Below are 64,855 nucleotides of genomic sequence, written 5' to 3' on the forward strand. Positions count from 1 at the left end.
AATTTAAATATTAAGAAGCATATTTGTTTTTTTGAAAAGAAAAAACACTCAATTCGATTTCTGTTTGTTTTAAAATAAGACAAAGTGATTTTTGTCGAAAACATAGACCCATTTCAATTTTTATCTGTGTCTTTCGTGAGTCATGGCGTGATCCTTCCGTCATCGCCTCTCACCAAATATAATAAAAGAGGCTATTGTAACACTTAATATTGTTGATGTGAATGCTAAGTCACTGTTAAATGATATGTTGGCGAATGAGAAATGGTCAGAGATTGATTTGTCTCCTTATAGGCAATGATCAGGGGTTGATTTGTCTCTCTTATAGACAATTGAAAGTTGTAGAAAGCTTAGAGAAGGGGGTTGAATCTATGGTATTCTTTTACTTTAATGAAATAACACTTTAATTACAAACTTTCAGTCTGAATCTACTTGAACTCAGCAGCGAAAAGTTTATAAGACAATTTTGTTTTGTCTCATGAATATCAGAAAATAGAACAGAGAAGGAAAGAAAAAAGCTGACACCATCATGTATCCTAGTTCAGTTGCCTTGTGCAATGCAACCTACATCCAGTTTCCACCACAACAGTGGTGGAATAACACTATAATTAAAATATTATATATACCAATTCGATAGGATTGACACAATCCTTTTCCTCTCAAGTTCTAACCTAACTTGACTTGGCTATGCTAATAACTAACTCTTCACTCTTAGTGCTTACCCAACTAAAAAAGGGGTACCTCACTGGTACAAGATACAAGACACAAGAAACCACCTAAAGAAATCTAAAATAACTCTAGACTTTTCACTCAAGTGTATCACTCAGCCTTTTGTCATTCTTTGGCTTTTTCTTATACTCTCTCTTTTAGCCTTTTACCTCTCAAGAAATTACAGAAAGATATACATTGAAAATGAAATTATAATCTGTAAAACATGAAGGAGATTGATGCTTCAACAGCCTCTGTTACTATGAGTTAAACTGGGTTGAGCAAACACTAATCAAGTTCTTCATTTTGGCGGAATGTTTCTTTCTTTAGATAGCACTGTCCAAAACGTTGAACCTTCTCAGGAAGCTCTCAATGAAAACTCTAACTCTTGTTCTTTCTCCTTGCTTTTCAAAGAATGAACATCTTTTTTTTGTATCTCTTTCCAAGTTTCTGAACTGCTTTTCTCAGAGTCAACTCCTCGAGGTGTGTGCTACCAACTTACCATTTTACCATTTTCAATTAATCCCTAAATTAGGAACTTTGAAATTGAGCATTTTTGCTTGATCGAAAGCCTCAGAGAAGCAATGAAAAAGTTGTTCAATGGTAAACCCAGATATAAATCTTTGAGCTACAACTTTGTCCCCAAGAAACAATTTTGGCCTTTAATTCACAGCAGTGATTATCAGAAATCACTTTCTCCATTTATCCCAAATTTGAGTAGTAGAGAGTTGAAGAAGGAGTGAAGAAAGTAAATTGCATGCAAATGGAAATAAATCATCTTTAACTTCAGACTTAGCTTAGACAGGTTTGATTTGGGTGATTAGACCTTTGCTTTCTTTGATTAAGCTTTCTCTTTCTTTCTTCTTTGATGAAATGAGTAAAGAACGAAGCTCTCTCTCTGTTTTCTCTGAGACTGACCGAAAGAAAAATGAATGTTGGCTTTAGAGCATACCAACTTAGAGAGATCAACTTGGGTGAGCAACTCGGACTTGGGTTGGCTTTCTTCTTATTCAGTCTAAGTGATTTCTTTGCTTAACAACTTTGGGCTTTTAGTGCTTTATAGCCCACTATGTTTCTGGTTTAATTTTCATCCTATTGGGCTGTTGCAACAATATTTCTTTGACCTGCAACACTAATCAAACATAATCAAAACTAATTGGGTAGTTAACCCAATAAAAATAATGTTATTATCATCAATTAAGTTAGATAAATTCTTAACTCAACAACAATAATCAGGGATTATTTGTCCCTTTTTATCCACCAAACATGACTTCGTTTCACGTATTACACTAAACCAAAACGTATATTATTTGGGGTGATTATTCATCTCAGTTGAAACCTCTTACTTCTCTTCCAAGTCAAATAGAATTGTATGACACTACAAGAAAATTGTTGAAAATCATCAAATTTACTAGCGAAATTACTAAAAAATTCCGTTGGTAAACAAAATAATTAAATAACTAAAACAACAAAATATATGTGCTTAAGTCTTATAGCTAATATCCACGCTAGCAAAGTCTAAGTTATCCAATATCAATTTTTTTTAGGTGGCCTAAACTTTGGAAGCTTTAAACTTGGAGTAGACACAAATCAGAGAAGCTTTGATGATAGTCCCTGAACTTACAACAACTATTGTCTCTGCTGATATTATTACACAATCTCTAATTATTGAATTTGTTGTAATAGTTACGTTGTTAGTCCATTCGATGGGTTTGGTGAGTCATGAGGTCTCAATTATTTGATTTTGGAATAGGAATGAGAGGTCTCAATTGAGATGAATTATCCCCAAATAACATAGTTTTTTGGTTAATAAAAGAGGACAAATTAATCCCTTACCATTTTTTATAGAGGGATAAATTGACCCATGACCATTGCTCATTCGCCAACAAGGTACTTAACGGAGACTCAACGTTCACATCAACAATGTTAAGTGCCACATAGCTCTCTTCCGTTAAGTTTGGTGAAGAGAGATTGCGGAGGGGCCGCCATGACTCATGGAAGACAAAGACAGGGACGGAATGGATCTATTTTTGACAGGAATTGCCTTGTCCTATTTTAAAATAAACAAGGACCAGATTGAGTGTTTACTAAAAAAAAAAGCTCACCCTAAATGTTTTGTCTATTGTAATTGTGAGAATAATATTTCTCATTTTTTAATTAATTCAGATTAGTTGAGTGATAAATTTACTGATTTCGTTTAAACAAATATCAAAAATTCAAATTTTATTTTGTGTATTATATTAATATATTAATCAGTAATAAATCTTTAAATGAAACTGAAATTAGATCTACAATAAATTAATCTTTGAACTACAAAAATAAAGAATATCATGTGAGAAAAAAAAACGTTTTATTTATGAAAAAAAAAAAAAACACCATGGTTGGAATGTAAACTATAAGCTAAGTAGTATATATATATGTAGTAGATCCATGGAAAGAATTTTGCCCAGTCACAAAGACATTCCATAATACAGAAAAAAGACAATATCTGCAAGCTGTTTTAATCTTTGTCCTATTTAGATAAGCCATGGATGCATAATAATAATAATAATAATAATAATAATAATAATGAGAGGAGGCTTGTATATTGTGGGGTCATAAAACAAGAAAGAAATATATAATAGTAGTACATGTTTCTGAATACAAACATTCTTGTTCTGCATGGGAACGTGATGATGATGAAAGAGATGCTGGGCAGTGGGGTTAACATAATTGGAAGCTGGCAAGGAGAATCTCATTCACCATTTGAGACACTATACGTATTGACAAAGACTAAATTTTAATTTGTCACACTATTTCTTCAACTATACTATATATTATTCCTTTCATATATTTACATTTTACAACCAATAACAGGCTAAAAAATTTCGATATGGAAGTAGGAGGAGTGTTATACCTTAACATGATAATTTTTGTGTTTTTTAAAATTATGGGAGGTACACATATCGGACCCTCCGATTTGTGTTTAACAATTTTAAAAATTTGGGGTACCCAAATCGGATCCACCGATTTGTGTTTAAAAAATACTTTTTTTAAAATTTTTTAAACACAAATCGGACGATCCGAGTACAGAAATTGGACGGTCCGATTTCTGTACTTCTTAAAAATCAGACGGTCCGATTTATACTTCGTAAATTAAATCATTCCATATTTTAAAAAAATACCACAGTAAATCACAATTTAAAAAAATATAATTGTTAACCCAATATTAAAAATAAAAATGTGCCAATAACAACTAGTACCACTCAAAACTCAAAAGTGTAAAAAACATCTTGCACCTTTATTTGTCTTCTATGGATGCCTCCAACATTTCTTTACACAATATTAAAATATTTAATAAAAAAATTTAAAAATTAATCTAGGATGTTACTCTTAAATAATTTTTATTATGAGACTAATTTAGCCTAAAGTACTATGCTCCTTATCCACACAATTTATGAAAATCTGTGGCTGGGTAAACTTCTATATATCTTAATAATATACATATGCTACTGCTGAGTGCCGTGTGTGATCTACAAGATCTTATATTATTGTACTTTTGGAAACTCGTTGGCCATTTGGATCTTAGCATCATGAACAAGCTAAGCTAGACTTTTTGGCTCTTACTCTCTTAGCTATATATAACTTGCTGTAACTATTTTTTTTTTTTTTTCAAAAAATGGTTAGATAACTAATATAATATAATGTAATATAATATAATAGGAGACACTTTTTGAAGTTTAAAGTGTGACACAATGCCATCTATATATATCCATATCTATATTAATGTACATCGAAAAAGGGTATACTACTAGTCTTATTAGCTTAATTATGAGAGAGAATGACAAAAATGTACCATAGACATTCCGAAGCACAATATCTTTAACTTTTAGCTAAGTATTTCTTGGGGATGATGATGGGAAATTGGTAGTTGATGCGTCAAATTGGATTTGGATTTGTCTCTAGAGATGTCCCAAATGTTTGTATTCAGAGCTATGATATAGATAGATATACACATACACATAGAGAAACAAGTAACCATATAGAGAGTTCTTGATGGTTCTTGAGAACACAGAACTCAAGAGTATAAATTGTCGTGAGAGTGAAGACATCACATCAAATTCAAAATCTTAAAGTTGTAAATTCATGGATTTCTCATCTTATAAACTCCTCATTCTTTTTTATTTTTTTCAATGTGAGACTAATTTCTTACACTACTCATCACACTTGCAACGTTAACATTTATTCTTATGTATATTGAGAATGTGTAGAGATAGAGAAAAAGAATAATATCATGTTTTGTGAGTTTTTTTTTTTTTTTTTTATGCTTATTCTATATGTATGTTATGTACGTTTTTTATCTGTACGTGAGTGTAAACTTTATCTATCATTCAAATTTACTCCATAATTGATATGTTCAATAGTCAACAATCCTAAAATCAGTACACCTTATAAATATGAGACCATTATTTATTATATATACTATGGACAAATCAAAGGATTTTTTTCACTAATCAAAGGATTCTTCTCACTAATTTCCAATGAGAAGGCTAAATTTAATCTTCCATAGCATACTTAGATGGAGTCAAAATCAGATTGCTTTGATTTGTATTTGTAACTTTAGACCAAGAAAATGGTTGAACATGCCAAGATCCTTTTTAGAGAGAACATTTGAATCCTTTGCTCGCCTTTGCTACTTCCCGAGACATGTTGGTGTCTTAAAATCCTATTTGGGACTTGGGAGCTTTTAGTATTCAATCGCAAACTGTCACAATCTATTGTGAAAGTATGAAAAACCAATTATGACAATTGCAAACCGCTGCAATTTGTGTAGTTTTATTTTAAAAAAATAATAAATGATGGCGGTGTAAAATTATTAAATTATTTTTGAGTAATGCTACATTACAAGTATAATTTATTATTTTTGACCAATAGTTAACTAACAATATTTAAAAGTGTTGCTTAAAAGAATGATATTAAACTGTTAGACTAAGTACTTGTTTGGGTGTCATTAAGATGATAAAAAAAATATATTTTTTAATAAAAAATATTTTTTATTATTTTTTTAGCATGTTTGATAAATTTTTAGTAGTAAAAATAAAAGTACTAAAAAAATTTAAAAAATATCTTTTTTAAGAAATTACAATTTACATCTTTTTTAAAAAATCTTGTTTTTAAACAAAATATGTATTTTACATAATAAATAAATAAAAAAATAATTTTATATTATTATATCCAAACATAATTGATAAATAAAAGAAAATCTTTTTACATGAGATATCTAAACATAAAATTACTTTTACTTTTCTATAAGATCTTTTTTTTTGTTTATTTAAATGGTATTCCCCAACCCGACAGGTTAATGACTAATCCGTCACGGATCTGAGCTCTATTTAAGGGTCTACCGCTGGCCAATGAGTTGCTGCATGCACAAGACGGGGTTCGAACTCCTGACACTTGCTTAAGCAGACGAGTGAACTAACAACTCGACCAACCCAAGTTGATTCTATAAGATCTTTTAAAAAAAGATAATTAAAAAAAAAAGATATTTTCTTATAAGTTTGCCCAAACAACACCTAAAACTATTGGGCTACTAACTAAAAGTGCTAGCCAATATAAATTAAAACTATTTTCCCTTGAGTTTTTTTTTCAATTTTTTTTTTTTGCATCTAGATAAAAAAAAAATCTGTAGAACTACTGCTATAACTTGAGCCAAAGATCATGTGCTTATTAATATTTACAAATTAAACAATAGATTTTTTTGTGGGTGTTTTCATTTTTCTTTCGGTTTTGTAGTTCTCGAAAACTACTACAACCTTTTTTCTTTACGATTTTCTTTTAGTTATGCAATGTACAAATTAAAAATAAAAAACTACGAAATAGAAAGAAAAAGAAACGCCACACAAATGAATGCATATTAATGTTGCAACAAAAAATGCTTTTACAAATTACAAGAAATTAGAGTAAGATGTGAAATCCGGGAATTGATAGTTGCAAAGTGACAAAACAAAATAGAACATTGTTGGTGTTGTTGCATGAATATGATGCCTGTTGATTCACGTGTCTCGATCATGCATTGGAATCTACTAGTTCGGTAGTTCCAACTATGCAAAAGAACCGTAGATCACTATGATGATGATGAATATAATTAATTTACAAGAAACTGAAAAATATCTATAATGATTACAAATTATTGCAGTCAAGCTTCTTATCAGTTAAACAATATTGTTGGATCAACAACTTACAATTAATTAAATAAGCAGAAACTAAAACCCTAGATTTGTGTTATTAGGGCAATATTTAGGTTTTTATTAGTTTCTTTCTTTACGAAGTTAAATAAAATCTGTTGTCTTAAAAACTTAAGTTAATAGAAATCAAGACACAAAAATAATTATATTTTTAACAGCACATATATACTTCTCACACAAAAATTGTTTTAGGTTTGCGTAAATGTTTTTAATAGATTTTCTTTTTCTTTTTATATATTGTCTTATACTAAAATATTTTTTTAGAGTCAATAAAATCAAATTCTAGATCTTTAGGTTATAAAAGTTTGAAATATCATGCCATAAAATTTTTCTTAAAAACTTATACTTATAAAAAAAAAAGTACATTAATAATTATATCTCCAAATTATTACTTAACTAAACAAATTATTAACGAATTGTAGAATAGTATCATTAATCATTATAATTAAACTGTGGATAATAATAATAATAATAATAATAATAATAATAATAATAATAATAATAATAATAATAATAATAATAATAATAATAATAAAAGCAAAATATACGATTTGAGTTAGAACAAGGAAACAGTTACATATACAAGCCATTATTCATAGCAATAAAAAAAAAACTTGACATTAAAAATTTAACAATATCCTTGGTGAATCATTTCTTAATCCGAAAAGTTTAACCACACATGAATAATTTTACATCCGATAATAATAATAACTTAGGCTTGTGAGTTAAGACTTAAGATTACTGTAGATATATAAATAAGTAAATAACACCCATACAAATATAGAAGCACATAATAAGAAGATGGCTAATAGCTGAATGGATTTCTGTAACAACAGAGAAGAAAGAGAGAGTGAAAGAGATTTTAAAACAATAACTTGCATTAGAAGGAAACTAAATGAAAAATATATTAGGATGAATTACACTATGATATATATATTCTACCTCTCATAGACAAAATATAACACTTTATTATATCTCATTAAAGATTTTGGTTTTGGATAAAATTATCACATATTTTATATTTGTTTGTGTACGAGATGTCTCTGGTACGGGTTTGAGAGGTGGATCGGGAACCTGCGGATCGAGGCTGAAGCCAGGTCGCTTGACTGGAGCAATGGGGGGAGGTACCTTTAAAGACACTCCGACGCTCAAGTCAGAATGGATTTAGGAGGTATAAGGTGTATGGAATTGATCAATACCTGGAGGGACTCTAGTCCTCTATTTATAGGTAGTGATGAGTATCTTATCTTATCTTTATCTGGTTAAGATAAGATGGACGAGTGAATTCGAAAGTTGGTTAGGAGATTTGGAGGGCCGGTTTTTGGACCTTCTGAGCGAGGTGCGGGTCGGACCCGGAAAGCCGAGGTCGGGTGCAGTCCCGGGTCTGGAATCTGTGGTCCAGATCCGTAACAGTTTGTCTTCTTTATCGATTAATGTAGAGATTAAACCGAACCAGCCACTTTCATTTATTTTCTAACATTATCTTCCTAACTAAGGTAATTATGTTAGATTCAAGTAAATCATATATGGGCAGGAAAATTAATATCCCTTCTGAGTTTGATAAATCACAACTACATGATGTGGTTCTCAATTATTAGTAGTTCGTTATTGGTTTAATTTTGTTGTATATACCAACACTCATGACCAGCCATGTGTTGAGTGCAAAATCCAGATCCTAATAATATATGATCATGGCCCGTGACAAGTGACAACCTATGAATTCCAAACAATATTTCTTTCGATCAAGACAAATTTTCTCTTCGAAATTTGAATTCCAAGTTTCATGCAAATATATATAGTTGTACTCTAATAAATTAATTAGTTAGATTTAATTGTACGCTCTAAATTATTAATATATTTTCTTTTTCGTCTATATATGCATAATCGATAACATCGAGAAACACCTACCACATCTTCTTGTAACTCACGGGCATAAATAACTTAACATCTGATAGTAATAATAATATTATTATAGTAATTAAGTTCATGTGCACAATTGATTAATATTCAGTAGTGATTAATAATACTGTGTCATGCCAAGTAATTATAATTACCGAGTGCTTTCAGGTCTATTTAGTTTGTATTTTCATTTTTTAAATTTTTTATTTTTAAGATTTTGTGAAAAAGTTTGAAAGAAAAATGTTTCTAGTATTTCCATTTTCATTTTGAATAAAATTCTGAAATAAAAATATTAAAAATAAAAACAGAAAACATTTTTTAAAAGCCAAACAAGGTAGAGTAACAAATTAAACAGGCCTTTACTTTGTGAATGAAGCTAAGTTACATTATTTTAATAGTAACCGTTGGTGTAAAAGCTGTAAATAATCCTTTTGCTTAATGTTTGGTTGCTCGCTAGAATGGTGGAATGGATGGACATCAGATTATGAGCAACAGGTTAAGTGAAAGTGGTATCTGAACTTGGACGTGAGTTTTACGGAGAGATGTTGTCTTGATTATTGGTGGGTCTGTGGGATGGAGTCACTTGCAAGAACACTCCAATGCTAAAATAAGCGTCTGTAAGATATATATAGCGGTTTATTAGGATAAAGGTAGCGTACCTTTGGAAAGAGGTAGATTCCTCCTCATTTATATATTGTATTCGAATGGGCCCTCTGACTTGAATTTGTCTGCCTGAAAGTTTCTGTCAGCTATCCAAATCTTCATTGAGAGGTAAAATAACGCACAGGTCACTATTGTGTACGGGTCGATCGGGTTAAACCGAAACACTTAACATTTATGATTAAATATGTATTCTTTTGAAATAAATAAATAAATTGTTGTCTGGATACTTGAAAGAAAAATAGACTAGTTAATAATAGAATAAACAAAATAATTAGACTAAATTAAATTGGTCGAATGATCAATTCACTTATCCGTTTAAACAAATATTAAAGAATTTAAATTTTATTTTTTGAATAAATTTTATTCTTATTTTATTTATTATTTATTTGTTCTGACAAAGCATTGAATAAGTAAAGTTTTGTGAAGATAATCCAGTACAATCATTCAATACTTATTAGCTATGTTAAAAACTTAAAATAACATTAATAGAATTAAATTCCACAGATTTTTTTGTGAGAAAGCGAGGCTCACGCCCAAGATTGCAACTCAACAATGTTTTGGGATAAGGTGACCCCTCTCAAATCATCAGCTACAATCTATGGGAATATTTAGTAACCAAAGAAAATTAATCAAAAATAACTATAATTTATTTTATTTAGTATTTATTAATTATTATAATAATTAATAAATATTAAATAAGACAAATTCTAACTGTTTTTTTTTTGTTTTTCTAACATTACGGACCATCTATCTTAATCCTTTAGGAGGTTGATCAATAAAATGAAAGTTAGGATGAATGTTCAATTCTTTTCTAATTAGCCAATTTACACATCTATTTCCTTCTCATACGAACAAAAATAAATATTTAAAAATATTTATATATTTTATGAATATATCCGATATCTGATTCGATTTATAAATATGCGATTCAAATCGAATCTAAACTTAAAAAATATGGATATTGAATTTGATCCGATAATTTAAATAAGAATTAAATTAAAACTTTAGCTATAATCAATCCAATTCGATTCGCGCGTTCATCCATGTTGATCTCTCTTATAGTAGTTGGATTCCTTCAAAGCTCCTCTATAAAGCCATACACGGATTGTTGCACTATCTCCCATTTTTTCTTGTAAACTAAAACTGGGTAACCGTCTTCGCCTAGCGACTTTAATGAGCCAATACTAAAGAGGACATTCTCAAAGTATTGGCAAATGGCAATGGTGAAAAAGTATATCAAAAAGTACCCTAATGTATTTGGGCTTTTTTCGACAAAATAGTTTATTAGGCTAGACGCTTTTTGTTATGAGGGAAGAAGAGGGTATTAGAATTTAGAAGGATTTAAAAAAAAAATAGCTATCCATGACTAAGTAGTCATTGATCTATAGGATTAGGAGATACTATCCAAAACTTAAAAGGAAAACTAAATACACAATCAGGCATTGAATGAAGACTAAATTCATCCTACCAAAAAAAGGACTAGATTCAGTAGTTCAATTATTTATTTTTTCGGTCTTTTTTTTTTTGTCAAGCAGTCATGGTTAAACTGTAGCATTTTATTTATTTATTTATTTTTTTGATTTTCCACAGTAAGTTAAGGACTAATCCGTTACAATACTGAACTCTATTTAAGGGTTTGTCGCTGGCCACTAAGCTGCTACATACACAAGGTAAGATTTGAACTCCTAACTCTTACTTAAGTGAACTATTGAACTAATTACTAGATCAACCCAACTTGGTTAAACTTAAATAGTAGCATTTTAATCATCTCAACTGTTTATATGGGCCTGTAGGGCCCATTTTCTTCGTATTGTTTAACTGAAGAAATGACCAAAGCAAATTTTGGGTTTGGGACAAAATAACCCAATTTGTAGGCATCTTTTTAGTTATGTAACGACAAAAATTATAACAAAAAAAATGAATTAAAATTAGTGAAAGATATGACTACTTGATTATTAACTATTATCAGCATCAAGAGGTTCAATGGTTGTTAATTAATAATTATACTTGCACAGTTGCACCAAGCAAGCCAGTGACATATTAATTAATTGTATTATAATTAATTAATATCACAAAGTAGCCATAAAAATAATCTTAACACACTCCCTAGAAACCAGGAGGATGCGAATAGTTCCAATCAAATTCTGTTACCAATTCTTAATTGAATTCGTTCCGTCGATTCTAAGCTTTTTAAGAACCTATGATATACGAATACCGATACGGACACAGAACACATACGACACAAGAATTTTAAAATTTTATAAGATATGAAGGCACATATATATATAAAATATAAAATATTTTTTAAATAAATTGTAATAATATTTTGATATTTTATTAATATTAAAATATAAATTAATTTTTTAATTATTTTTAATATTTTATTTTAATTATCAAATATTTAAAATATTTTTTATTTTAATAAATAACAATATATACTATATCTAAATTTATTTCAAAAATATATGTTAAGAATAAGACTTGACACGTCGACACCGACACGTGATGATATTTAGGTGTGTACAAGTGTGTCCGGAGAATAATTTTTTATTTTTGGGTAAAGTACTAAATTAGTCCCCTACATTTGAGCGTAATCCTGTTTTAGTTCTTACGATTTAAAGCGTCCTATTTGAATCCAAAAAGGGTTCATTTAGCTTCAATTTAGTCACACCGTGGGGTCAAAGATAAATAATTAACGAAATGTCTTACATGGCAACAGTATAAGAACAATGTCAATAATTTGGAGAATAAGTACAAGCTCCAGATGCACAAAATCATCCATGGATGCATCAATATATGTATTTAACATTTTTTTTAGTTTTATAGAAAATATTTTATTTTAATTATAAGAAAAATGATAAATAAATGTATTGATGCATCCACGGTTGATTTTGTGATTCTGGAACTTGTACTTATTCTCTAGATTATCGACATTGTTCTTCTACTGTTGTCATATAGGACATTTTGTTAATTATTTATCTTTGACCTCCGGTGGGACTAAATTAAAGTTAAATGAAACTTTTTTAGATTCAAATAGGACAATTTAAACCTTAAGGACCAAAACAGGATTACGCCAAAATGTAGGGGACCAATTTAATACTTTATCCTTTATTTTTTATTAAGACACGGTTGGACACAGCAGACACGCGTATTGGACAAGTGTCGACGAATGTCGTATTCAAAATGTGTCCGACACACGAATATGACAACTTAGTGAAGTGTATGTGCTTCATAGCTAAGAACTAAATAAATTTTTATTTATTTTTAAGTTAAGAAAATTTAATTAATTCACTAAACAATAATATAAGTGTAATAAAATGAAATAAATTTGATGAAAAACAACGTCTCTATGCAATTTAATGAAAGACAATTTATCATTTCAATATCTTAGGCCATCGCACACACACGTACACACTTAGTTGGAGTGACAAATCACAAATACTCATTTCCCTTAATTAGTGGTTTTGGGTTCAAGTTGTGATTATAAGAAAAATAATCTCGCATACGTGTACATACACTCTTTATAATAAACACTATTTTGAAATGAGTACTTCTTTAACAACTATATATATATATATATTCTCTTTGTTTTATTAATGGTGAAAACTCAGGTGAAGTCGACTTCACGTGAAGTTGATATTTGAGAACCGTTGGATGAAAATTTAGTCAAATCAGTCAAATCATCTAACGGCTCTCAGGTAACAACTTCACGTAAAGTCGACTTCACTTGAGTTTCCACCTTTATTAATTGAAAAATAATTTGAATACACACACTACAATACAGGTGGAGGATTGCGGTAGCCATTTAGCGTCAGTTTACGTAGACACAGTTAAGTTGAAAGAATGCGGCGGTTTGGTTGGTAATTTTATCAAGCGCAGCAATATCTGATAAATTAGCAGCGATTTTTTTGTTAACGGCCACTAAAAAACAATTTTAAAGTGCCACAAATAATAAAATAAATCGCCGCTATTCGACACTTTAATTGTTGTGACAATCAATTAGTAATAATGGTATTTTTAATGAATGTCAAGAATATTTTATATATGAATATTATTTTTCAAAAAAAAATTGATATTAGTATATAAAGCCATGTCTCTTGGGAAATATCAAATACTGGAAAATGATTGTTTCCACCAAAAGATATATATGAAGAATTTGAGGAACCATGGACCACGTTGGTTCCGCCAATGGGAATTTTGAGAGAGACATGTATTCAGAATCATGGTAACCCACATTGTTCATATCGAACGAGGAAAGACTCAAACCATTGCCACATATATATATAAATATGTTTGTTGTTGGAGGAATAATTTTTTTTTTTTATTTGAAAAAAAAATAGTTATCTTATATTTAAGTTTTGATGAATAGAAGATAATTAATATTGAAAAAAAGCCATATACACCCTTTTAAAAAATGTTTAATATTTGTATACTATTGTCTTCAATAATATATAGATCATATACAAAAAGAAAATCCATCCCAAGTAAATAACTTTATATATATAATTAATTATTGTTCAGTTAATAAATTATTTCAAGATATTATCTAAAACTAATTAAAAAAGGAGAGAATGCATGGGTATGTTTCAAACGTTTTTGGATGATCTATTTTATCCTTATTTAGATAGTGGTGGGATATTTTGTAAAGAATTTTGATGTTTAAATTAGTTAAAATAGTTTTAGCATATACTATGTGCAAGTTAGATGATAAAATACTTGAATATTAAGGTATTTAAGAGTAGATAATAAGATTTACTCATGTTTTAACAATGACTACTTCAAATGATATTGAACTGTTATTTTCCTTACAATGGAAATTGGAAAACGTTACTTTATGTTGAGTTAATTAGTTATGGTGATAATCGAAGTAATGATGAGAGACCTTGTATATTATAGAATAATACTATATATTAGACTATCTAACATAACAAAAATAATTTATGGTTAGTATTATTTTAAGTTTTATTATTTAATTTGGTTAAATTTAATTTATAAAAAAAATTTAAATATGTAATATTAATCGTAAAAACACTTTTTAATAAAATTTTAGCTTTAACATGTGGTGACCAAAAAACTATCGATTTTGCTTGGTGGGCCGGAAATATTATAACTTGGACCAGGTCGTAACGAAATAGATTGATCGAATGAAATAGATTGGACTACTACTTTAAATTCAGATATGAAAAACAATTAAATTAAATGTTAGTGAAAATTTTTTATAATAATATTTTAATATAAACTAATAAATAATTGATTTGAAGTTTCAATTTGTTTTAATTTATATTTTGTAATAATAAGTAGTAACTTGATAAATATGATAAAACTAATAAAGTAGTAGTTGAATAATATAAAAGTTATTAGTGGTTGTAAATCATGCAATGAATAGTACGCTATACGTGTAAGATGGTGTGTCCTAAAAAAGATCACTATATTTCCTCACAACATTGACAATATTCTTTCAGTTCTTTCAAAAAAGAAAAAGAAGAGAATAATGTCAACATATTCATCAAGACCCATATATGAATTTGAAAATATGACAAATAGGTTGACGTTGAAATCATTTTATATATTTAAAATTTAAAATTTGATTTGTTTAGATATATTTCACTTACTAGATCTTATTATATTATATCTCTTAAAATTTATGATTCTTTTGCTATAAAGCATTTTATTATTATGGTAATTGATCATTTAATTTTATTAAAAATTATATGAAAAAATATGTATAAATATATGATAACTAATTTTTTGTGTTCATAAAATTAAACATATATATAGCTTGACCAATTCAATTCGATTTGATTTAGAAGGGTAAGAGTCTTCCAACAAAAAACAACCCATTTACTATCTCATATTATTTAATGTTGTGCATGGCACGCGTAATTTACATGGCATAGAATCCACCATTTTATACAGTAATAATGTTCGAGAAATAAAAACAAAATCAACTAAAACAATCTAAATTTATTTTATCTCCTAACGTTATCATTCACTGAACTTTACTACATGATGCATGCATGGAACAAAAATAGGGGTAACGGATCGTAGCGATGAATGCGGATCGGATCGGATTGAATATGTCTAAAATTTCGATCCAATCAACATTAAAATCATCGGATCAAATTTAATATTCGCAGTTTTTAAGTTTGGATCTGATCCGATCTACACATTTGCAAATCGGATCGAATCGGATAGCGGATATATCCGCAAAACACAAATATTTTTAAAAATTTATTTTTATTAAAAAATATCAATAAAATTTATTTTTTTATTCTTTTAAATATTTTTACTCTTAAAATAATATTAAATATATTTTTTTAAATAATAAATTAAAATAATACAAAATATATAAAAATTATTAGTTAAAATAAAACATAAAAATAATATTTACTTATTTATTTATTTATTTTTGTGAATATGCGGATATGCAAATACCTACATAAAATCTGCGATCCGATTCTATTAGTGTGCAGATCTAATCCTATCCAATAGCCTTGTGGATCAGATTCATATCCGCAATTTTCAAATCAAATTCGAATAAACACTGTAAATATGTGGATCGGATTCGATCCATGAACACCCATCGGATAGGCACCTTCTCTTGTGGCTATTAATTGCATTGAAAGTTCAAATATGCAGAGGTGTAGCCATGGACGTCAACATCACTTTTAATTTTCTTCCAGCTTACAATGTTTAATTAAACCTTCCTCCAAATGGATTATTTAGCATATTTATGGGTTTCAATTAATTTGATTTGGTTGTCTCACCTATATGACTGTCAAAGTATGTTCATGAAAAGGTAATATTTAGGGTAATGTTAAGAAAATAAAAAAAATAAATTTATTTTATTTAATATTTATTTATTATATAATGAATTAAATAAAAATAAAAATAAAATTTTTTAACATAATTAATATTTTTTTATTATTCAATATTTCTATAATGCTTAATAAATTTAGTTTGATTAACCCGTAAATTTAATGAATTGGCTTATGAAATAAACAAGCTGTTTTAGCTTGCTTAGTTTGTGTTACGGCCCAGTCCAGCTAGCGCAATTTGATCCGGCCCAGTGAAACGGGACCACCCGACCCGAGCGGCTGGCTTGGCGGATATCGCACGTTCAGACCACGACCCGAACACCTACTCCCCAGCAGCCAGTCACATGACAGCTGAGAAAGAAAACTTTCAGGAAAGGCACCAATCTTCTAGGATCCGCCCTACTGATAGGGTATATATAGGGAGGGCCCTCCCCCTCCCCTATGGTACGTCACTATCTTACTATCCTCATAGTCATCTGTACCATCTCTGACTTGGGTGTCGGAGTATCATTGCAGGTGGCGCCCCCCTTACATATTAATGGGACGTATCAGGCCAGCGACTCTCTATTGCAAAAATACATGGAGAAGGTCAAAAAGCTAAGCGAAGAATTTGACGAGGTTACGGTGCAGCACGTCGTGAAAGAGAGAACACACGAGCTGATCTCCTATCAAAGCTGGCGAGCACAAAGCCAGGGACGGGGAACCGATCTCTTATTCAAGGTTTGGTAAAAGAACCGACAGTGACCTTGCATATAACCCAAGCAGACCCCTCGTGGATGGACCCGATCACCAATTTCCTGAAAAGCGGTAAACTCTCTGATGACAAAAAGACGGCGAAAGCACTGAGGAGAGAAGCGGCAAAGTATACGATAATATAAGGCCAGCTATTCAAAAGGGGGCTGAACTAACGTCTATTGAAGTGCCTGTGCCCTGACCAGACGAACTATGTGCTAACCGAAGTCCACAAGGGTGCTGCGGCCACCACATAGGAGGAAAAGCCCTAGCCCAAAAACTCGTCAGGGCCGGCTACTTCTGGCCTTCAATGATGTCGGATTCCAAAGAGTTTGTGAAGAAATGCAGGAGGTGTCAGGACAACGCCAACTTTCACAAAGCACCCGCGATCGAGCTAAGCCTACTAATGGCCTCCCGACCCTTCTCTCAATGGGAGTTGACCTGTTAGGACCTTTCTCGGTCGGACCTGGGCAGGTCAAGTACCTGATTGTCGCCATCGACTACTACACTAAGTGGGTGGAGACCGAACAATTGGCCAGCATTTCCTCGGCAAATTGCCGAAAGTTCATGTGGAGGCAAGTAATAGCCAGATTTGGAATCCTAGAGGTCGTCATCTCAGACAACAGTACACAGTTTGCCGAAAAAAATTCGGGGAATTTCTCGCTGGCCTAGGGATAAAGCAGAAGTTCTCATCCGTGGAGCACCCACTAACGGCCAAGTCGAGACAGCGAACAAGGTCATCCTACAGGGTCTTAAAAAGTGACTTGATCAGAAGAAGGGAGCCTGGGCAGATGAGCTAGCGTCGGTCCTCTGGTCTTATCGCACAATGCAGCAGTCATCTACCGGGGAGACGCCCTTCCGGCTCACTTACGGGGTTGACGCGATAATTCTAGTAAAGATTGGGGAACCAAGCCCACGACTACTATTAGGAGGAGTTGAAGAAGCCGTAGAAAAGGACTTACTGGATGAGACTAGAGAGATGGCCCACTTGTCGGAAACGGCGTTGAAACAAATGATGACCCTGCGTTACAATGCCAAAGTACTAAAAAGAGATTTTGAGCCAAACGACCTAGTCTTGCGACGCAACGACATTGGACTACCGGCACCAGGGGAAGGAAAGTTGGCAACCAATTGGGAAGGCCTATACAGGATAAAAGAAGTAGTCGGTAACAGAGCATATAAGCTGGAATGACTGGACGGCAAGGAGGTCCTGAGAACATAGAATGCAAGGAACCTAAGAAGGTTCTACTCTTAGAAGGCCGAGCACACCCGACGAGCAGGCAATGTACCGGTTTAGTAAGACCCGTTTTATTTTATATTGCATTACCTCCCGTTAGTTGTTTATTTGCAATTCATCTTAATATACTCGTATACAAGCTACTCTAATCGTCCTTCATATTTCAATATTATTCAAGTTATTAGCTACTCTAATTGTCCTTAATATTTCAATATTATTTAAGTTATTCAAGTTACTTTGCCAAGTAAAGATAACTAGTTCCACGATGACACGGCATCCCGGGACTGATCACCCCGGGAACCACTGAAGCTCTAAACGCGACAACGAGTGGCTGTTAAATAATGCCAAGTTTCAAGCACTCAAACGAAAAAGCCACGACCTGGCTTCAATAATTACCAACAAAACGGTTAACAAGTGCAAACAAATAGTTAATTATTAATAAAACGGCCAGCAAACACAGCAAGCAAGTCGTTAAGCACCAGCAAAGCGGTGAACAAGTAATTTGTTATCTGCTGACAAAACGGTAAATGAGTTCACTAAAACTACCCAAGTGTTCAAAGATCTACACAAATTACAGAAGTCCTAACAAGATACAGTGAGATTACATCACTTCTTCGGCATATCAACAATCTTGCCATCCTTAATGGTTTTAAAAACGCTGATAGCCGAGGTATCAAAATCGGGAGCTAACAGTTTCACTTGAGCCTTGATTGCCTCCTCGGTCGCCATGATGGCATTCTTACCTTGTTTCACGGTCTCTCTATACTTCTTCTTCAGCTCAGCAATCTCAGCCTTGGCCGCGATCACCGAGGAGAGGGCTTAATCACGCTCCTTTTCGAGCTCCTTCGCCTGACCTTGAGCAGTGTTGAGTTGGCCCTCCAAGGTGAGCTCTCGCTCGGTGAGTCATGCAACTGACGCGTCGGAGGTCTTGATCTTCTCCTCTAAGGCAGCTAACTGCGCCTGCAGCGACTTCACCTCAGCTTTGTACTTCTCATTGGCGTTGACGTACGATTGAAGCTTGTTTTCCAGACTCCGAGCTCCCGCCAAGACGGGCTTTGCCTTCCTTGCTATGGCGGCAGCCCGGAGCAACGTGCGGTACATCCACTTGGCTTGGGAGGCAAGATCCCCACCCAAGAAGAATTCCTCTGTGCCAGGTAAGAGCCGGGAGTCGTTAAAGCTACTTGCATCAAAATTTTTCTCTATAACTATGAGGACCCCCTCAGGGATGGAGGACGGTTTTCTTTTCCTCAGGTTGTCAACGACGACAACCTCAGGACCCCCAGCATCCACTTTCACCTCTGGCCGGGGACTCAAACCAGTGCTGGTCCCGATTACTTCCCCCTGGGTAGGCTGGGACTGAGCCTCGGCCTCAACACCAGTAGAGTGAGGCACCTTGTTTGTACGGGTGGCAGAGTCATCATCGCTACCCTCAAGAAGAGTGTTGAACAAAGCATCAAGTCCAACCTGCTCGCCAGCCATTGATACTGCAACAAAAGATGAAAGCTCGTTAGAAGGTAAAACGGGTAATAAAGCAACAAAAATTACAAAAATGAATAAGCGACCAGACGACCACCCACCAATATAACTCCTAGCCATGTTCTGATCCCCCATAAGGAAATGGAGGGTTAACATGGTTCCTGTCAAAGATAGCCAACAGAACGTCGGCAACCTTCTTGTTCTCGGTAGACAACCCTTTATATGTCACCTTTGTGAAGGCGTTGGACCCCGCCCCAAAATTCCAATAGGTCGGGATGCGACGTTCCCCTTCTAGTGTCGACCAAAAGGGATGCCGACTTTCAACCGGGCGAACCTTGAAGTATTTATCCTTAAAACCGTGGTAGGAATCTTCGGACAGACCAAAGATCCTCCGACCTTGGGTTGACCGGAAGGACATGAAGCCTTTTTTGGCTTTCCCCTCTTTAGAAGGGTTTATCAAGGTAAAAATAAATAAGAACACCTCAACAGAGGCCGACAGCTCCAAATATTCACAAACCATCTCGAAACAGCAGATAGAAGTCAAACTGTTCGGATGCAATTGAGACGGAACCACGTCACATCGGTTAAGCAGCGCCATTTGAAAGGGGGAGAAGGGGATGCAAACACCCAAGTGGGTGAACATTGCCTTGTACATCCAGATCTAATCGGGGACCTGGGGATAGTGTAGGTTTAGTTGGAATATCCGTTCCTGGCTGGTAGGAACAAAAACCTCATAGTTAGCCTCTTCGGGACTTCCCCCGTAAAGATACTCGGCTTGTCGGAACACCGTAAGTTCCTCCAGAGACATCTGGTTGGGGGCGTCCTTCACGTCCGAGGTCACCCAAGCGTATCAGTCGTAGGGTGCTCTCGCAACAGGACCCCTTGCGACGGGACGTTGGGCCATACCTACAGTGGAGGCACCACCCAGAGTCAGTTTGTGAAGTCGGGAGACCAGAACTAAAACCAGAAACTACGCTTTGCCTATGCAGTATCTATAGTCAAGCAAGGCCTAAATCTATGGTTAAAAATGAAGCCTAAATACCAAAAACCTGGAATGGTTACCCCCCTAATGTCTGCCTAATGTGGAAATTAATCAAGCATGCAATCCAACAAGCATACAGTACACACACAAAGCCAAAAAGCACGATAAAACTAAAAGAATGAGAGAGGAAAAAACAGCTTACCAGGGTGATGGTAATGATCGAGGAAAGCTTGGAAAGATTCGAACGAACAGGAGATTCGCAGTAAGGAATTTTGGAGGAGATGAAAGGAAGCAAGAGAGATATGGCCGGAGTGGGGAAATGGAGACTGAAATGAATGAAAACTGAAAGGAAAACTGACTCCTAGAAGCGCGAAAGGCAGGGGCAAAGTAGTCTTTTCACGCAGGGTTCAAATCAGCCATCAAGAGAATTAAATGCTCAACGCGGAGATCGAGGCGACGCAGGGCATTCCTTCGAGGCGACACAGGGCATTCCTTCGAGGCGACGAGCGCTACTCGCGCGTAGAGGGCACGCCCCTACCGATCAACTGACAAGCTGCCAAGGGTAATGGAACGCGCCACCCACGTTGTTCGCAACCCTAGCTGGCGCGTTGGGGGCACTGTTACGGTCTAGCCCAGCTGACGCCATTTGATCCGGCCCAGTGAAACGGGACCACCCGACCCGAGCAGCTGGCCTGGCGGGTGTCGCACGTCCGGACCACGACCTTAACACCTACTCCCCAGCAGGCAGCCACATGACAGCTCGGAAAGAAAACTTCCAGGAAAGGCACCAATCCTGTGGGACCCGCCCTACTGACAGGGTATATATGGGGAGGGCCCTACCCCTCCCCCACGGTACGTCACTATCTTACTATCCTCATAGCCATCTGTACCATCTCTGACTTGGGCGTCGGAGTGTCATTGCAGGTGGCGCCTCCCCACATATACCGCAGCAGCTCGGGAGGTCGCGAAGTCTCCGCTCTCAACCTCTAGATCCAGATCAAGGCTGGTTCTTACCATCGCAGCATTAGAGCTCCATCGACCCGTCTGGAACCCGAGGAACCGAACAGCTTGTTTTAAAATTTCTCATTATTTTATTTTATTTTTTTATTTAGATATTTTAAAGTGTAAAAAATTCGTAAAGTGATAAATTGAATAATTAATTATTATTAAATTTATAACTCTCATAAAATATACGTATTATTATCTTAATTTAAGTATTATTATCTTAATTTAAGAGTGGTTAATTTCTTATTTTACTATTTTATTAATTTTTTATTTTAGAGAATCATGCTTTTTTTTCTTATTTTTAAATATTTTAAAAACATTTTTGTTAATCTAATTCAAATATCTCAAATTTTAATAAAAATATCTCAAGTTCTAATCTAATAACATTTTAGTCTGAAAATTGAATTTTATTTTTAATTAAAATTGATCTATTTAGAGAAAAAAATAAAAAATAAAAAGATAAACAGACTAGTATATTCGGCTTTCATTCATTTAGAGCCGTATATATTTGATAAATAATTGACCCAACTCTTTTGACACTTCTAATTAATCACATTTTGTATCTTAACTAACAGTGGTAATAGTTTTAACTTTCGGTACCATATATACCATTAACCGTAAATATTTTGTTGACTGGGAGATATTTTCATGTTTGAAATAGTTGACATGGAATTTTAAAATTTATATATCAATAAACAACTTGCATTGTAGCACAAATTTTCAGATGAAGAAGAGAGCCAATCTTCCTCATATACTATACTAAATTAGTGTCTTCATTAGTTATTATTTATGTATATATATGTATGTAACGGCTACTTGCATGGTTAATTAACTATTATTGAACCATTTTTTTCAATTAAGCTATGTGGTAATTACTACTATTTTTTATTATTCTTGCGTTTCTATATTGAATGTTAATCCTATGATGAGTTTAACACAACATTGGAATGAAATTTGTAAGGAAAAGTATATAAAACTAAGAATAATCCGTCAATTTTTTAAATAATTTTATTTAATAATTAATTTTAAATTTTTTAAATTTAAATTTGAATAATTAAAAATTGATTAAATAAATTCTAATTAAAAACGGTAGAAACCTTTTTTATTTTTCTCATTTCTATAGTCGTGGACAAAAATTCTTTTCTTTTTTTTTTCTCTCCCACTTCTACAGCCGCATCGTTCACACTCCTCTCCAATTGGTATAGCCACTGCAACACCCAGAACCGCGTCGTTAGGCGACACCCCACAGCCGCCTCTCCTCCGTCGCGAAGGAAATCAGAAACAGCTCCGAAAAAAACGTCACCGACAACCACCGTCCAACAGTGCGGGCATCGTCCTCTCACGCCGCAGCCACCTCCGCACATTGCTCCCATCACGGCTTCCTCCACCGTCGTAGCAACCACCGACGATGCAGCAACCTCCGCCTTGACGTGTACTCCAATCAATCAACTGCGTCTCCTCCCCAGCGACCTGGGTTCTTTTTCCTTCCCATCTTAGAGTTTTAATTTAATTTGTGTTTTTTATTATGAATGTTTCTTTTGGATGTTTTTAATCAATATTGTTCTAAAAATTAAACTCTTATAGTGTTGGATATTTCTTTTTGAGATAATTAGTAGTTTCTTTTTAGTGTTACTCGTTCTTTGTACAATTTATTTCTTTTCTGCTTAGGGTTCTTCATGCCTTCTTTATTAGGTTTTATTAGTAATCAGGATTTAGTTTAGGATAATTCATTCTTCTAAATTTGACTAATTATTATGCATTTGTGAATGAAGGTGGATGTTGGAGATTTACTGAATACATTTAACCTTTGATTTCATAATTATTGATAGTTCTTACTTGGTTTCTATATTTTTTATAGGCTCTGGAATGTTCTTGATTGAATAACGTGTCTTTGCTTATGGCTGAATGCACCATCAAATAGTGATGTACTAATCATTGAACCTGATATGCTCAATGGAGCTGATGGCCTTATCTTCGGCTTCCTCACGCGGTTCGGAATGAAGGCTGCCCAGTTTATGGATTTTCTTGACAAAACTGGACCTCTTTGATTGCAACAAGACCTTGTAGACAAGCCTATTGGACTCTTCTACAACACTGGTTTGCAAGGTGGTGGACAAGAAACAACACCATAAGAAAACAAGCTTCTATATATATCTTAACCTTGTTCCTTATTAGATATCACTATGTATTTATTAGTTGCTGATCAAACTTGTCACGATTTATGTATATCCGTACTGCTAAAACAATGCTGGCACATCATGGAATGATATATGTTCCCATCGGATACACGTTCGACCATTGCATGTTCGAGATGGAAGAAGTGAAAGGTGGAAGCCCTTATGGAGTAGGGACTTATGCTGGTGATGGAACAAGACATGTTTCTGAGATTGAATTGCTGCAAGCATTCGACCAGGGGAATATTCTTGCCACCATCACCAAGAAGCTCAAGGATGCTGCATAAAGCATATAATATTTTTGCCTCAATGAGAGAAACACTATACCACCACAATGATCGAAGGTTTTTGGCAATTTTTTTTCAAGGTAATATATATTGATTTGTATGGAGTTCTATTCTAGTACTTCTTGTCATCTTTTGTATTATGTGTTTATCAAGCATAAAATAGATTGAAGTTTTATTTTAGTCCTTTAAGCTTTATGAATTAGTCACTTGTGATGGATGAGGTTGAAAATGAGGACTTTGTATTTATTTTGGAGACAGTTATGGCCAAATTCGGAGAAGAAATAGCATTATATGCATTGGGCTACTTCTATAAATATTTACTATATTCAAATAGCTAGATTATTTTAGATTGAATAATAATTCTGTCTTTTATTTTTAAAAGTAGATGTTTCTTTGTATATGATTGTTGATGTTTCTTTGTTTTTATAATTGTCATTAGATGGCTGTTTCTTTGTTTTTTAGATAGAATTTCTTTGCTTATGGCTGCGTATGTGTCTTTGCTTGTCATTGCAAATGGATAATTACAGAAAGTCTACTTTGAAATGATTGATGAATTTAAACTAATTGAAGAGGAATTTGAAACAGTTGATGAATTGGATAAAGTGAAGAGGCGTGATCCAAGTGTAGCAACTAGAAAGTTATTCTTTATTTAGCTAGTTGTATATTAATGATATATCCATTTTCTAAATGATGTAGCTTCACCCCCCTCAAACAAAATATAAAGTTTACTAAATGATGTAGCTTCACTTTTCAGGGGCATCTTGAAGAGGCAAAAGCAATATGCGAAAATCTACGTCAGATGTTTCTTTTGTTAAACAAATAGATTTTTTTTTATATTAAATGGATTATTCTTTTTGTATTAGTTTTAGTCATGATGAATTCCTGTATCGATAGTGTTGCAAAATTTATGGATAAGTTGAATGAATATCATGATTCCTTTCATTGCATTTTAGCATGGTGACAAATTTATAGTTACTTATATAGGATAAGTTTTTTTTTTTTCATTCACATGGCTTCTGTTAAAGTAACATCTATTTAGTATGGAAAAAGAACATCCTGATGCTTGATAAAAGTAACATCCACTTAGATCTTTGTAAAAATAATTAGGTACCTAACATAAGTTACTTGTATTTATTCTTTAGTACAGAGATGATTCAATTGATAGTGAATACAAGTATCACAAAAGAAAGAAATTTTTTTGTCTTTATCCTGATGCTTGTTTAACAAAATTTAAAGAAGGAAAAAAGATAAAAAAAGAACAACAACAATATCTGGTTATTTGCTTTTTCAAGAGCAATCAAAGTATTTTGACAGTTTTTCTTTTACCCACTGTTTGTTTTATGCGGTTATTATACTTGAACTTTGGACTCCAGAGTCCACATACACAATATACTACTTAGTACTACTTAGTGATGAACTTATGAGACAAGTGTTACTTTCATGATTAAATTTATTATCTAGTGGTCAGGGTGTATGCAACAAATGAATGGCCATCTATGTCTATTATATATTAACTATAAAAATGCTCATAAATCACAACAATTGAATCAATAAGTACAATATGTGTTCAATTACATCAAAGTTAATTTTCACCTAAAATAATGATTCATTTCAAAGAATCATCCATTTAGTATAAACAGAATCATCCATTTGTTTAACAAAAGAAATATCTGATGTAGATTTTTGTATATTGTGCTCGGCTCTTCAGGATGCCTTTGCAAAGTGAAAGCAAAATAAAGCATTTATGGTCAACGTGTATGCAACAGAATAATAGCCATCTATGTCTATTATATATTAACTATAAAAATGTTCATAAGTTACAACAATTGAATCAATAAGTACAATATAGGTTCAATTACTTCAAAGTTAATTCCCTTCTTAAATGATGATTCATTTTAAAAGAATCATCTATTTAGTATAAAAAAGAAGCATTTATTTGTTTAACAAAAGAAACATGTGACGTAAATTTTTTCATAAACATTCAAGTTGTCTACAAAAAGAAAGATACTAAGTAGGACCAAAATAAAATACATCCAATTTGCTGTACTAACAAATTGGCAAATTTAGTTTATTCCCAATTGGTGCTTACACATAAAAATACAATTCTACTATTTGGCAAAATAGTGGCAAAACCAAGGATGAAACTGAAACTTGAAGCTAAGTTCTAAACTTGACATTTACTACTCATATTGTACAACACTAAAGCCTGTCGATCTCCTTAGAACATCTGACTTAGAAAAAGAAACACATGGAGTAATACACAAAATCGGTCAAAAATCATCCACATACATACTAAAAGCAACATATGTTTACTATGGTCGGAAACATATACACAAAAAAATTAGGAGAAAAAAGGACCATGTTTCACAGTGTCTAGTTAATGTAGCATATTGCAAATGTGTAGTTAAATTTTAAACCACTCACATTTAACACAACCCACAAACACCATTTCCTTTTTTTGTCGCAAAGTCAAAGAATTTTATAAAAAATAATACAGTCCAATCTAACAAAGCAGTAACATCCAATCTCTATGTACAGGCATCTCAACAATATGGGGCCCCTAACGACATCAACATCAAGTGTCAAACAAATACATTGACCTATAATCACCACAATCGAACCCAATTTTATTCCGTCTCAGTTAAAAAAAAAAAAACAGCTAGTTTCAGAGAAAACTCATTTGAATTCCTTCAATCAAACCTCTAATCTTAGATAGCTGCAACATCCAATAAATCAAAATTCATTATATATGATTGTGTCATTATATGTATATGATCTGATTTAAAATCCACTTATAACTAATTTACTCATACCCTTTTCAATCAAGTAACACCCATGAATAGATACTAACTGATTAGTACTATTAGGTGAGGCTTCACGGCGCTAGCAGGAGGAGTCCGACGCGGTGTTCATCAGAGCAGAACAGGGAAGCCAGCATCGAGTTGTTCGGCAGAGAAGGCGACGCTTCAATGGCGCTACGACAACGACATGCAGCAGCAGCGACACAATGTGGGTGAGAATTAGACGCCCTGGTTGCTCGCACATGGGTGACACAACGGCGTTGCGACGGTCTGGGGCGAGCTTCCGACGTCAGCTGGTGCTCGCATGTGGATGGACGGAGGCGCTGCAGTGGTTGACAGCGGTTGAAAAAGGCGTTCGATGAACCTGGTTGGGAGGCACAGTAATTGGATGGTTTTGAATGCTGCTGAAATAAAACGGTGAAAAGGGGAAGAGGTTTAACTAGGGTTAATTTTGTTTATTTGGGGTTAATTTTAGATGTTGCTTCTTGTTTGTGTGGTGAAATAGATTTCGGGGTCCAGCCCAATAAGGGTTGGCAAGAGTTGGCTGGACCCCCTCTTGATTCCCTAGCAAAATTGAATTTGTAAATAATTGCAGCTAATCTTTTTACATATGGTGTGATCTGGTCATTATAATTCGGTGGTTACAAGCTATAGTTCGGATATTAAGTAAAGACATTAGTATTTTTATGACTCATAAATTATCAATACATAACTCGGTTGTTATATTTATAATTCAGTTGTTATACCTCAAACTTGGCTGTTACAGTCTGGTCTATTCCGTATTACTCTAACTGTCACCTATTACTCAAAGAATAAGTCTTGATCCATTATCTATAACTTGACCAATAAAACTTATACCTCAACCTAAATTTATCCATTGATTTATTAGCCATAGCTCGGACCAAATTCACCTCTTGATTTATTAGCTATAACTCGACCTAGTTATACTTATAAATCAAAATCCAAGTAAGATAATAAAGGTGACTTATTTTCAGTTAGAGATAATCTCAGCTATAATAGAATCATTTGAATATATTCAGGAGCAGTTACCATAAAATTAGGTGGACATCCTTAATAGCTCCGCAATACTAGGCCTATTAAGTAACCGCCTATAACACAACATCTCTATAAATACAAAACTGTAACTATATGAAAGATACGCTATTCACTATGAATAACATATACCTCATCTTATAATTTTTCTTACTTGAGTGTTGGAGTCTCTTTATAGGTCCTAACCTCCTCTGGTGTTCCTCGACGACTGAAGTATAGCTCGGCATTTATGCTCAGAAAACTCCATATAAACAGAAGGAGTAGGGATGACAATACCACCCGAACCCGCGGGTATCCACCCCGCCCCTACCCGCTCGGGGCGGGTTTTTAGCGGGGCGGGTCGGGTTTAGGTAATACCCGCCCCTACCCGCCCCCGCTATATATATAATATATAATTTTAATATATAATATGTATAATATATGTAAAATAATTAGTAAATGATTAATAATATTGTATCATATTTAAATTTTTACTTTAATTTATGTTATGTATGTGATGATGGTTATATAAATTTTGAAATTTAATTTTATTTATTGGATTTTAATAATTATAGGGACGGGGGCGGGTTAGGGTTCAGCGTTTTACTACCCGCGGGTAGAAGTGAGGCGGGTTCTATGCGGGTTATTGTACGGCGGGGCGGGGTCGAGTAGAGCAAAAACCCGCCCCTACCCTCCCCGTTGCCACCCCTAAGAAGGAGTTATACCTCGACTTAGATTACTGTGCAGAAACATTTGGTGTCCACCGTGGGTCCGAGTTTACTTAACCCCACTGCCATCTTTCTACCCGATTATTTACCCTATTATAGGTTATAATCAATGGCTCATGTGCAAAGCCCACCTCCTCCTCCACCAAGACTGAGTTATTAGCTAAGAACGCGGCGCTTGAGACCGAAGTCTAAAGGTTAACTGAGTTGTTAACACAACAGCAAAAAAACCTTAATAGTAAGAAAGATCGCAAGGATGCTCATAATAATGATGAGCATGTGTCAGAAACTCATACTCTGGTAGAAGTCACACATTCAAAGGCACTGAAAAGGCATATAAACTCTTTTTCCTAGGAAATCATGAAGTTTCAGATGTCGAAGAACTTCGCCCTACCAACCATTCTGAAGTCATACGAGGGGATTGGGGATCCGAACATACATGTTACTAAGTTCCACTCAATGATGTTTCTTAACAGTGCTTCTGAACCAATATTATATCGTTCTTTTCCCACATTTTTAGATGGTGCTGCTTTACTCTGATTTTCATCTTTACATGCAGGTTCTATCTTTACTTTTTAGAAATTGGCCAACCTCTTCACCAACAATTTTGCAGCATCCAAGATCTATATTCATGATTCTGACTACCTTAGCACAATCAAACAAGCTAACGTCAATACGAAAGTCTTCATGATTACATGACGAGGTTCAATAAGATAGCAATGGAGATCTCCAACCTCAACCTTGACGTCCATCTCCATACTTTTAAGAGTGGTCTTCGCCCTAGCAAGTTCCACGTGACTATTATTGTCGCCAAGGCAAATACTTTAGCAGAATTCCAAGAAAAAGCAATTGGACAGATGGAAATAGATGAACTTAGACAAGCTCGGCAAATCAATAAACCAACTTAATCAAAATAAGACGACCAGAAGGACTTTTTTGAATCAACAAATTGATGAGCAAGGGACTTATACCCTTCAAACACTACTTGACAAAGAACTATGACTCGAAGATGTACTCTTTTTTTTACTTACAAGATTTTTTTTACACAGAATTTTGCTTGGAGTAGTTTTAATGAGACACATCCTATATCTTCTATGTTAAGGGTAATCCTCAATAAATAGTATATTATTTTAACTTCATCATTCTTTATTTTTATTCATGCTTTTAGTTCGGCTACTGTTTTTCCTACGCTCTACACATATTATGGCAAATCAATATTAAAGTCGGCATACAAAAACAAACCGACAGTTATAAGTCGGAACCAATCCAACAAACTAGCAACTATAAGTCAGAACTAATCCAACAAACTGGCAACCATAAATTGGAATCAATGCAACAAACCAGCAACTATAAGTCAGAATCAATCCAAACAAACCAACACCTATAAGTTGGAATCACTTCAAACAAACTGATAATTATAAGTTTGAATCAGTCAAAACAAACCGACACCTATAAGTCGATGTCGGTCCAACAAACAATCATCTATAAGCTCGTTCAAAAATATATTGAAATAAGCAACACATTTTTCAACGACAAGCTTGTCCAATTTTATTTTCAAGATTATCAAGTTGATCTTGGAGGCTAATTCTCATATCTCCGAATTATAACACAAGCGCATCTCTTTTATATCCTGCCAAGTTATAACTCAATTTTCATAAAAGTTCAACCTACTTCTCTTAAAAATAAATAGGTCAAGCTTGGGGGCATTGATCTGGTCATTATAACTCGGCGGCTACAAGGTATAATTCGGATATTATGTCAAGACGTTAGGATTTTCATGACTCACAAATTACCAACACATAACTCGGTCATTATCTCTATAACTCAGTCGTTATACCTCAAACTCAGCCATTACAGTCTGGTCCATTCTGTATTACTCAGTAACTACCACCTATTACTCAGAGAACAAGTCTTAATCCATTACCTATAATTCGGCCAATGAAACATATACCTCGGCCCAAATTTACGCATTGATCTATTAGCTATAGCTCGGCCCAAATTTACTTCTTGATCCATTAGCTATAGTTCGACTTCATTATACTTATAACTCAAAATCTAAGTAAGATAATAAAGGTGACTTATCTTCAGTTAGAGAGAATCTCAACTATAATAGAATCATTTGAATATGTTCAAGAGCAGTTACCACAAAATCAGGCTGACATCCTTAATAGCTCCGTATTATTAGGCCTGTTGACTTGCTGAGTAATCGCTTATAACTCAACATCTCTATAAACCTAAAACTCTAACTACGTGAAAGATATGCTATTCACTATGAATAACATATACTTCATCTTATATTTTTCTTATTTGAACATTGGAGTCTCTTTGCAGGTCACAATCTCCAACAATATTTCTCAACGACTGAAGTATAGTTCTACGTCTGTGTTCAAAAAATTCCATATAAACAAAAAAAAAGAGTTATATCTCAGCACTAAAAAAAATTATACCTCAATTCAGATTATTGTGCAAGAAAATGGTGGATGGAAAAACAGTGAAACTATATATCATTTCCTTAAAAGGTCTCAAAATAGATTGTTTTATTCATAATTAATCAAATGGTTTTAAAGATCGAGATTTATGGAGCGGCTGCAACTAATTTGAAGTGCAACGTAATCACATCAAAATATTTAGAGAGATCATTCATAATTTATTTTATAACATATATATAAACAACTATATTCCTAACAGAAAACATAATATCGATTAACAGCTATCCAGATTTTGTGACATTAATTGTATTAGTCCCCATTCACCACTGAATACTTATATAGAGTCTAGTCCTATTAAAATTCTGTCACCAAAATTAATAGATCGTTTCCCAACAACAATAAATGAACCAACCTTAAATAAATAATAAAGACTCAGTCTTGTTCATATCATCGGTAGGTGCTACTCTCAAAGGACGAAGATGATGACGCACACATGATGCTTGCCCTAAGTTACACTCTAAACACAGTTGTCTAAAAAAATTGAGTATATATATGTATATTTCGGTAGATAAAGGATTGATCCGTCATAGATTGAAATTTTATTTAAAGGTTTGCTGTATATATAAAACAATATTTAAATTTTCGACACTTATTTAAATAGACTAATGAATTAATTACTAAATCTACCCAACTTGGTTAGTATATATATATATATATATCCCAACCATTCAAAATTCAAAAAATTTTTATTTTTCTAAAGGAATAAATTAAACAAACACCCTTTTTTTTATATAATTTTAATGTTTCTTTGTTAAGATTATTTATAATAAATTTTTTTATCATAAGTTTATTTTAAATTTGGTTATCCAAAAAAGGAAATATTGTTTTTACAAACTTATAGAGAATTTCTTTTTTTTTTTTTTTTTTTGAGGCAGAATTGGGCAAACATTTATTCCAAGCCATGCAAAATTAATTATCTTCTTCTCCCCCTAAAAAAAACATTGACTTATGAGAGTGAAGACAGAGAGACATAAAAGCATTCTCATTCATTTAACCCATGTACACTGCTGAAACTTTTTCACATCGTTCTACTTTGCCTCAACATAAATCCATAACAGCACATATATTAATAGTTATTTACGCGGATGCATTCATGTTTTATTCTTTTAATTTTTTTTTTATGTGATCGATAAACGAAAAACAGTTCAAAGAATTGAAAGTGATAATAGGGTTCGCCAAACAAGTGTCCCAGTGACATTGGCTACCGTACCCCTTTTCTTTATCCAATTTTTTGTTGATAAGTCTCATACAATATTTTTAAAAGTTTTTTTTTTCATTAAGAGATCACATTTTTCACTTTAATAATATTAATAATAAAACTATGAAAGAAAAAAAATGAAAAATTTTTATTGTGTATAATATAAAGAACAATGGTACTTATTTATATTAAATTGATTATGAATTTTAAAATTAAACAACCAAATTCTCTAGATAATTTTATTAGAAAAAAATAAACATAACAAACTTAAAAAAAGATAAGCATAACAAATTTTGTTTTTAAAAGAAGATGGTGACATAAAAATAATGGTTTAATATGCAAGTTGGTGGATGGAAGATATCAATAATTCACATTAATAAAATGGTTGACAAAGACGTGTGCGACGTGGTAACACAGAATAAGATGCGTGCGGCGGGGCTAGGACTGCCGGCGGCAGAAACAGAGAAGGAGATGTTGTGCTCACTACAACAATATAGATTATTTTTTAGGGTTATAATGTGTAAAAGAAAATTAAAATTTGTCAAAAAAACAAATTTTGATACTATTTTAACTATGAAAATATGTTAATAAAAATTTTGTCAAAAATAGTATTTTTAACATATAAGTGATTGTGAAAAAAATTTAAATCTTATTTTGATAAATATTGGCTGTCAAAAATAATTTGTTAGAAAATTTTGAGAACATATTTTCTGTGATATTTATTAATTGTCAAAAATACTATTTATTTTGACACTTATTGACTATAAAATATTTTCAACAAAAAATTTTAACAAAGAATGAAATGAGATCTTGAAACTAAAGAATAAATTGAGATTTTGAAGATAAAGAATGAGTAGTATAATCCTAAACTGAGAGCAGTGTGATGTCAAAATTAACAGAGCCCAAAGAAGAAGAAAAATAGTGGAGTAAATTGAAAACAAATGAGTATCAAAATTGAGGAGTAATTTTCTACGGTCAAATTATTCATCAAGAAAACATAGAAAATTTGACATTTGTGATATTTGTCAAAAATATATATTAATTTTGACATTTAATTATGGTGTTAAAAAATAAAATGTTAAAATAACTCTATTTTCTTGTAGTGGCTTGAGGGAGAGGGAACAAACAACGATCTTCAAAGAGCACCTAGAGTGCGGTAAAAGTGATCTTCAGAAGGTGCGTAGAGCGTGGTAAGAGTGATCTTCAGATGGCGCGTAGAGCGCGATAAGCGTGCAACAAAACTGCAAAAAAGAAGCGCAGACAGAACTGTTGTAAGAGTGTAGACGAAACTACTGTAGGAGTACAGACGGAACTGACGGAAGAAAGCGCAGACGGAACTGTCGGTAAAAAATCTATATTTATTTTTGGAAATTATGCCATAATAAATGATCTATTCCATGAATGGTAGTTATTTTTTATTAGAACAGGAATAACCAAGACTAAGATAAGATTTTCATTTGGATTGATGTAATAACAGGGATTGGTTGGATCCGGAGTTAAATTCGAAGATTAATTATTCATTACGAGAGGGGAATAAAAAAGAAATAGGATAATTTTTCACAAAAAAGATAATACTTTATATATCATTCTCAAAGAAGATACCATGACTCTCATACCATAATAAAACTATAAAAGAATAAAAAAAAATAAAAAAATTTTATTTTGTATAATATAAAGAACAAAGCTACCTATTATAGCAAAACTCATAAAATTTTGCAACATAAATTTTGTTAATTGTTAAATATATGATTATTTATGTATTTTTTATTATTAACTAAAATTTTTAAAAGGAATAATTTTATAGTATGATATCAAAATTTATACGATGTAAAAAACCTAAAAATAAAGTAGTTTTATGATATTAATAAATGTCTCAAAATATTATTCAAGGTGTAAAATATAAATACTTTACTCATTTTTCATAAATTTAATTTTAGTAGAAATTAATTTTTTTCCAATTAAAATCTTCTATTTTTATAATTTTTTAAGAAAAATATTTTGCTTGTTATGTTCTTAGAGTATATGTAATTATTTTGCTTTCAAAAATATTTATAACTACTTATTTTGATTTATAATAATTAAAATTATACAAAAACTAAACAATGAATAATTCTAAATATTATTAAATATTATATTAAACATAAAAGAATTATATTTTTAAACATTATGTTAAGCAATTAAGATAAGACATAAATATATAGAGGTAAATAAATTGCCTTTGACTTTAATTATCACTATTTTTTTAAAGGATGAAAAGCATAAAAAGATCTTTCTTAAGCAAAATAAATGTGTTCATGTTTCAATTCCAAACACAATTTTTATGACTTTTTTTTTTTTTCAATTCGCTAACATTACCAGAAAGTGTTATTATTCAAGCACTTTGTTCACAAAACCCAAAATTAAATCAATTGATGATGGATAAGCTATATATAGCAGAGTCAGCAACACCCGGCATCACTTTTTGTTTATAGCAAGGTTTTATTCTCAATTACTATTTTGTTTAAGAATTTAATTTTAATCTATTATAAATATAAAGTAATTTTATATTAATAAAAATAATTATTTTTTATATTAACTGTATGAATAATAATTTAAAAAAAATAATATAATTATATATTTATATAAAATATTTTATACTATTAATACATTAAAATTAAATTATTTGTTCAATGACATTGGCATTTTGTTCTTTTCATAAACTTATGATTAAGAAATTCTCTCTCAATAATTAGTACTGTCATTTTCTATATTTAAAATTTTAAATATCGTCCCTCTTTAACCCTTTTAGTACGGCTCAGCTTGACCCTATAAAAAATCTTTTTTTTTTTGGTCAATGCTAATATACTATATATTTCATCTTTTGAAGTAAAACGACTTTGGCAATTGGCATATCCATTGAAATTTTAAAACATAAATTATATTGTTGCATATTGTTGTCATCATTTGCTATACAATAAATTCCAAGACAGCAGCTTCAAACCAAAAAAGCATACCATTTAATTATACTATTTAAAACTATATAATAAATTAATTAATTCACTACTATGCAAGAGAGTCAGTAACACTCGTAATATATGTACGATTTTTTGCCTATACATCATCATATATTCTAAAATACTACTCTATTATTTACTTAATTATCTAATACTACATCTTAACCTAAGATCGGGGTATAGTAGAAGTTACAACTTCTTCCCTTGGTTACATAATTAAAATGAAAATAACATAACACAAGGGCGATATATATTTAAAAATTGGTAAAACTAAATTTATGAATTAAAATATCAAAATTGCCTATAAAAAATTATGTCTCTGACAATTAAAATTGAAAACCTTTTTATTTTATTTTTAATAAAAAATTGTCATCGACATAATTTTTTAAGGGCAATTTTGATATTTCACCCCCCAATGTGTAAGTCTTTTTTTCACTATCTTTGTGAGTAAAATTTGCGTGTCCTAACATATAGTATGAGAGCCAAAAAAGTTCCAAGGAGACAAAAACAACTCCAAATTTTGAAAGTGTTAGCATAGCAATCCATTCCCATGCATTTGCCATGATTATTAATGTTATTACTATTATACCCTTCCTTATGGTAGAGAATAGCAGCCGAGTAACCAAAAATGAAGGACCCTATTGGAATGTTGGCAACAACAACGTTGTGATTCACCGAAAAATTCTTTGTTCCAAATAACTCAGTTGTGGTGGAGACAGCAATGGAAGTGATTGCTCCGGTGCAGACGCCAATGAGTGCAGTGCTGATGTAAAGTGAGATTTCGGTGCTGTTTTGTAACAAGAAGAATGCACATGACATTGGTGACATTAGTGCTACCATGCAAGCTGGCCTTGAAACTCTGGATTTTCCCCTGAAATAGAAATAATTAATTTAGTACTATTACAAATTTATAATATTTTATTTTACGGTTCTGCTACGTTACCAACAGCATATTTGCCCACTTCTGCCAACTCTTATTTATAATTGTGTTTTATGAAAGTGTGTTCGTGGATGTGTTTAATAAAAATGTCTTTTTTATAACTGTGTTTAATAGAAGTGTGTTTATAGATATATTTTTTGGATGTGTCTCTTTATATATGTATTTAAAATATATTAATTATTAGACACATCCACGAATATACTTCCATGAAACACAATTATAAATAAGAGTTGGCAGAAATTGACAGATAATATGTTGGTACCCTATCCTTTTTCTTTATTTTATTTGGCAATGTTTGGTATCTGTCTCATTGATGATGATGCACACAAATATTGGGATCTTGTAATTAATAAATTTATTTTGAAGAAGACAAGTTCTTATACATAAAAGAATTGGTTTTTCAATATCTAAAGTGGTTTTAGAAATTTGGTAATTAAAGGTGGATTTAGAAATTTGGTCTATCTAAATTTATTGATATAATACAAATTGGTTTTTCAATCACTCATCACATGTCATCACGATATTCACGGAATAGTGATTACAAGACCAAATTGATTTACAACATCAAATTTTGGAGGATTAAATTGAATTAATTGGAAATTAATAGATGAAATTGAGTCATAAAACTAAATTCGAAAGATCAATTTAATTAAATTAAAATTTTAAAGATTGATTTAAGTTACTTAAAAAATTTGGTAGACCAAATCAAGTAGTTACTTTTCATTATTTCTATAGTGTTATCATGAGGTACCTACCAAATACAAGTTTAGTTTTGAGATACGATATTTGAATATATAACTTATTTGTCATATATATCAACTTAATAGCAGATATTGTAAATTGTGAAATATATTATATGTATTCATTATTTGTCTTAAAATTTTCTAGTTTATTTGTCTTCATCAATCAATGTAGATCAACCAACACATCTGTGGTCATTATTTTCTACATTAAATGAGAATGTAAATGCAGTGGTTCTAGTTGGTGATACTATTACACAAAAAAAAAAAATAGAGATAAAGGGGAAAAGAAATGAAAAAAAAAAAAAAAGAAAATATTTCTAAAATTATAAATTTGTATTAATTAATTATTACCTGTGGAAATAGTCCATGAGAGATGGCATGAGTCTTCCAAAAAAACCAAAGGATGAAGACAAAGACACCAAAGATGAAGTGTTAGAGCTTCCTCTTGATTCAGCAATTTGTCCCAAGTTATTAAGAAAAACCAAACCAATTGTTGCACCAAAAAAGTACACAAAGAAATATAACCAAAAGTCTATTCTTTTGACCATCAAATTCACTCCAATTTCTTCTCTAACAACACACACTTCTTTTTCTTCTTCTTCATCACTCTCTTTGACTTCATCATTATTAGTATTGGTGATGTAATTCTCCTCTAGAGTGTAATGGTACACTCTAAGCTTCTCCCTATTTTCATGCCATGATTTAACTAATTGATTGATCTTGAATGAAATTGGAACCAATAGTGGCAAGAAAAGTGACACTAAGATACCAATTAAAACCCCAAGTGATGAAATTTTGCTAGACACAAATTCCAAAATACTAACCACAGCATAAATCCCAGTTGCAATTGTGATCACAAAAATCACACCAAACCCAATATAATAATCACTTGATGAATTTGATGTGGCTTTGGTTTGTCTAAGAATAGGAGCTACAATTAACCCTATTGCCAAGGGCAAAACAGAGTTTAGCAACAAAAATGCTCTAGCCTTGTTCTTTTGTGGTGAGAAAAAAGCATCAACAACATTGGTATAAACCTTAGCACTCAAACCTTGGTAACTAGTTGTGATTCCAACAGCTACTTGACTATGAGACAAGAAATTTCTTATTGTAACAACATAACAAACTGTGTTGATCCAACAAATGCTATTGCCAGCAAGGAAAGTTAGCAAGAAAACATGCCAATAAGAGAGATTTGAGATATGGTTAGTTAGGAAGAGATATTGAACACCATAACCAATGAGGCCAAGAGTTGAACCTATGATTAGAACAAGCCAAAGGGGAAGGTAGAGAGAAGCAAGGCCAGAGAACCAACCAAAGAGTTTTCCAGCATCTGAGGCAAAAGCAAGGTTGTTGAGTTGGATTTGGGAGATTGAGAGAAGCTCTTTGAGTTGGGAAGAGTATGCTGGAAAATTTGTGTTTGTTCCATTTATGGATTGGAGCCAAATTATTCCTACTAAACTTAACCATTGAAGAGTTGTTGATGATGATGATAATGAAGAAGAAGAAGTTGACGATGATGATGAAAATGAAGAAGAAGACATACTTTATGATGAATGAAGAAATTTTGATGAGAGGAAATTGTTCTCCTTTTTTGGTTTTTTGTACTATGCACTCCTAACAAGCTCTTATGAGGTGGTGGGAGTGTGAAGGCCTATATACACTTCTAAAGGAATTATTACTCTGCATGTCACCTTTTCATCTATAATGTGTAATATTTTTGGTACTAAAAATACTAATGACATATATATATATATATATATATATATATATATATATATATATATATATTATTTTTGTAATAATTATTAGAGAAAAGGACAAATAGGTCTCTGACCTTTTGTCCCGCAGACATTTTCATCCCTGACTATTGAGAAATACTTTTAAATTTTTGACCTTTACAAAACTTGGACGGATCAGTCCCTCCGTCCAAATGCCTCTGTCAGGGACTGATCTGTCCAAGTTTTGTGAAGATCAGGGACTTAAAAGTATTTTTCAATGGTCAAGGACAAAAATATTCGCGGGACAAAAAGTCAGGAATCTATTTGTCTTTTTCTCTAATTATTTATATTGAGATTTGTCAATAATTTTAATCATTTTAATTGATATCTTTTTTATATTAATATATGATTTAATAATTAAATATTTATTATGGCAGAAGATCCGTTAATAAATAACTAAATATTTTTTCTCTGAAGAAACGACAGCATGCATATCTCAAAAATACTGTTGGAATGTGCTATGCGTTTTGAAAATTATAGTTAAGACATAGGAGATAATTTTTATACTTCAAATCACATTAATTAAGCTATATTTTTCTATAAATATCAAGATGAATCAATAAAAAAAGGAATGAAAACAATATAAAAAGGAACTTGTGAGAAAAATTATAAAAAAAATTCAAAGAAAAAAGATTTCAAAAACAGAATAAAAAAAGAAATGTAAATATAAAAGAGACGAGTTTAAAAATCATTACTATAAAAAATAATTTGATCTAAAAATTTTAGTTAAATTTTTTTTTAAGAAGAGTCTCAAGAAATAAGTGAAACTAAATATTTTTTATATATAATTTTTTCACTATTTTATTTTATTTCAAATTTTTTTTACAAATCTAGCCTCTAATTTTTTTTTTAAATTTAGTTTTATATATTAAAACTAAAGATAGAAAGGGAACTAAAAGCTAGCGAATGGGGTATGCTAGTCCTACCGAAATCGAAGCATTGACTTGATAGACCGTTTTTTACGTTAGAGACCCAAATCTTTTCATAGCACAATTAGCTGTTGGTAAATATGCCAGTTATCACACATTGGAAATGGATTCTCTCTAGTTTTTTTAACATTTGAGAGAATAAAGTGTAATCTCTCACCTTTAATTCTATAAATGAGACCTGTTAGAATATAATTAGAATCAATTAGAATTATTTAGTATATTTGAATATTTATTATAGAATATTATGTCTTTATTATTACGATTCTCTTAGTCCCTATAAATACCCTTCTATATTGTATCATTCAAATTGTCTAGAATGATACAATATAAAAAGGTATTTATAAGTACTAAGAGAATCATAATAATAAAGACGTAATCTCCTATAATAAATATTCAGATATACTAAATAATACTAATTGATCATAATTGATCCTAATTATATTCTCTAACATCCCCCTTCAAACTCAAGTGACAACTTGAGTTTGAAACTTATTTAAAACAACAAAAAAAAACTGTATAAACTGATAAAACTGGTGCAGACGGAACTGGCGGAAGGAAGTGCAGATGGAACTGCCTCTTGTCTGAAGGAAGCGCAGACGGAACTGCCGGAGAGAAACGCAGACGAAACTGCCACAAGAAAACACAGACGAAACGCAGACAGAATTGGCACGAGAAAATGCAGACGGAACTGCCACGAGAGAAAAACTGCTACGAGAAAACGCAGACGAAATTGCCGAAAAAGAGCAAAAACTATATGATTTCTTCACGAGAATAGGTAAGCAACTGATGACAATTGTGTTTGATCATACGACTCGAAAAAAACACAAGACAAAAAAACTAGACTAGTCGGTGAGGTAAAAAAGCATCAAAGGAGTGACAAAAGGTAAAGAAAAATGGCATAGAAAAAAAATGTAAAAACTATGGTGATTTCTCCGCAAGGAAAACAACCTATCATCTTCAAGGAGGATACCATGGCTCTGATACCATGTTAGAAATAAGAGACTAAATTGGATAAAAGATTTATGTATTATTGAGTATATTTAAGTTGTCTGGAATGATACAATATAAAAGGGTATTTATAGGGACTAAGAAAATTGTAATAATAAAGACATAATATTCTATAATAAATATTCAGATATACTAAATAATTCTAATTAATCCTAATTGATCCTAATTATATTCTAATAGGACCAAAAATAAAAAAGAGAAAGAGAGAGCAATGAAAAGTAAAATTAAATACTGGACACCCTCCAATTTTTTCACTAGAGAGGATCCACTCCCATCACACATCTCACTTGACGCAGAATTAGCATGAAAAAAGGCGGGCTCATGATATATTGGCCTCTCAGACGAAATCCTCCTATGAGATCTCGTCTGTTGGGCCATGCTACGTATTTGCTCCGGCGAGAAATCGCCAAATGCCTTAAAGTCTCGCGAAGCAAAAGTACACGCATATGGGAAAAAAATAGAGACTTGCCTTAATCATGTTTAAAAGATATGTATATGAAGTTTGAGCTTTCATGGTTGCATCGAGTTAGAAGAAGAAGTGTTGTGTGTGCAAACATGTTAAAAAAGTTAGTATGTGAATGATTTGAGTTGTGGTGCGTTCTAGAATGATCTTCTTTTGGTTTGATTTTTCTATTTTGTTTTCGGTTATCCCACTTTATTTTCTATCTTATTTAATTTTATTTGTTAATTTTATATTATTTGTGTTTTCTGATTTCAACATAGCCAATTATATTAAAAAAATTTCATTCCCCATGTTTTGATCTAACGACCTTACACATTGTTTAGATATAAGATAAATAAAAATAAATAGTAAAACAGAAAATAAGGGAAAAAAAATAAAAAGAAAAGTATTTTTTTTGTGTTGTTTAAATAAAAAAATATATAAAAAAATAAAAAATATATTTTATTTAAATAAAAAAATTATAACAGAATAAAATTATATTAATATTTTTATCTATATTATATATAATTATAATTTATTAATGCATTTAAGTCATCAATACATTAATAAATTACGAAAATGTCGAAAAAAGAGTACTTTTATTTTGAGAATGCAAAAATAAAAATGCGATAAAATTATCACTACAATGATAAAAATAAAATTACAGCGACGCTATTAAAGATGACAGTAAAACAGAAGAAAAAAAGAGACGTATTTTTAAGTTTCAGAAAAAATGAATTAAAAATAAGGATAAATCTATAATTTTATCTTTATTTATACATTTTTTATCAATTTTCTTCTATTTTTGAACAAAATTTTTTTATATAAACTCCACATCACTTTTTTTATTCAAATTTTTTTCTCATCTAAACAAAAAATAATTTATTATTTATTTATTTTTTTCCTTTCAAATTCCTTTAATCCAAATAATGTCTTGGGAATGACTAAGACCTTAGCTATCAGTAGGCTTTTAAATATTTTGTCATTCTAATTAATTTCAATTATTCTTTTAGTTAGAGCCATCATTATATTAAATACAAAGTGTAGCATGCATTTTTCTAATTCATCTTAACTAATATTCTTATAAATCTTATAATATCATCATATATAATCACTAACATATATTACTATAATTTAATATATGTAAGACCCAAAGATTTTTTTAAAATTTTTTATTATGAGCTGATTTTAAATTTTATTTATTTATTAGAGATTTTATTTTCATAAATTATTTTATTAAAATTAATTAAAATAAGTTTTGATAATTAAATTAGATTTTTATCTTATATATAATTATTAGATAATTTTTATATTTAAATTATAAAATTTAGTAATTATGAAATAATAAGAATTTTACACGATTTGGTTTGAATAATTGAGATTTGGAATTTAAAATTTTTATTTTTTTATGAACAAAAAAAATTAAGCATATTATCTTGTATTTTAAATTAGACTACTTATTTAAAAATAATTTGTAATTTTGATGAATAAACGATATTTTTATATATGATTATTGTTTGATTAAATTGGTTTTCAATTACTAAATTATCCTTAGTTTTATATAAAAAAATATATATATCTATATATACAAAATTACCCTAACACTAAATCTGCCGAGTCAGCTCGGGAATTGCGGCTGCTCTGTTCTGCTATTACTGTAAGTGTACCTTATTTCAAACCATCGCCGCTAGTTTTTCATTATATGTTATTAAGGTTTTCGCGATATTTATGTATTAGGATTGAGTTATCGAGATTTTCTGTTGCGATTAAAGTCGTTTCTGCTGTTGCGAAAGCGAACATACTTGTGGTTGAAGCTGCAGTTGATTTCGGACTGAGAGAAAGGGTTCTTGTGACGCATTTAGTTAATGGGTTCAACTTTTTGAGATAGGGATTTTCTTAAAATTTATTTTATCTTATAGAGTTGTTATAAATAGATATTAATGTGAGAAACATATGTCTGTGATTATGATTGTCTTATAAATGTGGTTGTTTACTAGACTGAATGATTAATTTGATTGCTTGAGTGGTGTGTGACTTTTTAAAAGAAATTAGTTTGAAAAGTATTTAATTGATTATTATAAAAAGTATTTTTTCTTGGTTTTGAAGTTAATTTGATGATGTAAATGAATAGGGTTTGGAAATGATTTGAGATATGAAAATGAATTAATTTTGGGAGCGGTTAAATTTTGAATTAGTTTGATTTTATAAATGATTTAATATTTAAGCTAGTTTAATTTTGAAAATGATTTATTATTGAAAATGGTTGGACTTGAAAATAATTTGATATTAGAACTGGTTGCATTTTGAAAAATGATTGAGATTTGGAAATGGTTGAGAACGGGTTTAAGGAATGTTTGGATGGGACCCGAAAAGGGTGGCAGAGTTTGAGTTTTAGAGGAGGTGCTGTTGAAATTTTATAAAATTAGAAATTTTGTTTGAAGTAATTATTTAAAAAGATTTGGGTTTTAAACATTATATGTTTTAAGATTGGTTTATTTAACAAAGAAATAATTATGTTTTGAATTGGAATTGTTGATGAACGGAATGGAAAGAAGGATGATGAGGATTGACTTTGAAATATGATTTTTGAATGGATTTGGAAATGAGATATGGATTAACGAACGATGATGATATTGAGAATGACTTAGATATTGATGAATGTTGAATGAATTATTCATATGGCTTATGAAATTGAATTATCTGAGACACGAGTTTTCCTGGGTAGACGCAGTGGCTTGGCACCACTTGCTCTAGGTTGAGACTCAATATTCTGTTGACCCTACGATGTAAGGGTGACCGGGCACTTATAAATTCCTGGGAATGGTATCCCCATTGAGCGATTTTATTTATATATGAGAAAAAGTTATGCATAGACTCATGGGGATGCGCGTCGGGGGACAGTCCAAGGGTTTAGCAAACCGGACTTGTCGGGTTGGCTGTATAACCGACAGATGAGCTCATTAGCCATAAGACAGGCATGCATCATATGCATTTGTATGCTTTCCTTGGGTTTGAATTTGTTTTGGTTTGCCTAATTGTTAAACTGTTATTAACTGCTACTTGAACTATTTGTTGTAACTGCTACCTAACCTGTGCTTTCTTTGTCTGTTTTACCTGTGTTTGTCCTGGTGTGCTACTTTTGAGAATGAGCTTTGATGCTAAATTGATGATTGTATTGAATGATTGCGTGGTTGGTTTCTGATTAAGATTTTCTTACAAGAAAAGAAAGGTTTTGGATTTCTGGATATTTAAATATTGATTCGAAAAGGGTTTTTTGATGACTAGTTGTTGGTTTTTAAATGATTCAAAGGACGAACAATAATCACTGCGTTTAAAAATAGATTTCTCTTTAAATATTTTATTATGACAATTCTGAAACTCTATGGTAAGACCGTGTGGTTAGGTTCTCACCCCCTACAGCTCTATCTTTTCAGGAGACGGATAAAAAAGCTCGCGAAGAGTTGTATTGCATTTCGCTTAGTCGATAATGCTGTTTAATTTTTATCTACTTTTTTCTCGTCTTTATCTTTACAAGTTTTATAAGAGGGATAGGAATTTGATATATATATATATATTCTTTGTAAGTATTGTAATTTGTATTTTAAGTATGGATGTATGTTTTTGAAAAATTCGATTTAAGTTTTAAACAGGCTCATGTATTAGTATTAAATATTTTAAGAGTCGTCGTAATACCTGAGCTATCAGAGTGGCGCAGCCGAAAGCGTGGCATTTTGATAATTAGGATGTTACAATATATTTTATAACTTTTTAAATTAATCAATGATAAAAACTAAAAAAATAAAATTTTAATTAAACTTTATATTTTTTCTAATATTTCTATTTTATTTTAAGTTTAATCTTGATTAAACTTGATTTCATAAAAAAAATATAAAATAAATATTCATTTCATTAAATTATAAAAAATTAATATAGTAGTTCCCACTAATTGTATTGACGAAATATAATTAAATAAAAATAAAGAAGAAAAATAAAAAAATATATTTTTTAAATAATATCAATAAAATTAAATTCATAAATAATAATAGATAAAAGTCAAGAACATACAATATAGGGTGTAATTCCTTCCTTATTCATAATTAATATTTGTGATAATCTAAAATTAAAAAAATACAAAATACAAAATATTAATACTTTGAATTTTTTCGAAATATGAACCTTGAAATAAATATATATAATAATAATCATAATTAAAATTTTTTATTTTATTTTATTTTTTAAAACATATTTGTTTTATTTAAATTTTAATTTTTATTAATTACTTTTTTTGGACTTAATTATCATTAGTTTTTATTCTCAATTAGAATCTATGACTTTAAAAAATTGGGCACATGTCGAAAAAATTGAAAAAAAAATATTTTTTAATAAAAAATTTATGCCATTTTAACTTTTTTTTTTCGCACCATATATATATATATATATATATATATATATATATATATATATATATATATATATATATATATTGCATTGTTAGTACAATTAAAAGTTTTACGTATACGAGAAAATTGTCAAATTATTAAATAATGTATTATTAAAGATAAACTATTAAAATATAAATTATTAAAAAATATATAATACTTAGTTAATTATCATAATTACATTTAAAGATGTGCAAGTTATTTTTATATAATAAAAGTGATATACTTTAAAAAATATTTTTATATAATTTACTAATAAGTATATGTGATTTTTATTATAATTTTATTTTTATTATAATTTTATTTTTATATTAAAGTGATGCGTTTTAAAGATGTATAAATGTAATTTTTATTAAAATATATTAATAGGATAATAAATGCAATTTTGTTTTGATATTATTCTTAACATCTAATTTCAATTTTACTACTAATATTTCAAAATATTTTAGTTAACCCTCTAAAGTGAATAATATTAATTATAATTAATCAATTATATCAATTATTTAATTTGACCAAGATAAATATTAAACTATTTAATGAATAATGAATAAAAAATGAAATAAATGAATTAATTAAATTATTCTCATATTATTTTTCATATAAATGTAATTTATACCCCTTTTCTTTCTCGTTTGTACTTTAGTTATAATTTTTTATTTTTTGATTTTGTTTATCTTCATTTTGCTAAATTTTTTTCATGATTTTTGTTTTATATTATTATTTTTATGTATTTTTTAATAGTTTTTAAAAGTATTATTATTTTGTTTACTAACGCTTCAAATAATTTAGTAACAAAAATAGTATTAAATGGTTTTTGAAGAAATTTTAGATAAGATATTTTGCTACACAATAAATTTTTATTTTTCAAAAATCACTCTTGTCATTGGTCTTTTCATTATTTTAAAGGAGAATTAATTTGTCTTATAATTATATTTTTAAAACCTAATTGTCCTATAATAAAGTTTTAGAAATTTACATGTTTAACATGCATACCAAAAATTTAATTGAAAACAACGAATGGACAATTTGTGTTGTCGAAATAATTATTCTTAATAATGACTTCTAGTATAATATATAAAAGTTTATTAAAAATAAAAATGTTTAATCTAAAATTAGTTAGGAAGCAATTTGATATTTACTCTTTTCTTTTTAAATGAACCTTTTCAATTAAAAAATGGAATTCACTAATAAATGCTTTTAGTAATTTTATACAAGAAAGCTTTTAATTAAATGTAATTGTTTTTTATTACAATGTACTGACTAAATTTAAGAATTCAAAAATTTACTCATTTTATTTCATTAATAGGCATTCTCATGACAAGTTTATCTAATTACTCCGTACAAGATTATTGACTATTTGAGTATATTAAGTGTGAATATTTATTATTAATTGACTATATATTAAGTATCTCACAAGAATATATGATTAATTATTAAAATAATAATAATATTGTCAATCAATATACTAAATACCTAAATTGGTTCCCGACGAGTTTTGGATCAAATATTTTGGTCTTCAATAAATTAATATTTCAATTTATTCGGTCTTAAACTTTTGAGTGGAGAATGAATTCTTATAAATAAAATCTTAATATCAATGACAAAGACTAAAATTAATCTTATAAATTTTCCTTAAGTCACTTATTACTTTATTTATTTTTAAATAATTATCTGACAAAAAATATTAATATTTTAAATATTTGTTCATTTCTAATATCAAAATGTTATTAATTATTTTTTAAATATATTTTCTATTAAGACATTCTGCTAGTGTATCTTTATGTTAAAATGATTTTTTTTTTCTTCTTCTTTCGCAATAACACTTTTATTTTAAATGTGGTAATCAAATAATTATTAATTATATATGCTTCGACCTATTCAAAGGTAATTTTATATTTTTATATCATATCTTTCTTAGTTCTGACATAATATATAGGAATTTTTTATTTAAATAAATAAAATAAAAGTAACAATTACCGAAATAAATGTTTTTTAAAATATTTATCGATTTGCGTTCTCCAGTCATATCTCGTTTACACTGTAAACGAGATGACATTGCATGTATCTCGTTTACAGTGTAAACGAGATATGACACGTCAACTGCAATGTAGTTACGTGGCTATCTCGTTTACACTGTAAACGAGATAGCCCCTTATCTCATTTACACTGTAAACGAGATAAGAGCGAACGACGCCTATAAATATAAGTCGTTTACAGGCTGTTTCTGGACTCCATTTTGACTTAGTCAAACTCTTTCTCCTCTCTTTTTACCCTTTCCTACTATATTTGAGTCCGATATGGTGATGACACGCTAGGCAGGGAACGATGGGGACATCAACAGACTAAACGAGATGTCGCATTACGCCGGGGCGGCCGACTTCGAGGTTAGTTGCGTTATGTTTGATTAATCTAAGTATGTAGATATCGTTAGGGTAGTCTGGTAGTGACAAGAACTGAGTAAAATGCTTTAGAATATGGAATGAATGATGAATTTGGAACAATATTTGCTTCTGTAAGATTGGTATGACTTAATTAAGATTTGCTTACCGACATAAGTAATTTAGAGACATTTGTAGAGTAGACACATGGTAGTATGTTCCTAAGTAGTAGTAGTACTTTGTTGTTAAGTAGGGTACAAAAATTTATTATTATCTCCTTATAGCTTAAAAATCCTTTTTTTCGTTCCGCAGAGGCCTCGCCTTCTACTACCCCGGCGAGTTAGCCATACCCTTCCTCCACCGGACGCCATCATCCCGTATCTGGCTAAGGCCAGATTCGGCAACACGGTTCCCCTCAGAGACTTCACATTTGACAATTCCCTGATTTCGGCACTCGTGGAGCGATGGCGTCCCGAGACGCACACGTTTCATCTCCTGTGGGGTGAAGTCATTATCACCCTGCAGGACGTGGCATACCACATAGGCCTGAGTGCACACGGAAACCCCGTAGGGGAGTGCCTTCCTGACTTTGATAGGTGGTAGGGCACGGAGACGTGGGCCATGGTGGAGCAGCTGCTTGGTGCCAGGCATCCGGTGGCATCTCAGATTAGTTAGGAAGAACGACCATGACTCAGAAATTACCAGCAGGGAAATCAAACTCTTCAAATATCAAACTTGTGTACCACCGAAGAACGACCATCTCCCTCGCTTGTGTACCACCGAGCTTGCTCAATATCAAACTCTTCAAATCCGACAACGTCTCCACACGATGAGTGCGAAACAATATCGGATCCTCACACTCAAATGTCACCCCGTTGTCGCCGTTTCTCATACGACAGTTGGGATAAACAAGCACAACTATGTATGGACTATTAATGGCAATTAATGCATTGTATTTGTGAGAAATAAGAGACACAAAAAAGATAGAAAAAATTTGTGAAGAATACCAAGAATTACATATCCTTTTATAGCTGGTGGGATTATATTCCATGTATCTCGTTTACAGTGTAAACGAGATATATGGCTATCTCGTTTACACTGTAAACGAGATACATACAATGTCATCTCGTTTATGATGTAAACGAGATATGACTGAAAAACACAAATCGATAAATATTTTTAAAAAACATTATTTCGGTAATTATTACTTTTATTTTATTTATTTAAATAAAAAATCCGAATATATAGCAGTATATGAATAATAGAAAGTTCTACTTTTTCCATTACACGGTCAATACATTTGCATAAAAAAAACTTTTAAAAACAATTAACAAATAATTAAACAAAACTTATGTTATTTGCAGTATTTTTAGTTAGGCTTTTTTTAGGTAACCTCTTAGCTAGGGTGTTTAGAACATTTGTCAATTACCTAGATTTATTATTTTAATATCCATGTTATTTTTAATTAGTATGATGTGTTTTTCTTTTATTACAGTAAAACAACAACAACAATAAAACTTTATCCTACTAGATGGGATCGACTATATAGATTAAATAATATTATTGAGTTTTATTATGTTCATATAAAGACAATTTATATGTAAATTTCATTTGACCACCTCATAAATGATCTCTAGCTTTCATCATTGTCTATCTTCCATCTTTTATTACAGTAATATTATAGAAATTTGTTCTTAAAATGAGTATAAGTACCATGCATGCATATTTCAAGTGGTAGAGGTCTAATTACCAATTATGTTGTGAAACCAAGTCAAAATATGAATAAGTGGGTCTTAAATGCAATAATGTTATGTGGCTCTACTTAAAAAATGTGGCTTTCTATCATCAACCCTTGTATTGTACGTTTATATGTAGAGGACAACATAGATCCACCATACTATTATCAATGCATTTATTGATTGTTACTATTTTTGCAGTGAAATTTGAAAACATGGCAGATTCATTTACCACATCTATATTGGTAGGACGAGTAATAAGAACTTTGGGATAGTAACGTGATGCTGCCATGCATGTGATTGTTAATTATTATTATTAAGTCTATGTGCATAAAATGGAACAATCCTAATTTGTTTCTTGCCACTAACATGTGGTGTGTCATAGAAATTAGAATTGCACCAAATTTATCTAAAAATGATACTTGGACAATTAAAATTTAAATCGAAAATAAATAAAATTTTGACTAATTAAAAATATAAAAACGTCTTTTATTTTTTAAAATACGGGACATTTAAATATTAAAAAGACTTATTTGTTTTTTTATATTTTGAAATAAATATTTTAAATTATAAATAAAAAATATTTATTAAAAATATAAAATATTTAAATATTTATCTATTAAAAATTTAAATAGTAATATATTTCTTTGACTAAATGTCTCAAAGACAATGTTAAAATTATAAATGAAAAAGTCTTTCTTAAAGATATAAAAAAATTAAATTTTAATGTATTTATTTTATATTTATTAAAAAATTTTATTAATAATAGTTTTATCATATATCTTTAAAATATGTATTAGCTAAATTTATTATTTAAATAACATTTTTATTGGGTTTATTGCATCACTATGATGTCACCAATGACATCTTTTGGTCGACCACCCATGACATTGATGAGGCCCAAACCATCCACAATGTATGTGGACCCATTTGAAATTTAAAATTATTTCTTCATATATATAATTATTTATTTATCTTTAATTTAAGTTTCCCATTTTGCAGGAGAAGGGAGTAAATTGGTAGTACACTTTTTGGGCTCACTTTTAGTCCATCCATATTTATGGAATTAATTATTATTATTTTTTATTTTAATAAAATCCTTTTGTTACAATCTAAAATATTTTAATGTGTAGTAATTGTTTATTTTTACAAAACTGATAGTAAATTTCGAACTAGTATTAATAGTATGATATATCACTAAGTTTTTTCCATTCAAAATAAAATTTCTCATTATTTTTTTAGAGCACGCTCAATCTTATTAGTTCTTTATTTAGTTTTAAGCATTTTTTATTCATGAATTGATTTAAATCATGGACCTATCTATCAACATATATAGTTGTGTGTTGTGAAAAAATGTAGCACAACATATTTAGTTGGGGTGAATACAAAAGAAGTTAAGATCGATGATTGTGAAAAGATGATTATTATTCAAAGGTGTCCAAGTATTTTTTAGAATGAAGACTCAATTATGTCCATTTTTACCCCAAAAAAAATGCAACATATAACAAAAATGAAAAAAATATACTTTGTCCCTTGATTTTATTATTTTAAGACGGCGTAATATCTTTATCAAAAAGTCCATCAAATACTGATAGAAATTAGCTTTGTGATGGCTTTCAATGTAATATGTGGAGGTTTCAAACTCCCATAAAATTCTTTGCACCAAATAAACCAACTTTTATTATTATCGTTACTATTATCATCACCTTTCTCATTCTCATAATCATAACTTCTATCTTTACTAATTCTGATCTATTAGGCTGCGTTTGTTTACAGAGACAAGACACTGAAATATTGACACTGAGACACAAAATCATGTTTGACAGAGGAGACATGGACAGAGATAGTGTGTCTAGAGACACTGAATTAGTGTATTTTGTGTTCATCCTGACAAGAAAGACACAGAAACACTAACAAGAGACACAACTTATTTTTCATTCTTTTTTTCATTATTTTTGTTAATTTTTTATAATTATATATTTTAATTATTATATTTTTCATCTCAAATTTTTTGAATGAAAAAAAATGAGAATAAATTAAATTTTCATAATTTGTTCTATTTTATCACCAAATAGAATACAAGAACACAAAATTTTGTGTCTCTATCCATCAGTGTCTTGTCCTGTTCTATTCTCAATGTCTTGTCCTGTTCTATTTTCAGTGTCTTATCCTGTCCTATTCTCTGAAACAAACGCAGCCTTAATTCACCATCCCTCATCTTTATCATTATCTCTTCTATCATTACCATTATTAACACCAACAAAAACATCATTAATATTCTGTTATTCTATTTTTTATCTGACATTTTTTTTTTAAATCTTCGTACTATACTTATTTTTTCTTCTTGAAACACTAATTTTAACAATAATCTTATAAATAAAACTAATACAAAATCAATTTCTATTAGTGTTTAGCGCATTTTTTAGTGAAACATTACATTGTCTTAAAATAATAAGATTAGGATGCCGAAATGCTTTTTTTTTTTTATACAAAAAATCTTGTTATTTTTCGTAAAAATAAATAAAAATCGTATCGAATCTTCACTCTATTATATATTTTCAATCAAAACAAAATCCAAACAAAATAAGAACAATTATTAGAGATGGGCTAAGGTTTAATAATAGGTTAAATAATGGAATCATTTAATAATTCAAATAGAACAAGTAAAATAAAAGATGAGTGAAAGAACTTGGGTGATGACCTTTTCACAAATAAGCTGAAGGCTTTGAGAGTTTCGCTAAGGAGATGACACAAGAAAAATTTTGGGGATATGGACAACAGGATAAAGAAGTTTGAGGAAGAGATAAAGAAGATTGATGATGTCGTTAGTGCGGGTTCTTATGACGAAACAAATGAGGCTAGACGGAAGGCTCTTGTGACTTGTTGTGCAAAATGGCATGCTAGAAAGGAGATTCATTGGAAGCAAATGTCTCGGTCTTAACATGCTAGAGATATGGACAAGAACACCAGGTACTTCCATAACCTAGCATCAGCTAGAAGGAGGAACAACAGGATTGACTCTTTAGTGATTAATGAAAGATTGGTGCGGAACCAGGCCAGAATAAAGATTGCGATTATAGGATTTTATAAAGATCTGTATCGGCAGGAACATGCTCTTTTTATTGGCATCCGTGATGGGTTGGTAAAACAGATTGAGGAGGAAGAGGCAGCAGTGCTTGAGGTAATGCCAACGCCGGAGGAGATATGAGAGGCGGTTTGGGATTGTGATTCAAGTAAAGCTCAGGGTAGCGATGACTATAATATGAACTTCATAAAGAAATGTTGGGAGGAGATAGGCCAGAAATTTACTATAGCTGTGTTGGGTTTTTTCAGAGTGGGAAGCTACCAACAGAGACTAATGTAACGTGGGTGGCTCTAGCCCTAAAGTTTGTGGGGGCCAAGAAAATCAAAGACCTAAGACCGATTAGTATGGTGGGTTGTGTTTATAAGGTGATATCAAAAGTGCTGGTAAGAAGAATGCGCCCAGTGATGCCACGTTTAGTGGGGGAGACCCAGTCTGCATTTGTAAAAGGTCGAAAAATACATGATGGTGCTCTCATCGCTTGTGAGACGGTCCAATGGCTGAAGCTACGAAGGAAGCAGGCGGCAATTATCAAACTAGACTTTCAGAAAGCTTATGACATGGTACGATGGAGCTTTGTGGATATAGTGCTACAGAAGATGGGCTTTGGTCTTAGATAGAGGACATGGGTGAAGGAATGTGTGACCACAGCGTCTATGTCAGTGTTGATTAATGGGTCACCATCCAAGCCGTTCAAGATGGAAAGAGAACTCAGACAAGGAGATCCGCTCTCTCCTTTTCTTTTTGTTCTTGTCATTGACGTATTGCACAGGATGGTGGGTGAGGCAGTAAGGAATGGACGTATTTCTCCATTGTTGGTGGGTCGGGACAACATAGAGCTGTCGCATCTCCAGTTCGCAGATGACACGATGTTGTTCTGCCCTCAGGACACGGAGACAGTGTTGAATTACAAGAGACTCCTACGTTGTTTTGAGCTAATGTCTGGCCTGAGTATTAACTACGACAAGTCAAGCTTGATTTCAGTCAATTGTGAGAAGGCATGGGTGACTAATATGTGTGGTCTGTTGGGATGTACTGAAGCTGCGTTACCGGTCAGGTACTTGGGAATCTCCTTAGGCGCAAATCCTCGGTTGGTGAAGACCTGAAAACCGATCATAGACAAGGTGGAAGATAAGCTTAGCCTTTGGAAAGCTAAATCTCTTAACAAGGTTGGTAAGTTGGTTCTCATTAAATCGGTTCTAAATAGCCTTCCAGTTTACTACTTAAACTTATATAAGATGCCAAAAGCGGTTGCAGAAAAGATTATTGGACTACAAAGAAGGTTTTTGTGGAGTAAAGAAGATGGGAATACTGGTATACCGCTTGTGAGATGGGAGGTGGTTCAAGCTCCTAAGAAGCAAGGTGGGTTGGGTGTCGGGGATGCATTACTCAAGAACGTGTCGCTTCTGTTCAAGTGGTGGTGGCGTTTCTCTAAGGAAGACTGCCCATTATGGAAGAATGTTCTTTGTTCCTGTAATCAATTGAACCCATCTTTAATGCTGTCACAACAACCTTTACCATCTAAAGGGGGACCATGGAAAGATATTTGCCAGCTTAATATGAAGGATCAACAGGTGAGAGATATGATGATTAGTGGTTTGTCTATGGAGGTGGAAAATGGCAGACGTATTCGTTTTTGGGAGGACAGTTGGTTACAAAGTGGCTCTTTGAAGGATAGTTTTCCAAGACTCTTCTCTGTTTCAAACCAACAAGGATCTGTAATAGGGGACTGTGGGCTTTGGGATGGGTTAGAGTGGGTTTGGAACTTTGAATGGAGTAGAGAACTGTTCCAATGGGAGTTAAAGTTGTTCAACCAACTTCATGACCGGTTACAAGTTGTGAAGTTGTCGGTTGATAGAGAGGATTCTGTCATATGAAAATTTGACAAGAAAGGTATTTTTTCCACTAACTCATTTATGCAGGTACTGCAGAAAGAAACTATCTCAGCGGACATCACAAGTTACAGTTTCACTAGTACCATCTGGAGAGGCCTGGTTCCTCTAAGAGTTGAACTGTTTGCATGGTTCGTTTTAGTTGGCAGGGTCAACATGAAGGAGAGGCTGAGTAGATTCGGAATTATTAATCATAATGATAATATCTGTGTGCTGTGTAAAAAGGATATAGAATGTGTGCATCATTTGTTCTTTAGCTGTGAGTTTACATGGTAGGTGTGGTGCGCTTGGCTAACGTGTGTTGGTAGAGACTGGACTATGCCGGGAACTGTTAAAGAGTTTTTTGAGAGCTGGATTGGAGTACCAGGCTGTAAGTCTCAGCAAAAGAAGGGGTTGATGAGCTTCTTTGCAGTTGTTTGGAATATCTGGTTGGAACGGAATAGTAGAGTTTTTCATAATACTGAGATAGGTGTTGAAGAGATCAAGACTAGATCATTTTTGAGCTACAGAAATTGGGACGGTATTAATCCGTTTGGTTGTTGATGGCAATGCCGGAGATGACAACGGAGTATACCTTTTATTGTGTCTAGTGTGTTGTATTTATTTGTTCTTTCTTTCTCTTTGCTCCACTTCAATGTGTTGAGCTCTTATGGTTCAAAAAAAAAAGTATAAGTAACAATGATCACATATGTAGTGAAATAACTTACAAGTAGAATGTAGAGAGAAGCATATAAATGGAAGAAGATGAGAGAAAAAGAATCGTTTCTTTGTGGAGGTAAATACTAAATCGGTACCCGAAAGATTATGGCGCTGACAAAATGATACCTGACTTTTGTTATTGACAAAATAGCCCCTGAAAGATTTTAAAATTTAACAAAATCATCCAACCATGAAAGAATGACGTCACAGTGAGTGAAAAATGCTGATGTGGTCGTCGGAAGAGAGCTCCGATGATGGCAGAGATCTCTGGCGACCTTTTTCTTCTTCTTCTTCTTCGTGTTCGCTACTTCTTCTTCTTCAACATGCCACTGTGTCCCCTCCCGCCATGACAGTTGAAGAAGACCACTATGGCACGCCGCTGCACCTCACCATGTTCTTCGTGTTTGCCACTTCTTCTTCTTCAACACGTCACTACGTCCCCTTTCGCGTCCCCTTTCGCCAGACCGCCATGGCAATACCTCGCTGCGTTCTCGTGTTCGCTGCTTCTTTTTCAACACACCGTTGCGTCCCTTCTGCGTCCCCTCTGCCATGACATCATCTCGCCGCTGCGTCCCCTTCCGCCATGGCAAAGAAGAAGAAGATCAGAAACGTCGCTAGAGCTCTCTGCCATCATCGAAGCTCTCTTTCGACGGCCAATCAGCGTTTTTCATTCACTGTGATATCATCCTTTTTCGGTTGGACGATTTTGTCAAATTTTAAAATCTTTCAGGGACTATTTTGTCAATAACAAAAGTTAGGTACCGTTTTGTCAACGTCAAAATTTTTCGGATACCGATTTGGTATTTAGCTCTTTCTTTGTGCGATGACTGCAAAAGTTGTAACATCAAAATTGGATGCATGATAAATGATATTAAATAACTACTTATACAAATAAAGTTTTGTTCCTTAGAAGAGAAAAGATAATTGCTATGTAATATCGATTCCAATTATGATTGAGGTTCAACTTTATTTACATACCAAAACAGGACACTCATCAAGAGAGCACTAACAAAGATCATTCATTCATTCCTTAGAATTCACACGTGTTATGTTTAGTTTTTAATAAATTTTTATTATTTTAAAAATTTTGATAATTATTCAGATTGATTCTTTATTTTTAATTAAATTTTTAATATGTGTTTGTACAATAAGTTCATGACAAAATTTATAATTTTCTACAGTATCCTTCATCCAACAGGTTAAGGACTAAATCGTCGCAGATCTAAACTTTATTTAAGAATTTGTCGCTAACTAATAAGTTACTGCAAGTATTCGAATTTTCTAATACTTGTGAGTTAACCACTCGACCAATCTAAGTTGGTTTTCATAACAAAATTTATTATAAAACAATATCATTATAAAATAAATTAATTCTCTTTATAAAAAAATAATATGTTTGGAGAACATCTTTTAGAATAATAAAATTTTGTTAAGAATCAAAATGTTAAATCCAACTTTTTTTTTGGGAAATCAATATGAATGTTAACTCTGAATTATAATTTGTATTTTGTTTTGAATTATAATTTGCATTTTTTTTTAATAAAGAAAGCTCAACACAATTAAGTGGAGCATGAAAGAAATAAAAACACAACACAATATGAAGAAAAAAAGGGGTATAATCCGTTGTTATCTTCGACATTGTCATCAACAACCAAACGGGTCAACACCACACCATTCCCTATAACTCAAAAACGACCTATTCTTAATACCATCAATACTTGTCTCTGAGTTCTGAAATACTCTGCTATTTCGTTCCAACCAGATGTTTTAAATAACTACAAAGAACCCTACCAGCCACTTTTTCTGCTCAGAGTTACGATCAGACACTCAAATCCAACTCTCAAAAGGTCCTTTGATAATTTTCGGAACAATCCAATTGACATTTGACAAGTTGAAGTTAGGTTTCCTTTAAAAGTACCAATTTGTGAACTTTTGTACAGTTAAGAAACTTAGGTTGTTATATTTAACATTGCTCCTTACGTTATTATATGTAATTTAGTAATGTAATTAAAGTTTAACATGAAAACTTGAGGTTACAGCTATTAATATATGCATATAGTATTAATCATCATCTTAAGATTAAGACAAATTCTTATCAAAGCTGAGTAAATACTTGAAAGACATTAACAAAATCACCTACTAAAGAGGTATCCAAACTTAACCATAATAATGAAACGGTAAGCAATACGCATAATGTAATGCAGACAATTCTTATCTTCAATTAGTTGTTTCTACTTTTAAATGGTGTTTTCAGTAGAGCCATGTATTTATAGTTTTAATAACCTTCAAGAAAAAAAGAAAAAGAAGGCCAAAACTTTCTTCAAAAACTACAAGTGTAACAATACAAAATTTTGTGCATCCAACAATTTATTGGCCAACGACAATCTCTTAAATGAAGATCCGTATTGTAATAAATTAGTCTTTGACCTGTTGGGTTGAGGGATACCATGAGAAACCAAAAACAATGTTTTTTAGGGACAATCTTCGCTGATTTAATAGACAAGTTTGATAAAGAATTAAAGATATATAGTGGTGTACTATTAACTATTGATTCCAAAAAAGCTTTTGTGTGAGGAGGTTAAAAATATAACTATTCATGCACTTTTTTTTATTAGTTTAAACTTTTGGAAAATTTCATTTTATGAGGCAAAATGAAAAGGAAAAAACACCTATGCAAATTTTACACAAATTCTAAGAGAAGGACGAGTTAGAAATATAATAATTCACCTGCTCTTTTTTATTAGTTTAAATTTTTTGAAAAAATAATTCCATGACTGCATAACAATTTCTTTATAGCCCTAACTTTTCTTTCGAGAATTAAGACCGGTGTCTAATATCAACAAGAACATGAAAGAAATGCAGAAAGGGGGATTTGATCCATATGCAATTTGACTTTTCCATTACTCATAAACTAATCTTATACATTATCATTGTGAATATGCGGAAGCCCCAAACCTGGTTACATGGGTGTGTGCTTGCCTATTTTTTCAATTTAAATTGACACGAATATAATGACTAAATCATGCAGAACTAGGAAAATCAAACTACAATGAAAATGTAAAAAACTACATTATGCAAAACAGGTAAGATGTTTGGCAGAGTGACAAGCTTCAGTTATTCTCAGTCCTATTGTCTCAAGCAATTTGTAAATGTCCGAAGAATGCTCATGGTCTCTATCCCCTGAAACAAAGCGATGAACTCTGCCATCAACTTCAATCAAGCTCCATCCTGCAAGTTTGTTGTTTACCCTCTCAATCATCAACCTTCGAACTCTAACTACATCTTCCCATTTTCTTGCTTTTGCATATATCCCAGCCAACTGCACATAATGGCCATCATGGTTTGGATCCAACTGCAACAACTTGTTTCCAATCCTTTCTCCCATTTCCACAAATCCATGAACCTTACACGCATCCAGTAGTGTCGCCCACAATACAGGGTCTGGTGGAACATCCATTGTCTCTATCAGCTCAACAGCTTCGTCTATCAAACCAGCACGGCCGAGGAGATCAACCATGCATCCATAGTGCTCCATCTCTGGCTGAATTCCATAACCATCCACCATCAACCTAAAGTAATGCCTTCCCTCACTAACCAAACCAGCTTTACTACAAGCACTCAGTACTCCTATAAAAGTCACATTCACCGGGCGAAAACCTTCACCAATGAACCTCTGAAACAGTTCAAGTGCTTCCTTCGCATGATCATGTGAAGCCAGCCCACAAATCATGACATTCCATGTCCATACATCCTTCTTCGCCATCCGATTAAACAAGAACCTCGACATTTCAATGGAACCACACTTGGCATACATGTCAACCAATGCAGTTCCCACAGGAATAGTCACGGGTAACCTTAAGAACTCAATGGTAGAATGAATGAACCTTCCATAACCCAACAACCCCAACATAGCCGAAGCCGAAAGCGCAGAGGCCAATGCAGCCTCATTAGGCCTCACACCTCTCTCCCTCATCAACCTAAAACACTCCAACCCATCTTCCAAGTTCCCATTCTGAACATAACCCATAATCATTGAACTCCAAGATATCACATCCCTCTGAGGCATTTCATCAAACACCTTCTCCGCATCAACAATGTCACCGTTTCTCATCAAACCCGCTATCATGGAGTTCCAAGTAACCACATCCCTCAAGAGGGCATCCTCATCAAACACCCTTTTGGAAGAATCACCACACGAACACTCAAAATACATGTGAATCAAAGCGTTCCGTACGAACACGTGAGGAAAAAACCCAAACTTGATGACGTGCGCGTGAAGTAATGAACCTTGGGCAAGTATTACCGGTACCCTGTTGGCTTTGGAGCATGCGTGCAAGAGGAAAGTGAAGGTGTGCTGGTTGGGTCTGAGGTAGGGAAAACGGCGTCGCATGAGGGAGTAGAAGGAGAGAGAAAGGGAAGGGTGGTTTGGGGATTTGGCATGGCAGCGAATGATGGTGTTGAAGGCGAAGAGAGAAGGGGAAGAGAGTGAGTGGAAGATGGAGAGGCAGTAAGGAAGAGGGAGTGTGGGGAGAGAGAGGAGAAGAGAGAGAATGTGGGAAAAGGTGCGGCCATGGAGGCCTGAAACGACGGCGTTTGCATGGGTTTGCTTGATTTGGTTCAATGAAGGTGTTTTGGGGAGAAAAGACAAGAATGAAAATTGTTTTGTTGTTATAATCTGGTGGTGATTATGGAATTGAAGAAGGGTTTTGGTTTTATTGCCAAACATAAATTTTTGTATGTGAATTGTAATTCCTAATTTCCTATATCATCTCCAGCTACCAGAATGCCTTCGCAAACATCTAAGAAAGAGGCTTCATCGTTTAAATATAAGAAAGAGGCTTTTTTTTAGGAGTTATGATGGGTCAGGTTCGTTTAAATTTGGGGTGAAATTGAAATTAAACCAACTAAATTATAATTAGTTCGGTTTGGTTTGAATTTATATTTTTTTTTTTTTGTGTATGTACTTGAATTAAATTAAACTGATTAAAAATGAATTGGTTTGATTCAGATAATTAGGTATTTGATGAAACAAAAATTCATAAAAAAATAAAAAATAAAATTTTTATCTTAAAAATTTGATAAATACAATAAATATCTAAAATCAATAAAAATAATCCAAACATATTAAACATCAAACACATTAAAAATCAAACACATTAAAATCTAAATATATTAAAAGGTATATATATTTTAAATTTTTATCTTTTTATTTAATTAACACATGGTCAAATTCACGAATTGGTTCGAATTTGTTTGTTTTTGGTTAATAGTTGGTTCGAATTTTGCACTTTCAAAACCGTCACTCTAATTAATTACTAGAAAGAGTTATTATTTTGGTTCGAATTGGATCCGACTACCTGTTAATTTTAGAATTAATTTAATTGATTCGTTTCGAATTCGAAAAGATAATCGGATACCCATATCCATGCTTATCCCTAGCTTTTTTTTGTCGGCATCTAAGAAAGAGTTAAAGAGGCCTCGTAAAGGATATAATGGGCCAGAAAGGGCCTCGTATTAGAATAGAATGGGCCAGAAAGGATATTTGTTTTTGAAAAACATGTTGTGAAACAATATAAATTACAAATTAAGACAAAAAAAAAAACATAAATTACAAATGAATATAGAGTTAAATTCACCTCTACAAAATTTCAAATCGATACACTCACACTTGTTTAAAAAATTTGAAAAAATTCATTTTTCACTTTAATCTTCTAACAATTAAAATTTCAGATCAAGACACCTTGATCTTCTAACAATTTTTATTTTCTAAAAATTCTCAAAACTTACTAATACTCCTTGGCCACTGTCATCTTCACCAAACAAATAATAATAACCCACAGCCAAATAATAATAATAATAATAATAATAATAATAATAATAATAATAATAATATTATTATTATTATTATTATTATTATTATTATTATTGTGGTGACAAAGGTATCTCAGTCAAAATACCACAATATATAGTGAATCAATAAATCATTCAGCACTTCCTCAATTATTGGTTTTAATTTTTCTTTTTTTTTTTTTTCTCTTTTGGCATAGACTTTCTTAGAAGATTTTTCTAGTGAATCATATCCGAAGAAAGTATAACTTCCTCTAAATTAATTAAGAAGAAATTTGCTTAATACACGATGCATGTCGCATGATAAGAATTTATACAATAATAAAAAATGACTTAGTTACCATAATTTGGAAAGGAAAAAAAATCCAAGACAAGAGGTCAATAAAATTTTGATGTGACTAAATTGGAGAGCAAAATCAAACAGAAAAAGTGAATTAAATTTCACATATATATATATATATATATATATATATATATATATATATATATATTCATTTGCTAGATAGGTTACATTCTATTTCTGAGTTGTTAAAACTAATGTTGAATGGGCCTAATTCAATTCCAAATAATTATCTAATATATTGACATAGAGTTGGATAACCTCTTGATATTATTAAATTAGAATTTAGGTTGAGTTAGTCTAACACTACTTCAAAAATTAGCCAATAAGATAAAAAAAAAATGTGTCACATTTATAAGTTATTTAAAAATTGTATTTTTTGATAAATGTAAGATTTGTAATATATGAAAAAGACAAAATTTATTGATACATATTTTTAATGGAACCAAATTTAAAAAATTAGTGTTAACCTTTAATTAAATTAATAAGATCTAGATGCCTTATATTATTGATCTTTCCATTCTAATTAAAATTTCTCAAAAAGTAAAAAAAAAAAAATCAATAGGGCAAAACTTAAGAGGCAAAATACTACAAGAACACTTAATAGTTTTTCTTTTTTTAAATATTACAACAACAACCACTATATAAATTAATTAAGGGAGCAAAGAATAGATAAAAAGATAATATACACCAATAATAATCCTAAACATTAGACAGCGACCCAACAAGAATCAAATTAAAGATGCTAAACTCCCCAGGTTACGATCTTGCAACACAAAATTTGATTAGCATACATGTATCATCCAAGGTTCATTCACCTAATTTGACGCTTCTCTGATAAAATAATATATCAACCCTGAACTATATATGAACACCAAGAATTAAACATAAGCTTTTTTTTTGTATAAGCATAAATTTAATACATTATTCTTTAACATATTCACACGCATATAAAGTTGGTGGAGCTCATGAATAGTGAATATGTGAATGTATATATGTATCAGCTAAAACTAGTTAGATTCATTTTAATTATTATTGTGCATAATATGTAAAACTTGTGCATAATATGTAAAACTTTATTGATCACTAAATTAATCACTAATTAGAATATTATATATTTTTAATCTATTTTTACAAATTACCACTTTTAAAACCTAATATTTAAACATAATTATAACTAAATCAACCATTAATATAATCAAATATTTAAGTCCATTAATATATTTTGATCGATTTAGTGACTTTCATCAATTATTAATGACTGATTTACAATGGTTTATAATGATTCTGAATCGTAAATTAAATTAGTGACTAATTTAATAACGGTAGTGTTTAACAAACACAATAAGTTACATTAGTAAATTTGAGACAAAATTAATTATTAGTCATCACCATCATGGATAATAAATATTTAGGTTTTATTAAAAATATAATTATTTATGTAATTTTTTATTAATTTATATTTTTAAAATAAATAATTTCATAATATATGATATCAAAACTTAGATTTCAATAGTCATTACTCTAAAAAAAAATTATTATAATTAAAAAAATAAAGAAGACATACACGATTACACTCCTAACAGGACTAATAATTGAATTTCAATAGAGCCATGCATGTATATACACAGATCAATATCGAATCTTATATTGTGTACAAAAAAAGAACCATCCAGCTAATTAATCAAGGAGCCTCGCTCATCAATCCAACAAATTCTGATTTTGATCCCTTAATTATATTTCCAACAAATTAAAGCAAATGCAACATACAGTAATTGTTATTATTGCTACATCCTATACAAACATGTAACCCTGGCTTTGATCTATTTTCTATATATATTTTATATATTATTAATATATATCCCCACGTTATACACACCATAGCTATATAATATAAATTTTTAAGCACTTAAGATTTAAGAGCATGTGATGGCAAAAGCTTAACAAAGGTTTATGCCATACTTGAAATTAAAAAAAGTTATGGGTCTAAACTTCAGTCCACGTTCATTTAATGTAAAGCTCAAACCCCTGGTGTTTCTATAGGCCTCTATCCCTCTAGGGCACATATCATGTTAAGTAATTAGAGAAAGAAAATTTGCACATTGAAAAGAAATATTATATATTTTTAATAAATTGAACTATGCAAAGGTTTTTAAATTTTCCCTTTTTATTATTGATTTCTTTAACAAAACTCATATTACACTTATGCATGATTTTTATTTTCATGTTTTAGAGAAATATGGGGCTAAAAGTCCAAACAAAGCAAAAACTACATATAGTAATATAGTATAAGGGGATAAGCTTTTGGCACAAATGTCTAAAATAAATCATTTTAGCATATATAAGATAAAAATTAAATAAAAAAATATTTGAAAATTTACACAAATCTTAAAAGAGGCTCAAGAATTTCAATATGGGAAGGAAAGTGGTGATTTGGTCAGAAATGGAGAACATTGTATTTTATCCAATAGTGGACGTCTAGGGTGCATGGTCAACACGCAGGGGGCGTGTTGACTGCTACACGTGGAGGCGTGATGATGACGTGGCGTAGCTTGAGTGGTACATGGGGACATCACGTAGGGGCGTGCTGACGTAGCACGTGGGGCATGATGATAACGTGGCGGAGATTGAGTGGTACACGGGGGCATCACGTGGGGGCGTGCTGAGTCAGCACGCAGGGGCGTCCTGACACGTGGCAATACGTGATTGGCCTGAGGCAATCAAAACGTGGGGGGCGTGGTGAATGCTATACTCTCTATATAAGGCAGTGCTCGGGTCCATTTTCATTTTGAGGAAGTGTGTGAGTGTTCTTTGAGTGTGTTTCTGGTGTAATGGAGGGTACCGCAAACTTGGTAGTGTATCGCGATGGTGAGATAATACGTAATACTCATGAGGGAGTGAGGTTTGTGTGCCAGAATTCATTTTTCTTTGTGGTTCCATGCACCATGACGTTTATGGAACTTCAGAACGGTCTCTGTCAAAGCATGGAGAATGGTACGTTAATGAGAGTGAGCAGAATTCTATACCGGAATCCGGTTGTAGTTTTTGGTGGTCTAATACAGTTTGATACCATGCCAATCACTGACGAAGTGACTATGCATAATATGTTTCAAATTTACCGGCAGACTCAGATGCGACAGCCACAGATTGAGCTGT

The 64,855-nt window shown here is 31.6% G+C and overlaps 3 protein-coding genes and 1 pseudogene across 3 annotated transcripts; 2 read left to right on the forward strand and 2 right to left on the reverse strand.

The window, feature by feature from the left end:
* The first annotated feature begins 23,651 nt into the window (after nt 1-23,651).
* Nucleotides 23,652-24,205, forward strand: LOC107644386 (NAD(P)H dehydrogenase (quinone) FQR1 pseudogene; annotated as a pseudogene).
* An 11,290-nt stretch (nt 24,206-35,495) lies between these two features.
* Nucleotides 35,496-38,789, reverse strand: LOC107616135 (protein NUCLEAR FUSION DEFECTIVE 4-like). The gene is made up of 2 exons (XM_088500843.1): nt 37,478-38,789; nt 35,496-36,314 (listed from the first exon to the last, which is right to left on the reverse strand). Exons 1-2 carry the CDS (start codon nt 38,668-38,670, stop codon nt 35,879-35,881), a joined length of 1,629 nt encoding a protein of 542 aa, XP_088356969.1. The 5' UTR covers nt 38,671-38,789; the 3' UTR covers nt 35,496-35,878.
* Nucleotides 38,790-53,577: 14,788 nt separating this feature from the next.
* On the forward strand, nt 53,578-54,798 carry LOC148575564 (uncharacterized). Its single transcript, XM_088502360.1, has 2 exons — nt 53,578-53,978; nt 54,129-54,798. Exons 1-2 carry the CDS (start codon nt 53,578-53,580, stop codon nt 54,796-54,798), a joined length of 1,071 nt encoding a protein of 356 aa, XP_088358486.1.
* A 3,596-nt stretch (nt 54,799-58,394) lies between these two features.
* LOC107644403 (pentatricopeptide repeat-containing protein At5g06540) lies at nt 58,395-60,307 on the reverse strand. Its single transcript, XM_016348248.2, has one exon. The coding sequence runs from the start codon at nt 60,236-60,238 to the stop codon at nt 58,583-58,585; it is 1,656 nt and encodes a 551-aa protein (XP_016203734.2). The 5' UTR covers nt 60,239-60,307; the 3' UTR covers nt 58,395-58,582.
* Nucleotides 60,308-64,855: the final 4,548 nt, after the last annotated feature.

Source organism: Arachis ipaensis, chromosome B1 (assembly GCF_059453495.1).
Source record: "Arachis ipaensis isolate K30076 ecotype BB chromosome B1, ASM5945349v1, whole genome shotgun sequence".
Lineage (NCBI taxonomy): Eukaryota > Viridiplantae > Streptophyta > Magnoliopsida > Fabales > Fabaceae > Arachis > Arachis ipaensis.

What these genes read in the sequence shown, in the direction of transcription:
- LOC107616135 (XM_088500843.1), bottom strand. Translation starts at nt 38,670, where the DNA reads ATGTCTTCTTCTTCATTTTCATCATCATCGTCAACTTCTTCTTCTTCA. An exon ending in CTCATGGACTATTTCCACAG is followed by an intron (nt 36,315 to 37,477) that starts GTAATAATTAAT and finishes TTTCTATTTCAG; the next exon opens with GGGAAAATCCAGAGTTTCAA.
- LOC107644403 (XM_016348248.2), bottom strand. Translation starts at nt 60,238, where the DNA reads ATGTTTGGCAATAAAACCAAAACCCTTCTTCAATTCCATAATCACCAC.
- LOC148575564 (XM_088502360.1), top strand. Translation starts at nt 53,578, where the DNA reads ATGTCAGTGTTGATTAATGGGTCACCATCCAAGCCGTTCAAGATGGAA. An exon ending in GAAGCTGCGTTACCGGTCAG is followed by an intron (nt 53,979 to 54,128) that starts GTACTTGGGAAT and finishes GGTTCTAAATAG; the next exon opens with CCTTCCAGTTTACTACTTAA.